At 46.3% G+C, this 57,716-nt stretch overlaps 1 protein-coding gene across 1 annotated transcript; it reads right to left on the bottom strand.

Moving 5' to 3' along the window:
* Window positions 1-19,383: 19,383 nt before the first annotated feature.
* ATP1A1 (ATPase Na+/K+ transporting subunit alpha 1) lies at window positions 19,384-46,529 on the bottom strand. Its single transcript, XM_005523889.3, has 23 exons — window positions 46,287-46,529; window positions 38,696-38,806; window positions 37,419-37,478; window positions 36,199-36,402; window positions 35,735-35,848; window positions 35,040-35,174; window positions 34,766-34,883; window positions 34,017-34,285; window positions 32,805-33,003; window positions 31,287-31,396; window positions 29,730-29,864; window positions 28,998-29,190; window positions 28,359-28,534; window positions 27,702-27,838; window positions 26,271-26,421; window positions 25,594-25,762; window positions 24,837-24,991; window positions 24,361-24,484; window positions 23,437-23,582; window positions 23,182-23,312; window positions 22,507-22,608; window positions 21,314-21,405; window positions 19,384-20,865 (listed from the first exon to the last, which is right to left on the bottom strand). Exons 1-23 carry the CDS (start codon window positions 46,296-46,298, stop codon window positions 20,837-20,839), a joined length of 3,072 nt encoding a protein of 1,023 aa, XP_005523946.1. The 5' UTR covers window positions 46,299-46,529; the 3' UTR covers window positions 19,384-20,836.
* Between the last annotated feature and the right edge of the window lie 11,187 nt (window positions 46,530-57,716).

The raw sequence follows: 57,716 nt of genomic DNA on the forward strand, positions 1-57,716 counted from the left end.
CTAAGTCAGTGTTTACAGGTGGATGATTTTTAAGTAGAAATGCAGGTGAATCTAGTTCATAGATAGGTTCAAGTTATAAAGAAAATACACAAAGGTCATGCAGAATTAGGATTACTCTCTGCAGGAAGAAGTTCCTTCAGTGCTCAGTATCTTGGCTAACTCATGAGGCTACCTTAGTCTGTGCCCTAAATAAGGACTAAAGTGCTGAGAAAAATCCTAGAACTTCATCTTTCTTTATTCTGGTGATAAAGTCAGCTGAGGAGATAGCAGGATATGGGATTTGGGCAGTCAGCACCTTCTGTCTCCTAAAAGGGACTGGACCAGCCTTCTCCACTTGCCCTCTGTAAACCTTAGCTTCCTTAGTCACTGCAGTGGGAAAACACATGGAATTAAGTAATTTTGTCTTCCCTCCTTCCCAAAGAACCTTTATTTATTGTTTCTGCTTTACACCTTGATTTCAGGATGTTATCCTGGATTCGGATGTTTAAGTGTTTTCCCATGCCGGCAGCCTCCCTGTAACCATACAAGCCAGAGATTAGGAGATATGTATCACAGCAGGGGATCTGGCACAGCGCACCTCTTTTTTCCTCTGCTTGGAAAGAACAGGGACAAATATTAGTTTGAGATGAAAGAGAATGTCTTCACTTTGTTAGGAGCAGGGCACTGATAATGGCTTTGCCTCACATGCTTGGCTAGCCTTGTGCCATACCGTGGGAGGCTGCCAAACTCGAGTTCAGCTGATCCCTTGCTATCTGCAAGGGAAGGCAGAGCCAATGCCCACTCAACGGGACTTTGTCCTCCCGATGGCAGGCAGCTTATGAAACGTCAGCCTTTGCGTGTGCTGGCATGGCAGGAGGGCTCTGGCCCTCACAATAGCGGCGTTCTCTGCGGGCTCAGCTGGAAGAGGCTCACACAGAGTTAAACCTGTGCTTTAGAGCACTTTTCAGCAAGATCCCATCAGTTACTGGCAGAGCCTGAGGCAATGGCTTCGGGCTGGATGCGCTTTCCGCAGCATGAGCACCTGAACGATGGTGTGCGTGCGTGCACACGCATGAGTCTGTACTTGCACGTGTGTTCTGTACATGCAGGCTGAAACCCACGGCCTTTCAGAGCTGCTAATAATCACCCAGCACATTTCATACATTCTGTGGATGGGGCACAGGGGAAAGCTGGCCTTGCCTGACCAGGCTGTGCAGACACTGTGCCTTGGGCTGCTGCTGTCGCAGTGCTCTCTGTGCTGCTGCCACAGACCTGTTTGTGTGGAGCACCTCTTTGCCAATGCCATTAATTCTTTCCTGTTCAGAAATGCTTTCAAACAGTGAGAAAATAGTGCTCTGGCTTCTGTAATCCTTTCAAAGAGTAAGTTAACTGTTCCCTTCATGCCTTCATGTTTGGATCTGCTGCAGGCAGGACTGAGTGCATCTTCTGAGCACAAGTTGGCTGTATGGCTATTTATAAGTAAGGGTTAGTAAGGAGGTGGGGCTCTGAAGAGTTTTGTCTTGTTCCTTACAAGGTCTGAGCTGGGACACCCACCTCTGAACTTCATTTGCACTAGCTGCTTGCAGAGGGAGCTCTGCCTTCAACCTGATTTGAGAGAGCTGGACAGGGTGCTTGAGAGAGTTCTCTCTGGCTACTAGGAAAGTAATTCATTGGCATGACTGTGGTTTCCCAAGCAATCTGCTCTTTTGTTGGAAATCAAACTAGCTGACACAGGCAAGGGGAAATGTTTGTTCAGTTTGAGATCAGAGGCTCTTGTTTTGAAAGCTCGGTTTTATCCTCAGTCCCAACTTCTCTCCATACACCATTTATCACTTGTCTGGGAACAGAGAGTTTGAACTGTCTCCAGAGCTATACAAGCAGATTTGGTGGCTGTCAGTAGTACTCTGTAAATAAGTACCAGCAGGCAACTGTGTAAGTAAACAGCTTCTTTGGGAGCACCAGTGCCTTTCTCCACAGTTTACGTAGCGCAGCGGAAGGGCTCTGTTAGCTTTTGCAGGGACAGCCTAAGCACTACACACCAGGCAGGGACAATCTGCAACTTCCAACTGACAGCTTTACCTCCCGCTTCGCTGCAGCTCAGAAAGAGCAGGATTTGTATCGGGAGGCTGGGAAGCCAGCTGTGTCGAAGATACAGCTGTGCCATGACATCATCTTTGTCCCTTGGTGTGTGTGTGTGTTTCAACACAGGCTTTAGTTACACAAGTGCGAACTCACCTTTCCTAAGAGCCCAACATTCTTACAAAATGGGTTGTTCCTGCCAGAGGAAAGGCATGGTTTTAGGATGAATGAGTGGGGGACAAACTAAATTTTAGAAGAATAGGTAGGCTTCTACAGAAAGGCATTCTGGTGCAACTGAGAGCAATATATGTCCTGAGACCCTGACAAGTATTTTAACAAGTATCTTTGACAAGTATCTTTTAAGTATTCCCGCTAGAAAATATTTTTATGACCATTTACATGGAATATTTCAGAATTTCTTTTGTATGTATATGTGTGGTTGAAATGTAGAGAAAAGGAATGTATTTTCCCTTAAAGGTGTTCATTTCCATTAAAAGGCTATTTTTTTGTTAAGTGATACCTGTTGTGTTGTGGTTTTTTTCCAGCTGGACAATACTACCCAGCCCTCAGGGACCTGATGCTATTGGGCAAGACTCAAATTATTGAACTACCATGGATATAAATAAATGCTGCTAAATGGCTTAGCTCAATGGCCTTTGCCCTTCCTGGGGGATGGAGCTCATCTTCCATCAATATGATTAGCGGAGGAGATTGTGTATTGATTGTCCAGACTCATTTCTCATTAGCTGGCAGTAGCCTGTGATGCGTGACCTTTTCCACTGAAGTCAAAGCAGCACATTTGACTCCCTAGTGGTTGGGTGCCCAAATCCTTCAGGCTCTCCAAGGTCCACACTAACAGATTTGATAGCTCTCGCTGAGGGTAAGCAAACCCACATCCTCCTCCAGGAGGCCTCTGGGGCCGGAGCTGAAGCTGCTTGGTGGGTAATGGAGGAAACACGCTGCTACTCCCTTGCCTCTCTAGGAAGAAGCATCCCTAACGCACAGAACACAGTGAAAAAGAAGCACAAAAAGCATCCCGGAGTGCAGGTGTGCTCCGAGGTGTGCACACCGCTCACCCGTGGGACCATGCATTGCTGAACAGGCTTAATCACCCCATCTGGGCATTGTCCGTAAAATCCGCGTTTTCCTGCCAGGGCTGGAGTGCAGTCAGCTGGGCGTTGCTGCTTTCCCAGGGAGGAACTCGCAGTCCCACGGGTGAGGGAGTGAGTGCTGGTGCAGCTGGATGGGGCCCCAGCACTTCCAGCACAGCATGTCCCCAGGTCTCCAGCTTCCAGAGCTGGCACCTCTCACTGCCTATTGTGCGCACAGTGGGGGTTTCAGCACGAGTGTTAACCTGTTCCGAACTGCGCAACAACACCCGGGCACTGCCGCCGCGCTTGGACGGATATTGCTTTTTCCCAGCTCAGCCTGGCTCTGGGTCAAGTAGGATAAGGAGCTGGAATTCACAAGCTCTATTCCTGTTGCTGCCATGCAGCATGACCTTGAGCAAGGCCGACAGGAGGCAAGGGGAGATAGTCCCATGACAACAATGTCCTTTGCTGTGCTGTGACAATTTGCTCCTTGGCCCAGCGAGAGGGAGCATCATGTCACTCACCTTTGACAACACAACCCTGTCTCTCTGGGATGGAAACTTTGTGGAGGAAACACACATTTACCACCTAAGGAATGCTACCCAATGGTGCTGTGCTGAACAGGGCTGTACCCAAGCTGAGGGCAGGACTGTGGCTCTGATGGGAGGCTCAAACACTTGGATGACAATGCTGAAGTTATGCCCATCATTTCTGCCTCCACCTGTGTTGTCTAATGCAGCACAGTTAGGCTGAGATACCTACAATGGAGGCACATTCCCTGAGCTCCCCACCTTCCTGGCAGCTCTCACCTGGTGCCAAGGGGCAGGCAACAGAGGTGTCTGGAGCTGGCTTCTGTCAGCAACAAGAAGCGGGTTATTTAACCTCTGTCCCTGTGATGTATGATGCAAGTAGTAGTAGCTGCCTTCCTCCTGGAGAAATAGATTCTCAATTCAAACTTTTAATTGCTGCCTTGAAGTAAAGGCTGTTTCTTGTGCTGCTACAGCCTACTTTGCTGTTTTTAATCAGTAGGCCACTTCAGAGCTGGGATCTGGGTAAATCTAAATTAGGATTACAATTTCTGTGCTGCTGAAATCTCAGATCTCTTTTCGGGATTTCAGGTTTTCAGTGTAGAGAGGAATGCACTTAAATTATCCCTACGATACCTTCTGAGCAAACAGAGCACTTAATCAGGCACATGCAAGCTCCTCCCTACAAGTTATTCCCTGCAACTGATTCATTTGGAGTTCAAGAAAAAGCTTCTGGAACAGCAGCAAGAAGGAGAGCAAAACTGAATCTAGAAGAAAATTAAAAGAAGATATAGGGATGACTTGAGGTCAGATGCCAGGGAAGCATGAGTTCAAAAACTTGGAAAGAAGAAGGGGCTGCAGAAAGCACTGCAAAGGGCAAGGGGAAGAGACAAAATGAAGTTATAGAGACCAGCAGGAGCATCAGGAAAAATAGATCTATGTGAGTGGGAACACTTTAAGACAAATCCTGTTACAAAGGGGATCTGGAATTGAAAAGACATTTGTCAGGAAAAGAGAATAACACCATGAAAGGTGATTCCTTTCATGTTGAGACAAATGAGAGACCTAGATTCCCACTGAAATGGAAGAAGGATGACTGCAGATAGTGCTCAAGGCACTTTACATACCTCGGTGAACCATGTCCTAAGAAGGGCAAATCCATGGCCCAGACATTACAGATTCTTTGGGAACTCCTGCCAGCCGTGTGTTTTCTCTTTGAAGTCATCCAGAGAAAGAGGACCCTCCTTGGCAGCTCAAGTGTGCATGTGGAAAAGTACAGCCTACAGGGAGCGAGACACCCAGGACAGGCTTTAGACTAAGACGTGAGGAGGAGAGCTTGGCATTTTGTCCATGCTTTTTAGTTGTGACATGTGTGGTTTCCATCCTGGCTTTAGATGTTTAGTTGAAGGGAAAAGCATAGATATTAAGATACAATGATGACTTAAGGAACATATGAGAGCAGGAGTATAATACTAATTTGAGCAGGAAACCAATACCAGATTATATAACCAGTGTATATGGGAAACCAGGAGAAACAACGGAAGTGACTGAATGCTAAGACAAGGACCTCATGAGCAATATGCAGACTGAGTATGCCAGGACTTTCAGGGGCTGGATGGACAGCTGGCATGGCTGGACCTCTGGGACTGAAAGATTTGTGCTGCTCAGAAGAGCAAAGACCAGTGGAGCATGTGGTAGTATTGCCTGTGCATGATATTGTTGAGTGTGAAGGCAAAAGCAGGAGCAGAGGTGACAAAACAGATTTTGTTTGGGTTCAAATCACCTTGAGGAAAGACAGCTGTAGTTCTGCTGCTGTTGTCCAAGGTTGTGTCTGGGTATTGATGATGGTCTCTTATGTTTTTAGAATGATATGCAGAACCGGGGATTGCCATTACTACAAGTTTAAACTTTATACATGGAGAAATAATTGCTACTAACATAGGCTGGGCCTTGGATTTCTAGGATGCACTGCCTGACATTTCTTCACTAAAGAGGCAGCAAACTAACCACAGCTGCTGTTATGTTTGACCTGGTCTTGACAGCCAGTGAGACATTGCAGAACAATGTGGCAGAAGATAACTTTTAACCTTGACTGTGCACAGGCTGATTCTGTTTCAATTAAATGGAAGAGTAAATATCATGGGGCCACAGCTAAGATTTTTCAGCCTCCAAACATTAATGGTTAGAGAAGTTATAAGACTGAAATGATGAAGCAATTTGAGTTAAAATTCTTAAGTATTTATATGTGGAAGGCATTCAGTCTCACTATGGCAATAGCTATCTTACTTTCCCAAACAAAGAGCAGGAGGAGACTGTGTAGAAAATGTGGCTGACTGGAGAAAAAAAATCCTCAATGAAAAATGGGAGTGGTCAGCAAAGAAATTTACATTGCAGAGTTCACAAAGTTTAGAGAAAAAGACACGTCAGTCAGTAGAAATCCAGGTGAGATATACCTGGCAGAGCTACTGAATGAAGTTCTTTGTGGAGGTAAAAAAGAACGGGCAAGGCATCAGACCTCTGTGCAGTGCAGATAAGATCAAGGCATGCTTCAGAAACCAGAAGTTTTGCTTCATTTTGCTGAATAGATGGTGCAGAAGAAAGGGATTACAAGTTGATGGTTAAAAGTTTCTGGAAACACAAACAATCTCATCAGAGGTCAAGGCAAAATTTGCAAGGTTTATTCAGATCAGAAGGTTCCTGGAGACAGATCAAGTGGTAAATCCAATAGCACTGATATACAATCAACCTGTGCAGATGGAGGTTGGATGGGGACCAGACAGTTGTCTAGTATCAATAATTTAACCTAAACTTAATTAAGGAACAAAAAAAGGGAGGCAGTTACTTACAGACCCAAGAGTTTAGAACAGCTTTTCTTTTTATCCTAGAACAAAATAGAAATAATCAAAGATACGGAAATGCAAAGATAATGAGACAAAGTTCAATGTGGCTGTATGAAATGTGGGGTTTTTTTATTATTTTTATATTTTCATAGGAGAATAAATATTTTTTTAAAACACTGATAAAAAACTGTGGTATATGAAGTAAGTCTGGGTTTCACAGAGGGTGATTGAGAAGCTGTGAAAGAAGGGCAGTGAAGGGATACATACTTGAACTCAAAAGAGGGTAACAAATTGCTCGGTGAAGAGATCCTGAAACATAAAGTTGTGGGAAATTGCTAGTGAAATTCCTTTTGCCTGGTTTTGGCACCAACTAACTTCATCATTCACTGATGACCTTGGAGAAAAAATGTAAATGTTAGCTGAGGAGACAAAACAAAGAAGCATCGCTGATACAGAGAAAGAGGAAAATACCTTCCAAAGAGCTGGAAAACGAGAGAGAAATTTCTAACAAGTGGAAAGAGTGGCACAAGAGTGATCTGGACAAAAAGAGGTAATGGTAGAAGTCTAGGTGGTCTTTCCTTCTTTTAGCCTAGCAAAAGGAATGTTAAGAGGGCATATGATTGCTGCCTATTAATACATCAGATGGGTAAATCCCAATGAAAGGGAACTATTTCAGCTAAAAGGCTGAAGTGTACTGGCATGAGAATGTACATGCATCACCTGCTTAAAATAGAGGCTAGATACTAAGAGGTCATTTGAACCACAATAACAAAGAGGCTTCCTTTCTAGCCACATGTAAACTGTTTTCAGATGTATGCCATAAAAAACAGCTCTGGAGACATGCTCTCTCTTCCTCAAACAATCTCAAACAAGCTTAAGTGCCTCCCTCTGCTCTGTTGTGGGAAATGTTAGCTAAGCCAAGCTGTAGGCAACTCATAATTCCTGATGCAGGTCAATCCCTGCCTCCTCTCCAAACATCATGGGTTCAAGGTCATGTTTTTTTGCCCAGCTTCCCAAGAGCTATGAAATACAGTCCCTGGTCTCATTGCTCCCAGGATTTGAATGCATAAGTGGCTAGCATACAGAAGCTTCTGTGCTGACTTTCCCAAAAATGTGCATTTTTGGTACAGCTTTCACCACTGTGCACTCCCTGATACAGGTGGGGATGTTACCACAGCTCATCGAACCAGTATTACACAGGGGTAAAGGAAATAAACACATATGGGTTAAACACGATGTCTTGCACCCCTAAACATCTTTCATCTTCCCTTTTCATTTTTATCCTGAATTTATACTACCTATATACAGAGTCACCTGGCTCATCCCTACTGTAGAAAAACAACACTCCAGGATCCAAAACCCAGAGGAGAGTCTGAGCTGTGTTTTTGGGCTGCCTGTGGAGGACTCACAACAGAGTTGTGTTTCCTGGCATCAGACAAAGCCCTAAGGGGAAAAATAAGCTCCCAGGAAGCATAAGGATAGAGGAGAACATTGGTCACACGCCCCTTGTTGTGACTGATGTGGTCAACTCCACCTGTTCAGCTTCCACTCAGAAATGTTCTTCTTTTGTTCAAGGAACTGTTCCTTGTGGTTGAGGTACCTTTTACAAACATGACCTAGAAACACAACTTCCAAAAAAATATTTGGAATCACTTGAGTGCAGGCATCTCCCAGTGGTGTGACCTGTGTGCAGACATGGTGACCAGCATGTGGTGTTCCTGCTGAGGCCTTTTCTTGCACCAAAACTACAGCTGAAGCAGTGGCTCCTATATTGACTTCTCCATGTGCTGCTGTTTAATGCTCTCAGAGGCTGAAAATTATTTCCCTATTTTCTGAAAGGGAGACACTGAAACATCAGCTTCTAAACTAATGCACTATACTGCTTTTTCCAGGTTCCCTTAGGGGACAATGACACTTCAGATTTCTTGTAGAGCACTAGAAGATCTCTGCTTGTGTCATCTCCATGTACTGTTGTGCTTGTCCATGCAAGATCACAGAATCACTTCATAAGTGAGTGTCTGTGTATCTGACTCTAAATGTTTCTTTTTGTATGTCAGAACCTGCGTGAATCTGGGCATGCGTCCTATTTTGTATCTCTGTATGTCTCTGTGCAGGTTCAACCCTCTGTACCAAGGACATGAGAAAGGTAATGAGGGTGAAATCCTTATGCTGACAAGGATATCCTAATAGCTCAGCCTAGAACTGTTCAGAGTGCACAGATAGGGAGTGCTGGGATCACATCAAACGGTCTTGCAAGTCCAAGATCACATCTCTGGTCTTCAGATATTGCACCACTGTGCATGCTCTCCCTTCGCAACAGGCAGATGCTGGGAGGGGAGACCTTCACACCCTGGCAGAGGGGTGGCAGAGAGCCAGAGGAGAGGTGGCTGAATGTGAGAAGTGTGTTTTCCTTAAAAAGAAGCTGAGTTCTTTGTCTAGGAGAGTTCTGCCACCCAGGACAATGCCTTGCATCCTTCCTTCTGCCAGATGTTGGGCACAGCAACTTGCCAAAAATCACTGGCTGGGAGGCTACCTCTTCTAGAAAAATCATGCACCGTAGGCTGGAGTTACACCAACAGCCAGAACTTATTCCTTTTCAGGCACTGGCCAAACCTTCTAAAGTCTCTTCTGCCATGTTGAGGGAGAAGGAGGTCACCTTGATGAACGCCAGCTAACCTTTAACCTTTAACCACCAACACCAGTTCCCTTTGCCCAGTGTTCATCTGCCAAGAAAGATAGGGGAGCAGAGTGCTCAGGGAACAAGTGTTAGGAGTGCTGAGGGTAACCAGAGAGGTGAGCAAGAAAGTGATAGGAGCACTCTGTGTGTTCCTGTGGACCTGCTGGCTCAGGGCTTGTGGTCATGTTTAGTACCAACAGACTCCACCAAGTGATAAGGAAACGAGCCTTTGGCTGCACCCTCCATGAAGGGCTCCGGGGCACGAGAGGGACACCTCCCATGGGGCAGGGGTGGCCAAGGTCCTGATGGGAGCTGGCCAAGGCATGTCAGCCATAGCTGATATAGTCTTAAAACATGCACTGTTCCAACACGCCTATGAACAACTTGCGGGAGATGAAGGAAAGAAGGGAGCCCTTTGTCACTGCGCCGGGAACAAAGGCTGGTCTGTGAGCCCAAGAGTAATACTGACCCAACCAGCATCAGCTGCCGCTGTTTCTTCCGTCACACTGACAATGCACAGTTGCAGGGTTTCTTTCCCTGTGAGGAGAATGGGATTTAGTGATACCATAAGTTAGTCAAACAGCAGCCAAGATACCAATTCAAGCCCCGTTCAATGGATGCAGCGTTTGCTTTGTGCCATTTTTCTTCCACTTCCTGTATTTTGCACTAAGCCTCATTTCCTCTCCCTTTTTCTCTGTAGCACAAGCACCACAAATGCGCACACACTTTCACTCCCCTCCCTTCTATTTACCTCCTATTTTGGAGGAAACAGCTGCGTATTTATATTGCTAGAGAGATCAAACGTTTTTGCCAACACAGCTCTCAGAGAAACAAACAAAGTTAACCACCACTGGTGTGCATCAGCTGTACCATGCCCACCCGAATGAGTGGGACAGTGCACCTTGCTCTTTCAGGCTGCCAGGACCTTGGGTAGACACCAGATCAGGGTCTTCCAGTGTTTCCTCTAGGGTTGGGAGACAGGTCACAGCCAGTCCCTGCTGGGGGCTGGTCTTGGCAGGGAACACAAGCAAGGAAGCCAGGCTGTGGAGCGACGCTTGGTTGCTGGCTGGTGACCTTGTGCTGCCATTGGATAAACCCTGGAACAAGAGCCAGCCAGGAGCTCCATGTGCAGGAGCCAGCTGAGGTGAGTTGTCCCCGCCCTTGCCACCCATCCAGCCTGGGCAAGAGTGACTTTCCCTGTCCTAATCCTGTGGCTCCTACTCGCAGGACCCCAGGCAGCTGGTGGAGTGATGGAGAGGGGACAGGTCACAGGGTCATGTGACTGCCAGTGTCCTTGTGGCACCTGTAGCAGTGAACACCTGATGCACAGGTGCTGAGCTACAGCTTCCCTTTCCTCTTGAGCTGCTATCCAGGTGTGAAGATCATTCTCTGGTTTCCTCTCCATCACAGCTGTGCCTGCCCTCTGCGTGGTCCAGAGGAAGGCATGCTGTTGGCCTGGACTTTGTCTCTGTCTGCAAGCCACTCGTTTAACTGCGTCCCATTGGTGCACGTTCCTGTAAAATCAGGGCAGTTCTGGCTGACTCTCTGAATTTCTAGAGATTGGCCACAGATAGATGAGCTGGGATGTGTACAGCTTGAGCTGGGAAACCTCTTAAGGATCTCTCTTGTTCATCAATTCAAGGATAAACCAGTGTCCAGACTGAAGCCAGGAAAAAAAAAATCTTTGTTCTGATCAGGTAGGGAAGAATTGTGGGAATGTGACTTGGTTGCCTACGATTTCATCTGGCAGATATAGTCCTGGGCTGGGAACTGGCACTCCTGTGCTTACAGGCTTTTGTTTGGAAAAGTTCCCATCAGTTAGAGGTGCTGGGGAGGATTTCTTGGGACAGAGAAGGGGCAGAGTTTGCATGTAAAAAACACAGAGGTGCCTCCTTATTGACCACAGGCAGACCTGTCCTGAAAATTAATAACTGAATTATTGAGTAATCTCTGATGGTCATACTATGTCAGACATACCAAGAAAATATCAGAGCAGAAGGCTGGAGGTCTTAAAGCTCTAGAGGAGCTATGGGAAGCAGCAGAGGAAGGTCAAAGACTGTTTCACTCAGTGCCTGCACAAAGTGTGAGCAAATAAAAAGATCTTGAGAAATAGTCCAATTTCTTATACTGGCTGGCTCTGATATGCTTGATAGGTTTGGTAGTTTTAGGGGAGGAGAAAGGAAAAGAGGAGCATAGCCAGCTCCCTTAGAGGAGACCAGCCCATGGCTGGAACTGAAAACAAGGACTGCTGGTGAGCCAGAACTAACACTGGCTGTGCCAAGCAACACAGTGCATCCCCCCAAAAAGATGGCTGTGCCTGGGTGCACAGTATCCTGAAACTGTTTGCAGAGCTGGGAATTCACAGCACTGCAAGAAAGGGAGCTAGGGCCTGCAGAGCAGAGTGAGTGGACAAAGGATGACTGCATACAGACCTGTGGGCCCTGCACAAGTCACACAAGCCACAAAAATCTGAATGTGGCTGGACACAGCTGATGCCCTAATATGATTGTGCATGAGACTGACTCCAGTTCAGTGGGGCTGTGGTAGAGCATGCAGCGCAGAGGAGATTCAGTTTGATGGCTGCTGATGTCTATCATTGCCAGTAAAATGGAGGAACAGACAAAATGGGAAATTATCCTGCTTATTCTGAAAAAGACCCCAAAAAGGGCCTAAACTGGCTCAGAAACTCGCTACACAGCTCATCTCCCAGAAACCCTGCTATCACAGTGTCAAGAAGCTTTCCAGTGCAGGGCAAAAATGATGTGACAGTGTAACATCATGTGCCTAAATACAGACACAGATTACAGAGAAATATGTATGTCTGTGTATGTTTGCATATGTATGCACACATGCATGGCACACAGACGTCTCTTTCAAAGAGCCTGAGGCTCTGAACAGCCCCAGAATCACTGATCACAGCCCCAGAGGGGTGTGCTCTGTGCCCTGGGAGCAAGGGCACTGCAAAAAGGGAGCCCTGGGGCACATAGCCAAGGGCAGAGCAGCCCAAGCTAAATTGAAGCCAGCTGCTGCCTGGCCAAAATTAACATGCTCCTTGTTGCCTAATCTGTAGGACTCAGGGAGGTCTGAAAAAGTCTCAAACTGTGCTATGCATGTGTGGAGGGCAGAGCAGTACCTTGTTTGACTTAACAGTACCATCACGAGTTAACCTAGACAGGAGCGTGCTTTTGTCACCGTTATCACCACGGTGTGAGCGCTTACTGGAAAGCTTCTTTGTCCTGGAGTGCAGAATCTAAAGGGAAGCAGTTGGATTGCATCCTCAGCTCCCCTGGCTTTGGCACACATAGCTGAGCTCCCCATTGCTTTAGCAGAGAGTTGAACACAGAGCAGAACAAGGAGGGTGTCTCTTGCACAGTGCCGTGACACCAAGCCCAGGAAGTTCAGCATAAAGGAAGAATAGAGCAAAAGCATCCTTGAGCCTCGGCCAAAATCCGCCCGAGAGGGAACTTCAGGTGCCACTTCTGCTGGGAGGTCAGGCCAGCGTGCTCAAGGTTAGATTCCTGTCAGAGGTGGCACTGCTGGCTGCATGATCTCCACGCTCAGTCTGAAATGGTGGTGGTGGGCAGCGGATGCACCTCCACCTCGTCCAGCACTGCCAAGGCTGTGGTATTTTTTTCTCAATGAAACTATCAAGCTGGGAGCACCCTTGAGCATGGAGATAGCTTTTCTCAGTAGAGAGGGTGGATGGGGGCATCCTTTTGCTCTGGAGAATTGGGGAGTCAGCAGGAAAATAAGGCCTCTCCTGTTGCCATGCTGATTGCTGATGGCAGCCTTCTGGCTGTGCCTTTCTGCCCCAGCTCCAAGTCTGCATGCTGGCTGTACTGTCCCTGCAATTTAAGGTCGATTTGACCAGCAGGGAACCACCAAAGAGTGTGCTCAAGATAAAGAGAAGTCTGTGTTGTTTGAGGAAGAGGAGGTCAGACTGGATCCAAGGAGTGGAGGAAAGATCTGGTCTGAAGTTCATTACCTTCATGTAACACAGGGTGGGTCAGAGCCTTGAATGTGCAGGGCAGGAAAGAGATTAAGTGAGGAAGAGTGGAAAAGGTAAAGCCACAAATATTTAAAGGCCAGGAAGGGAACATTCTGCTCAGCTGCCTGGACAGAAGTTTATGATTATTTCCTATGCAGCTCAGTTGTGTTATCCACTGTGAAAAATCATTGGCCGTGGAGATATCTGATAAGAACTGAGCTGGCATCAGCTGGGAGAACAAAATGTCAAGAATGCGTTGCACTGCACCCCCACTTTTACCAGCAGGCAGGACATTGGTCTGGGAACAGTGTGTTGCTCACCCTTAACTCTAATTGCCCTGCTTGCCTAGCTTCTTTACTGCCTCCTAATGAATGCAAGTATGATGTTTTGAGATTTGATCTTCTTCTAAGAACCCCTTCCCCTCCTGCCTCTCACCCCCTGACCTGCATTACCAATGAATGACCTTGGTTGGTGTTGGGAGGTCTGGGGAGCTGGGAATGATGTGTGTACAGAGGAATACCTCTAATTTGGCTGGATCTGTACTCCTGTGCAGAGTGGGTGACATAGCTTTCCCCAAAGAGCAGAAAAAGGTTGCCATTTATGGAAAAATCTATCTGCTCCCAAGTGCTTCACAGCAAAGCAAAGCAAAAATCCCCTTCCTCACTCATTTTGGCAAGAAAGGGGATACGAGCTGTGGGTTGTTGAACAGCCTCAGCCTACACCATGACTGTCCAGGGTAGACAGGAGATGTCAGGAACAGGCACCAGGAGGAGAAACAGCTTCAAGGGGAACCAATGGACTGAGGTGAGACACACTGTACAGAAGCTCAAGGGCTTTTCTTCTCTTGCCCATGCCACATCTCCTTTCATCAAACCTACCCCTCACTTCTGTGGGACTGGAGAGCTGTGTCACCAGCACACTCAGTGGGTGCAGAAGCTTATCCCACAGATGTGTGAAGAGCAGTAACACATGGCATCTGAAGACACTTTTGTTCCTCAGTAAGGTGGAACAGGCCTTCTTAGGGTGGAATCACTAATGTCAGCCTGAAATTCAAAGAGGGACTGACCTTCCTTTCCCTGCTCAAGATTTGATAGGCATGAAGCTGTGAAAGAAAAGGCTTTTCCTTACTCCTTCCTTTCTCAAGCTTGACTGTAGCAGGGTGTCTTTCTCAAGACTGGCTTGGGAGGCTTTGCTTCCCGCACCCCTTGTGAACCATCACATACTTATGGCCCAACAAGGCATGTCCTAAACTGTTGCTCAGATCTGCTGGCAATTAATTTCTGTGAAGCCCTGGCTAGCATACATGTCTCTCCCTGTGTTGTTGGACATACAATGCAATCCCTGTCCCTGGGGACTGCTGCACCCTTCCCAGACTGCTGCTGGAGGGCATCCAGAACCAGCTCCCTGATCTCCCTTAAGGCACAGCTGGGATGCTGAGCTGCTGGGGCTCAAGCCCCAGTGACACCCTGGGAGCAATAACGTTGCTGAGCTCTCCCTAGACAGCAGGACAAGCCTATTCAAGCCTGAAAGGTGGTCAGGCAAAAGAGTATTTGTGTAGTTATATTTATACAGCTGCAGCAGTAAGACATCTATGGGTATGTATTTAAACAGCTAGATGTTGCCTGTGTTCAGGTGCTAATATCCCACTAATCTGAGTGAATACAGCACAATCCTTAAGGACAACACCAACAGAAAAGGCCTGACATGGTTGTTACATACCACATGTGTGTGGTCTGGGGAGGGGGGCTCGTGGATGTTGGCTGAGAATCCAGCAACCACTTGCATGCAGTGCTGAGCAGAGAGCTTCATGAAGGGGTAACTCAAGGATAAGGCACTGAGAGCAGGAAGAGGTTCTGGGTGCTTCTTCTAAATTTGGTTGTAATTTGGGGAACTCACCCATGGCATGAAAAGGTACCCTGCTGACCCCAGTGCAAGTTCCTTGATTCCAGTAATGACCCGTGGGGGTTTAAAGATGTGGGCGGATGAGTCCAGGCAGCTGATTACAAAAACACACTGAAATCCAGAATGAAAAAGAGGAAGGCTCTGGCAAACTGTAGCCATCTGACTGCTTCCAGAGGAGGTACTGAGGTAGTGAGGACTGTGCCTTGACTGCTCTGTCTGTGACCAAAATAGACTTTCCCCAGCAGATCCTGAGTGTAGTCATCCCAGTATTAAATTTTCTTTCATATCATACCTTCATTATTTCCAGGTGATCACGCTGTTCCCAGTAGCTTGCTCTGATTGCCAGCAGTGCAGCTGAGCTGTTCCTGACCCCTGGCCTGTAGTAATTAGAAGGCTTTGCCGGAAGCCTTCAAGTGGTATCTGTTGCTTTGGGAGTGATTTGTCCAAGATGGTCAATTTTCACTGTGGAGGAGAAGGAAGGTCACTCGGAAACGTTCACTCCAAGGAAAATCTCCCTTCATTTCTATTTTAATCTCTCTGGGGATTAATTGCCTCCTAAAAAAGAACTGGAAGAGCAGAGAAGTAAGAGCATGCAGGCAAGCACGTCTGATAAGGATAGGCTGGGGACAACCATGTTTCAGACTGGCTGTTGTACAGATTTGCTTTTAGAATGAATTTTGTAGAAGGGAAAAAAACATTAAAAAGGAACAGAAAAACGTCCCAGGATGATTAGCTGTAGATGCAACTTTAAAAAACAGCAGAAAATATCCTAACTGGAAAGAAAAAGCCCAGCTGTCTTCTGAGCACTCCCTTTCCCTTCTCCTTTGCCCATGGGCCCAGCTCTGCTGGGGCAGCACGGAGCTGTGGGAAGACTATTCTCAGCCATTTCAGGTTGTAGCTTGATGATGTGGTAAACCCCCTGCCATCAGATCAAACACACACCAGCCATGCCATGCACAGGCCAGATAAGTATAAACTTGTTGGTTTGAAATACGTTTTGAGCTTTTGAGACAATGGCTCCAGCACAGCCAAGCTTCATGCCTGTGCTGCTCTGTTTTCCCTCTGGGTCAGGTGCTGTTAATTCTCCCACACAGGGGGATGAACTTGTCAAGAGCACCACACAATGTTTATTCAACAAAAAGGAGCCCTGTCACTGTGCCTCAGCCAGACCAGATTTATAGGGATGGGTGGTACACGGGAGGGCATTGGTTGGATGAAAACTATCAGATGGTCACCACACAATACCTATCACCAAAGGTATGTGTGGATAGACTGGCAGGTGTTGTATGAACAAAGGCTTTCAGGAGGTATTGTGAAAGCCAAGTCACCAAGGGGAGTCACAACTGAGCTGGGTCAGCTTGTCTGACCACCAGAACTCCTTTGGCCAGTGCTGTTGAGCTGCGTGGAGCTGCATCCTCCACAACAGTGCTCCTGTTGACTTCTTGGCTGTCCCCCATCATTTAGTTGTGAAACCCAAGACTTGTATCCTATGTCCAGCAGGTATGTAGACCAAAGTAAATAAGCCTCAATAGAAACCACACTTGTTAGGGACAGAGCACATATTAGATTTCATAATTCACCTTGGGACTCGTTTGCCAAGGGCTGCTCCGAGCCCATTAGCACTGATGTCTATTTTTAGCTCTGATTCCTGTCAGCTGTGGGTCCCAGTCCATGAATGTGACACGCTGTCAAGAATCCCTTTTTTTACCCTTTAACATTTAAAAAACAGCTGTGGGGTTTTCTTCTGCCGGCTGTTTGATGTCCTTTGCCACAGTAAAGGGAAAAGCTGAGCTGCTGTGCCTGTGGAGAGGTTTCCCACTCCTCATGGCTGACGATTTTCTAACCATCCCTGACTTTCTGGCTTATTTCAGCCCATCAGGGATCCATAGGACATGGGGGTGCTGGCTAGACAAACCTCTGGCAGGTGACACCAACCGTCCCAGGCATGATTAGGAAGCACAGCTATTTTCCAGCTATAGTTGGAAAGTTCTGGTGGCATTTCACTGGAGGGTTTTTCAGTATCTCCTTCCTGATCAGATCTCCCCTCTGGGCTGTTTGAACTGGCTGCTTGCCGGACAGCAGCATAAGCCTCCCAGAGGCAGAGGGAAGGTTTTGTGTACCGTGCAGGAAAATGTGGGGCCTCCTAAAGTGAAAGGAAGCACATAAATGCAAGATTCTACAGTTGCTGATATCAGAGCTGGGCAAATCAGCCATATTTTCTCTCCAGCCTTCTGAAGAGTCAGAGGGCTAAAAGGTTCACAAAAGTGAGAATGTTTTTTTTGCTTCCCCCACCATTCTACCACCTCATGGGAGCAAAGAGGAGTGTGATGAGAGGAATTTCTATCCTTCAATATAGGGAGTAAAAAATTCCACAGATCCAGACCTTCTGCCATACTTTTCATCAGCAAAGCCGAGGAAATCAGAGGCCCTTGGGATTTCACATGGAGTGATGGGGAAAGAGAAGGAGGGCTGCAGAGGAGAGGAGAGGTAGAGGAACAAAGCAGCATCTGAAGCAAGTGCAGGCAGGATCTGAGAAAGCCTGCAGCAGTGAGCTGTGGGAGAGCACTGAAGGGGCTCCAAGCATTGCTACAATTTAGGATCTGATAGAGTAAGAAACTGTGATTGTAAGCTATGGAAGGTCCCTGGGATACATGTTCGAAGCCAGACTCCTGGGAAGCCTATCCACAGAGCTTTACTGAGTATAATTGTTTATACATTTTCACCTAATTGGGGTTAATCTGCTTTCTACTTTGGCTAATCAGCTGCTAGTTCAGACGCCTAATAGGTTGGAGGGAGATGTCTCGCCCTCCTGTTTTCAAGGCCATGGAGTCAGGGGCAAGCAAGCACTGTGGAGGGGCTCAAGTCTGCTTTCAAGTCTGCCAGAAAAGTGCTTTATCCCTTGAGGAATGGTGCTGGGGAACAGGTCCCCAGGAGGGACTAGTGCCTTTCTTCTTGCTAATTGGCATATTGTGTGAAAATGAAGGATTACTGGGGAAAAAAAAAACATCTCTGCAAGAGCCTAGCACTTAGTGAGGTAACTGCTCTGTAGAGGTCTGCTGAGGCTCCCACATCCTGGTGGGTACCATTCCCAGCTGGCCCTATGCCTTGCCCTCATCCTTCTGCCCCAGGCCCCCACCTCCAGCAAAGGATATGTATGATTCTGGCACAGACATCTGGCGTCCACTGACTCAGGCACTGATACTATTTCAGGTTCCTTTGCTGGGTGGTGAGTCATGGGCATCTCATACAAAATCTTCCATGTCACTTTTGGCTAAAGGAGGTGATGTTGCCATCATAAGCACATCCTGCCCTTTGAGGGTGGGAGAAAACTCAGGGTGAGCACAGCCATGTGATGAGAGCTCACTGTGCTAAAGGGAAGCTGCTGTAAATGCAGGTGCTGTTCTAACTACTCTAACTGCTCTCGAACTACTGCTCATTACTTAGCATGTGAATATTGACCAGCATCCAGGGCCAATATAAAACATCCTCCACTGCCTTCTCTCCCACCCCAGTCCTGGTTACCTGCTCCCTTCCCCAAGCACTGGAACCCCATTTGCCCCTGTCACAGCTCCCTCAGCCCCTTACCCAGGCAAGGAGGTCAGAGCCACGGCAGGATGAGGCTTTCCTTTAACATCAGTCAGTGCTTGTCCAGACTTTGCTTCAGTTTTCTTTTGGAAAATGACAACTAAACTGGTGAGTCACATCATGAAGTGCAAGAAATGCTCCTGGGACTGGTGTGAGATGTACAGGTGAGGCGAACTCCTGAGCAGCAAGTGTAGCCAAAAAGCATTCCTGCAAGATGCAGTTAGACCTGTCTGGAAAGGAGCCTCAACTAGAGTGCAGGACAAGGACAGACCAACAAGGAGCCAGAGGGCAGGGGGTCAGCTCTGGCCTCAATGTTCTGAGCAGCAGCTGGACCCTTCAGGGCTCCCTCCTCACCTACATCTTTAAGTCTTAGTGAGAAGCCCACTGCCAAGGCTGTTTAAAGCTGAAATGTCAGGGAATACAACAGGATTTTTTTTTTTTTTGCTAGCATTGACAACCAACACTGATTTTGCAACTTCCCTGCAGTGGGTCTCAGGCACTGACCAAAATGTTAAGGAAGTGCAATGCCCAAGCCAAGAAAGTGTCACGCCTGAGTGGACTGAGTGTAATTTCTGCATCACTTCTCAGTCATCATCAGATCTAGTAACATACATCCCACCTTTTTTTCTTCCTCCCTTAAGCACAACTCATCATCTCCCCTTCCCAACTGGGATCACCTCACGCCCAGTTGCATTAATTCAACTGTTAGCATGGGCAGACTCCAACAATTGGAAGACTTTATTATTATTTTTAATCATCTCCAACTGGGGGTTCCACAGTAGACTCTCAAAGACAAATTGAAACAGTTGCCACCCTCAACTCTTCATTTTTTCCCCTCCCTAGTGCTTTCTGAATTTATATTGTTCATTACATGAGGTAAGTGACCCAGCTTTAAAACACCACTTTAAAAAAACAAAAAGTTATGAGGAAGGAGGAATGACAACATGGAGTTTTAATTGCAGAGCCTTTCAGTGCTGTGGTTTTACGATCCTTTGCAGAGGTAGACACATATCTAAGAGGGGCGCAGACCAGTAGTTCAGGAACAGGGCTTGAAGCATCTCCAGCTTGCTTTAGCGGAACAGCACTAGGAGCAATGAATAGTTAGGACTTCATGGTGACTGCCCACATGCAAAAGGCCAGCTCTCTCACAGAGTTCTCACAGAAGTGAGCCATACAGGCATTAACAGTAAATCAAAGCATACAGAAAAAGGTTAGATACTCAGAGGGAAGCAGCATGACTCACTTCAGCTCACAGAGACAACTCAGACCCCAGACAACAGCAACGCTTTCCTCAAAAGTGGAGGATGCAGAATCCATGATCAGCCCCTGCCCTCATTCCATGGGAGGCACGAGCCAGCATGAGGATGGGGCAAGTGCCATGCAAAGAGAACATCAGGAAACTATCCCTTGCTTGGCTAAGCAAGTGGGAAAATCAGTGACAATTTTACAATTTTGAGAACAAGGCTGCTTGGATCCAAGTGCCAGTCAGTGGAAGCCTGTTCTGACTCAGAACACAGCAAAGAACCACTTAAGGCAGGCCAGCTCTTCACTCAATGCTCCATTTGCTCAAAGAAGCCAAGATGCAGAGTCAGGAGGCCAGGAAGGTTCCTGAGCCTCCTAGCCTGTGAGATGCAAGTGTTGGCAAGCAGTTTGTCACATTAAGCACTGAGCTAGAGTAATGTGCACTGGGGCTTTTTACACACGCTGTTGTCTGTGGGTCAAGCAGCTCTGCTTCCCTATTACAAAAACAGGAAGCCAGGGACAAACCCTTGCACTCACCACCACACCCTGAGCCAGGGTGGGGAGGCTGCCCTGAACCAGTTTTTGCCTTGAGAAAAACATCCACCTAAGACCATGTGGGGGCATCCTCTTATAATCCATCTTTATTTGTAAAAATCCACATATAAAATCTTCAGTTTCCTTTTACAAAAACATAAAGGCACATAAAACTACTCAAACTCTCATCCCCCTGGACTGATGGTCGGACACTCCCCCCACCCCAACCTCCCCCTTGCTTTCTCCTCCAGTCCATGTTTCTTCATGTTTCCTTTAGTTTCAGCTCACTTCTGCTCAGGCACAGTTCTGCTCTTGCAAAGATGAAGTATGCACACAGGGGAGATGGTGGAGAGGTGGCATGGGCTGTGCGTGGAATGTTTTACAGGTACTTTTTAGTAGTAGGTCTCTCTTTCCACCCAGCCTAAAGGAAAAGGAGGGAGAAAGCAGAGTTAGTCTCAAGGCAAACCAAATATGAGGTTCATGAGAGCTCCTTTCAGGTTCTTGAAAACTTGCACTTGTAGCAACTGAGCTAATAAGTGACCTGTCACAATGGAAAAATCTTGCCAAATTGATGTTCTCCAGCTTGTAGGACCTCTTCCAGCTTTAAGAACCACCCAAGCATTAATCAGTCTTTTCCATCTACTTCAGTGTATCTGCAGTTTTATATAATGGGAGAGAATGTAGGGACAGACAGCAAGAAGTCCCTAATTTGAACTAACTGCACAATTAATGTTGAGAAAGGGGAAAACAAGGCAAAATACAGCCCCAAATAGTGCTTAGGGGTCCCCAAGCTTTGCTGGGGCTTCTGGAGAGCTCAGCAGCATGAAGAGGTGGGGAAGGAAACACACAGATGAGCAGCGTATTCTTACCTCCAGGGTTGCGTCTGATAATGAGCTTTCTGACTTCATCATACACAAATATGAGGAGGGAGTATGGGAAAGCACAGAACCACCAGGTTGGCCTGTTTGGGAGAGCAGACAGTGAGAACACAGGCAGTGGAGGTGCTCTTTGCCTGGCACAGCTCTGACTTGATGGCACACTCAAGTACAGGAAGGCTGGCATGACCCAGCTTGCCAGTTCAGTCTGGCTGGGGTTCAGTCAAGAATTCTCCAAGCCAAGAATTTGCAGCAGAAAACCAGGTTTTCTGCTGCAATAGATTAATCCACTTTTGGATAGTAATTCCAATACAGGGTGTGTCACAGCACCTTTGCTCATCTCTGTACTAGCACCTCCTCACCTACCAATCAAGCAATATTTCCTCTAAGTACACAACCTTTGTGCCCAGAGCCTTGCTTGCCGGAACTGTATTGTTTCCCTTGTGATTTACGCGTACTAACATCCCGCTGCTGCAGGCACTGGGCAGCTTTCTTGTTAGGAAATACTCACACTTCAGCACCCAACTCCAGCCAACACTTTGAATGGAATGCAAGATGTACCAGGAATTATTTTTTTTTCCCATGAAGATTTCATGACACTTAAACTTTGAACAGTCCTCTGGCTTAAGACTAAACCCTGCCATGAAATGTTGCAATGCTGTTGAGCAACACTTAAGATGTTGGCACCTTCCCAACCATTAGGAAAGTTACTGTGCATCAACTGGTCATCTGCATCTACGTAGCAGCTTTTAAAAGCCTTTTCTACTTGTTCTCTTTCCAAGGAACGTAGGAAAAAGGCACAAGACGTCATCAGCAGTTCTTTAGTACCTAAGAGTCATCTGGCCTATGATTTACAGCAATACAACTAGCTTGCTTTGGAGGTGCAGAAAAATTCTCCATGCAAGTAAGTGCAAGAGGCAGCTGCACTAGAGCACACTGGTACTGAAGTTGTATCGCTGATTTTTAGTGAGGCACAGAACAGGAGGCTCCTCATAAACATTCCACACACAGTGAAGAAAACCCTGGTGTGCAACTGGACAGCAAAGGATCACTGACACCCTCTAGCTTGAACTCTTAAGACTAGGTTTGATGCTCCACTAGTTCGCAATTACTTTTATTCCTCTCCCCACTCGAGCACCATTGTTCTGTGGTACAATCTGTTACACAAAAAGCATGATGCAACTTACTTCAGAGGATACATCCTTAGAGCAACATCCATCCCAGGGCAGTAGGACAGGAAGGCAGCCAGAGCAGTCTCCTCAAAGAGACCAAATATTAAGATCTTGTTCCTAGAAGAGACAGGAAAGAAGTCACGGACAAAGTACTTTCAGAGATGACATCCTAAAAAACACCTAGTTGCCACATGGGAGTGAATGGAAACACACTGCAGTCCAGCCCAGAAGTTCATCAGGTGGGGACTACCAGATCATCCATCCAAGGAGACAGCAGTGCTGCCCATGATGGTATTTCAGTCTCTTCAGAGACAGCCCATGATCAAGTCAACCAGAAACTGCTTTCATCACAAATTCAGATGGCTGGGGCTCATGCCATGAGATCTCCTGATGTACAAGATCAAGAGATCAAGGCTCTCTGCTGGAGTGTCAGTGTTCTTTGGGGTGGGGCTAGCTCCCACAGACAATGCCAACAGAAGCCACCATTTCTTTGTCTCAGCCTGACACCTGCAAGTCTACAATCAAGTACTACAAGGAAGAGAGCACCCAGTCTTTTACCCACTACCAAGGCAATCTGGTCATGACTTTTGCCAAAACACCCAGACACTGCTGGGATGAAGGACTAGAATGCTGTGTGCTGGAGAACACACGGAGTCCAACTCTAAATCCTCCAGGGACAGGCTGACTTACTTCATCCCCTGCTGGAAGACAGAGTTTCTTCGGGTCTTACAGATGATCAAGTCTGCCCACTGCACGACCACGATGCTGACAAAGAAGGCTGTGTGGCAAGTGAACTCCACTATTTTCCTCTGTTCATAGGTCTAGGAAGCAGACAGCAGAGAGCATTCGTTCAGACATGCTGCCTTTGCTCTCTGGCACTCACATCAAATTCAGCAGGCATTCATGTTTTGGCTGGCAGCCTCTAAGCTATACTTCAAAACTTACCCATTGCTGCCCATAGCTGTCTTCCACATCATTAATCCATCGGTCATCCCACTGAACTCTGATCCCTAGCAAGCCAGAAGGCCAGAACCCATTCTCTGCCATGATTACAAAATAGGTGAAGAAGCCTCCAAGGGCCTGGATCATACCTAAACAGGTAAGAAAGGATAATAAAACTGATGAAGCTACTGTGCAATTATTAACAAAGCACAACAGTTTGCAGGAAACCCTAACCACCTTAAAAATAACTCCTTGTGGAGCTCAGTGTCCTAAGCAGCAGCTGTAGAAATAGTTCACACTAACATCAAACTCAGCTGCAACCCTTTTGCTGAGCAGCTTCTGCCCCCAACTTTGTAGTTACTTCTGTTCTGCCCTGTGCTGTGATGGCATTGTACTCAAGGACACAAGATAAAACTCCCTTTGTATTCTCATTATGCCTTGCCCACCCTCAACCCTTGCAAAATACAGTCAAGAAGGTTCCCAAGGTCTGCTGCAATTAAGCATGAGCTCCCATCCTGTGAACTGGGCACGTCTCTGTAGCTGCCTTTAATCAAGGCTCCTAATGCTGTGTGTTTAGGGATATGCTGGAGAGAATCCTTTACTTCTAATTAAACAAACAATGGGATCTATGTTCTTGCTGAACAAGTTTGAACCAGAGGAGAGCTGGTTGTCAGCCAGTTCCTTTACAGCACTGTGCAATTAAACAAAATTACTGTGAAAGCGATTCAATGGATCAAGCTGCACAAGCCACCGCTATAAGCCATGGAGGAAGAATCATGGCAAGGTCTTTACAGCCTGAGGTTCTGGTTTACACACCCCAAACCTCAACCCTACCAAAATAAGCAGAGCAGTCACTGACTCAAGACTGTGTACAACCCCTGCTACCACCAGGTCTAAATTGGTGCCAGAGAAAACAAAGCAGTTTACCAATCTGCCCGTAGGCCATGCTGATCAGCCGTTCATTCACCAGCTTGTCTGTTTTGGGATTTCTGGGCTGCCTCTTCATGATGTCACTCTCTGCTTGCTCATATGCCAGGGAGATAGCAGGGACCTGAGGGTGGCAGGACTGCTGTTAGAAGAATTTCAATCCTCCACCATATAGAGTCTTCCCTGTCCTGTGTATTCAGTGCAAGAAACAGCACTCCCCAAAAGCCCTAGCTGTGATATTCCTAAAGGACCTTACCCCCCTTCCCTATCCCCAGTTTGTCCTTACAGGGAGCTGACAGATCCTCAAACTCAAGAACCATGAGATGAATGCGAATGAAAGAAGTATCAGATGGTTGCTTACTTTAAATCAGAACACTAGAGAAAACTGTATTTAAGCATTTTCCTTCCACCTGTCCTTTCTTTAGGGTACATAAGAACATCCACATTTTTTCTTGAGACAAGAAAACCACATTCACCATGTCAGTGCCCAAGTCAATGCAGAGGATGGTGACTGTTCCCAGAGGAAGGGGTATGTTTGCAATGATGAAGATCAGGAACGGCGTGATTTCAGGAATGTTACTGGTCAAGGTGTAGGCAATAGACTTCTTCAGGTTATCAAAGATCAGACGCCCTGGGCAAGGAAAAGAGAACAGGGTAACTCTCACTTATCAGCAGGTAGCAGCCAAGCAGCTCACAGGCAGCCTCAGTGCTAACAGCAAATGGCAAAATGCTAGTGCAGCAAATGAAAGGGTTTCTCTTGTATGAAAGGGTGAGACTGCACCAGGCACAGCAACACCCGTGGAGAGTGACACTTTTGGTCACAGCAACCAGGGCTTACTGCATACAGCAGTAGGATACTAAGCCTTGGATTCCGGACATCATCAAGAGCCCCTGGAGGGACCCTCTGTTGTACACCTCCTGTTTGAGAGCTACTTCACCACCAGGGAGGAAAATGTCACACTCAGCTGGCAAAGATGACTGTAAGGTCACGTGTCAGGCAACAGCACAAAGCAGCTTTTGTTACTCAGCTGCTTCCTACTTCTACCCATCATAAAGGGTCAAACACCCATGGAAAGGAATAAAACTTTGAAGGGAGGATGAAAAGTGCTGCCCTCCTTGAAAACTCTGCTCAGGGAGGCAAGCTCAAAGAAGAGCCCCCCAGGTGCCTCTATTACAGAGGGGATGCTGAAGCAATATTACTTTACCACCACTGCACACAGCTTACAGACTCACCTTCTTCAACCCCAGTGACAATGGAGGCAAAGTTGTCATCCAGCAGAATCATGTCAGCTGCCTGTTTGGAGACATCTGAGCCAGCAATACCCATAGCAACACCAATGTCAGCCTTCTTCAGGGCTGGGGAATCATTCACACCATCACCTGTGACCGCTACAATGGCACCCTAGTCACAAAGAGAGGAATAGCAAGACTGAAATCATCATGTAAGATGTTTTGGGCAGAAAAACTTTCTCTCGCCTTTCAGATGAAGCACAAAAAACTATTTCACTTGGCTGTAAAGAGACCTCAGTTCCTCCTTGCCCTCCCCTACCCTTCCCCTGTTCTGATCAGGTTCATCCAGAGAACCATGCTGCTCTCTCCAAAGGAGACGCTGGACAACCCCTGAACATGCTGGATCCTCCTCTCCTCCCAAGCACATCCAGAGCATTTAGGAATTAAGTTTACTAAAATGAACATCCTAGGATCAGAAGAAAGCATCAGTACAAACTGAATGTTTTCCTTATATTTATGTATTGTAGAGCAGCTTGACATCACAGATTTAATCTGGCCCTTTACATGAGGGCACTGAGAAGATTCAGCCCTAACACTTGAACAGCAGAACTGCCAGGTAATTCACAAACATATGTCTGTGCATTTCTCTAATATGACATCCTTATTCTCCCTCTCTTTACCTGTCGCTGACAGCCTTCCACAATGATAAGCTTCTGCTGAGGAGATGTCCTGGCAAAGACAATTTCTGTATGGTGAAGCAGGATGTCATCCAATTGCTCGCTAGTCATGTCCTTCAAATCTGAGCCATGAACCACACAAGCTTTGGCATCCCTGCAAACAAGAGAAAGTTTGTTTTACTTCACAAAAGTTTCTCATTAGCTGTACTTGCCCCATAAAAATAAGGCTCTTCAGTGCTCTTGGGAAAGACCAGCTTCTGCTATGACTAAATACTAACCCAGGCAGCCTCTGCACAGAGGTTTGATGCTCAAAATTTGAGAGGCAGATGGGAAACACCAAGAAAAAGACAACAAAACCAAGCGACAGACAAAAAACCACTCACGAACAGTTGAATTCTTTCCAAAGTGCATCAGGGCAAAGACTAGTTGTTTCCACAAATCTTGGCCTCTCTGAAAAAAGGGAATTGCTGGCTCAGGTAATTAGCTTCCATGGTTTCTAGAGATGCTGCTGTCTTCTGCAGGCAACCCTTTTTGCAATAGACTGATGACCATGTGACTGGTGACACATGGTTCTTCACAGAGAGTGTTCACACCATGCCAGTTCCAACTAATTTACACCCTTTGGCCACAAAAGCATGCAATGTTATATTTAGACTGGTTTGGTACCCTACATGCTGCAGCAAAATACCATCTCTCCAGCTCAGCATACCATCCCTTATAGGTCTAGGAGACAGCTCTTGACATCACCCAGTTTAGACAGGGAAATTCCTTCCCCACCCTTAGAGCCAGCTGCTGACCTGCTCAGTCATACAGCCTGGCCAACCCCAGCCCGCATTGCTGGGTTTTGAAGCTACCTTCAAAATCTAAATTAAAAAAAAAAAAACAACAACAACAAAAAAAAAAAAATCCAAGCAACTTCATTTCACAGGGTGTCTCTATTCACAGTTCATAAGCTACATGGCTGTCCTCCAGCCCAAACACAGGCTGGGTCAAGCTAAGCAATGCAGACTGCCCAGCCATTCTGCAAACAGCCTGCTTATGCCAAAGCACATTTTCTGAGGATGCCTCAGTCCTAGCTAGGCTATGAAGGCAAGCATTAACCCTAAAGAGGAAGGAGTTCCCTTTTTAAATTTATTCTGCTTGTAGCTAAGCACTAGTGTAAACTCCTCTACCTGGCAGAAGTCCTGCTCTCTTTGCTCTCCTACAATCTTACTCTTAAGTACTTCCCACACACAAGACTTGCACATTTAAGACCATCTTGTCACATATTCTTCACATAAACTCATGATACACACTGAAGAGCTGCAATATGCTGAGCTAAGCAAATGCCAAGCTTTTCACATCTGGGGGGAAGATGCTGAGGGATTATCCAAGGCAAAGAGAGGCAAATACTTAGTTCTTTGAACAGCTCTGGCCTTTCCCAGCAGACATTACCTAGGGTTGACCTGGCTGACAGGAATGTTGAGTCGAGCAGCAATATCTTCTACTGTTTCATTGCCCTCGGAGATGATGCCGACACCCTTGGCAATGGCTTTGGCTGTGATCGGATGGTCTCCGGTAACCATGATAACCTGAAATGCAAACAGACTGCCATGAAAGCCTTGCCTGTGCTGCAGAGCAACACTGCCCAAAAGGCAGGGCCCCTTACACCGAAAAGGCCACATGTCTTTTGTTCTACTCATGAGCCCTGGCACAGAGCAAGTCTGAGGTACAGGCAGTAACCTGCTAACAGTATGCGAGAGATCGAGGTGGATGGAAGACAAAAATTGCTCGTGTTGAGGTAATGGAGCCAGTTGTTTCCAGCCTGTGCTTTCCTCTCATTTTAGTCAGTACTGAGGGACATGCAGAACTCACCCTGAGCCAAATCATGTGACTGGGGACACCATGCTCTCAGCACCTGCCAGTGCCCTAGCAGTTTGACGTTTCACTCATTTTTCAGTTCATGAACACACAACCATTTGTATTTAGCTTAGAAACTAAGCCTGCAGTAATTAAATCCTGATCAATTACTTCATCCACTCACATTATAGTAAAACAGGAGGTCAAGGATGCCCTTTATTTCCACAGATTATCAACCCAGGAATAAATTACCTTGATCCCAGCACTTCTGCATTTGCCAACAGCATCTGGCACAGCAGCACGAGGTGGGTCAATCATAGACATCAGTCCTACAAAGCAGAGTTTGTCTACAGGGAAGTTCAGGTCATCTGTATCAAACTGGAAGCCATCAGGGAACTGATCATCAGGCAGAGCCAAGTGGCAGAATCCTGTAACACAGCAAACCCACATTTACTCTGTTCCTACTCATCAGGAGGCAGAGAGAGTGAACACTTATTGCTTCTGCAAACAGCTACACCAGAATAACAGGGCAGCCTAGAGCTGTTGAGACAGGAGTCACACTCTTACTCTGGTAACTACCAGCTGTTGCTAGGTGCTCAGACACAGCCTGGTTCTTGTGCCATGGAATAAACCCAATCTCATGTGATCCCAGGAAAGGTCCCAAATGCTTTGCTGCATTTTAACCTGAGCGACTTTGCTGCCGAGAGAGACCAAACCTTGCAGGCTGCCTTTCAGAATAAAGGCAGGACTGTCCCAACATGAACTGCTGAAGTGACCTTAATACTATGGTTACACTGCAGGAACAGAGTGACCCTTCACTTAATCTGTGAGGACTGCACAGGAACACCAAGGACAAATCTTTTCCAATGTAATAAGGCTGTTTTTACTTACCTAACACTCGCTCCCCGAGGCCTCCCAGCTCAAGGTAAGCATTCTGAAAAGCATCTTTCATTTCCTCATCCAGTGGTTGCTCTTTCCCATGAATAAGAATGGTGCTGCAGCGATCCAAGATCCTCTCTGGAGCTCCCTTCATCACCAGCAAGTAACGGGATTCTGATGGATTTGCGTTTTTGTGGATAGACAGCTAAGGGTGGAAGAAATGAATCTGTTCTATAAACATGTACTGTGAAGGACATGAGCAATCAACATCAATGTTTTGCAACTATAGCAGCTCAGGGCCATTTGTGATATTCTGCTTTAGCTTTCATTCACCCACACTTTTAAAGAGGTTTACAAACTAAGGAATCTGTGCATTCTTCAGCATTAACGTTTAACTGCAGGTGTTGTAAAATGACCTCTTCTGTATCCAAGTACCACCTGTTAAGGTCACTTCCCAGTAGTTCATTCCTATTCCCAGATTTGAGCTTCTCCATGCTCTGTGCACTACTGCCACACAGATGGAGAGCATGTCTGATCCTCTGTTAGCAGATGACACCTTCATGTCAGTGCAGCTCCTACACAGTTTAACTGTTAAAATAGATTTACAGAGCAGTCTTCAAGCAAGTAATGGCTAGACAAGATTTGGGTGCCAGAACAAGTTTTGAGGCACTTGTTTTGCACTGTGTACAAATTTACATAAGTACTTCACACAGCAGCTCTCCTTTCAAGAGGACACTTGCTTACCTGGTACTTGTTGGTAGAGTTAAATGGTATTTCCACCACTTTGGGATACCTTTCTCTCATCTCCTTGACAGAACCACAGCACAATTCAATGCATTTCAGAAGTGCAGACTCAGAGGCATCTCCTGCCACTGCTCGCTGAGGAAAGAAGACAACTATCAAAACATACAACCACAGGAGACTTTATATTTAAAATAGATTTTAAGAGTGAATTTATCACAGCCCTGTCCCAGCTTCTACATAACACTAAATGAAAGCAAAGAATAACTAATTCTACTCTACCTAGGACCAAAAAATACTGCATTTCAGAAAGCCAAGCCTCCCATCTTGAGAGAGCAGAAGTCTTCCTGTGACAAACTCAAGAAGCCCTTTTAAAGGGTTAGAGAAAGTCACATAACCAGGTACAGTCAGACCAAGTGAGGCTGGAGGGTAAACTCTGGGAAGAACTGCTGTAAGCTGCTTGCCATGAAGAACAGCTAATGTGAGATGAAGACTGATGACATACACACAGAAACACTTTCATGTGCTCTCCCACTCCAATATAACACCATCTTATCAAGCCTCTGGGAGAAATTTGATCTGTCCACATCTCCCTTCCCCAAAAAGGTTGGCACTGGCAGAGATGGGAGATGGGAATTCTCAGCCCAGGAAGATCTGTATGTGCTCAATGTCCCGGTAGAGTTTCCTTGGCTGCAACTGAAGCCAAGTATTTCTTGCCCTTCTGGTCTCTTTGTGAGAAATTTATATTTTATTTTCATTTCTGTACTACTTTTTGGTATCTAAAGACTTCTCAAAACTCCCCTCTCCCAAGCCTTTCTTAAACAGGAAGAGTTCCAGCTCTTTATAACTTCAGGTCACACTTTATAGATTTAAGATAAAGTCAGAGGAGTGCTGGGGAAAAATAGCTTGTTCCATCATCTCTACTACCACTGCATCAGAACACCCTTGGGAATAAGTTTACTAAGCAATGTGACTAATACTTGACAGATTATAAGCACTGTATGGTTAATTTCAGCCCTGGCTGGGTCACAGTTCAGAAGGAGGAATGTGAACTGGTGCTATGCCAGCATTTGCACCAGTGCTGAACCACTGCAAGCTTAAGGAGACCTGCCAGTGAGAGCAGACTGTCTCTAGCCACAGTATCCCACAACCACTGCTCCCCCAGCTCTGATGTTTACTTCCCCCAGCACCAGGTGTTTGCAGCTTTGAAGCATCCAAATGCCAGAGATAGCAACTCCTGGAACAGCCAGATACTGGGAAATGCCTAGGAAAGCTTTCTGGTCTTTCCTAGCCCTGCCTGAAATATCTGGCCCCCCAAACTGAGTGTAGGTGGCAGCGGATGGCAGAGATTCTGCTGTGGGAAAAATGTCTTTTCAATCCCATCTCCCCTGCCTGCAGCACACTTCCTCTAAGAGTGCTAGACTGCAGAAAACATTAAGAATAGCTGCTACCTCTACTTTACAGGTCTGTGTGACCCATAGGATGTTATCTCACTACTATTAAGAGAGGATGGTGGTGAGGAACATGACCAACACTTTTTTTTTTTTTTTTCGAACTCACCTTGAGAATTGGTACATTTTCCTGGCCAGCCTGAAACACAGCACGGTTACAGAGACCTGCAATTCTGGACAAAGCACTCCAAGTGGCTGAGCTCTTGTCAAAGGAAGCACCTAACAGCAGAGGAAGAATGTCAAAAGCCACCCCTCAAAAAAGCTACAGAAGCTCAAAATCCCACAGGTTTAAGAGCAAGAAACCTTTATCTCAGAAACAAGAAACACTCAGAGCATTGCTACATCTCTTTCATTCCTCCTCCCTTCCCAGATACTTGGATGAGCAGCTGATTATTTTAAGACCAGAGGGTGGAACAGCAGCACTGCAAGAGAACACCTCTGTTTGCAATGTTGCAAACAGTAATGGCCATATCCAGCAGCAACAGAGGACATGCTGACAAGGCCAAGGAATTCTGGACAGATAACATTTATTCAGAGGGCTTGAGTAAGGGATGCTGGGTTCTACCTCCAGGTTGTCTCACTTCATCCATCAACCCAGGAACTGGATGAAATAGCTCCCAAAGGAACAATGGTTAAATAAAGATACTCTCTTATTCTAGCTCTTAAGTAGGCTTTGAAGGAGATGAATTGAAGAGACAGTTAACCGATAACCTAACATACTTTCCATGAAGTGAAATCATCTAGGTTTATTTCCACTGCAGCCAAGCCAACCACTGCCAGGCCTAGGGCTTCCAAAAGTCTATTTATAGCTCATTACTTCGCACTAGAGTTAAATAAAGTAATTTTTTTTAAGTGGTGCAGACAAGCACAATGTTTTAGACTGGTTCAGGGCAGAGTACAGCAGCACCACTGTAAAAATGTTTATGCTAATAATGTGTTGCAAGCACAACATTTCACAAGGTAGACAACAGCTAGGGAACTCCTGAGTTTGGTTGTATTGAACAGTTCTGGAGAGATAAGCATTTCTCTCAGTTTCCCGGCACACGGAGATTCCAGATTCTTATCAGCTAGGAGAAACTTCCTTCTAAAGTCGTAACGCTCATTGCTGGCACTATGCAAACACAACCTGGATGTTCTGAGAAAACCCCTGTCCCCAAAGGCAACCATCTAGTTCCAGGTGGGAACTTTCTGTCTATGTCCAGCCTCAAGTAATTATCATCAGGGCCAACACTTCTGTTGTCCATACTTTCAACAGACTTAAGATTGAGCAATTTCATCAAGATAAATTTTAGCAAAGATAATCAGGACTTTGCAAATATTTCTATGTACAGGACAAACACATGGGGCTGAACACTCAAGAGGCTCAAATTCCATTGGAATAATTCTGCACAAAAGGCAGGCTATACAGAGTTTAAGGATTGAACAGAATCATGGTACAGTGCAAAGCTTTCTATATGTCATTTCAATTTTTTTATGCTCATTCAAGACTGTACATTAGAAGTCCATGCCTTGTGAACATCACTTGGAGAGCTACAAACACAGGTTTCTCAGAAGTACCAGTGTCCAGGAAGGCTCAGAAAAAGCAATTTTTTAAAGAAATGCCTCACGTACAGAGAGGCAGTCTTACCGCTCTGGTTCTCTGTAGTATCAGCCTCATGAATCTGATTGTCAAACCACATGTGGGCAACTGTCATACGATTCTGTGTCAGAGTGCCAGTCTTGTCAGAGCAGATGGTGGATGTGGAACCCAGGGTCTCCACGGCCTCCAGGTTCTTCACCAAGCAGTTCTTACGAGCCATGCGCTTGGCTGTTAGTGTCAGACATACCTGGGGACAAGAAAGATGATGTCAGGCCAGATGCATTTGTGCAGTAATAACACTGCTGTCCAACTCAATGTGCACATGGAATGACAACCAGCTTCCATGCCCTGCAGTCATTCCCTAACTCTTTGCTCACCCTGCCAGTGAAAAATAAATAGCAGCACTTCAGCCCAGGTGCTAAGTTTAAATGACATTTTCCTCATTACAAAACCTCCAGAAAATACTTCAGCCTCTGGATTCTCAGTGCATTAGGAAGGAAGTAACATGCCTCAGACTAACATCTCAGTCAAACCTGCCGTCTCCTAATCGTAGGAGTTCCCAAAATAGGTGAAGGCAAGCCACATATGAGATGGCCCAAATTAGCTCTGGTGATAGGGCTTGCAAGTTGCTGGGGTAGAAAGTGAGCAGCTCCAGCTCACTTTCTTGCTAGAGGCTCTTATCTGGTTCCAGTTCCCAACTCTTCATTCCCTGGCTTGGTTGCTACTCTGATTCCTAAGGCAGCACAGAAGCATTTTCTCCTTCCACCATCACTTTCCACACATCCACCTAAGAACACCTGGATACACCTCTTTAGGACACCAAACTTACAAAAGCCTCTGACAGATCCCAGACCAAAAGCTGGGGCTAGAGTGAAGCTTGCTGGATGCTCTGCCAGCCCATAAGGGTTGGAAGGGCTGGTGTGCATGTGGATTTAGAAACCCTGATGGTTGCAGCAGGAAAACCCCTTCTTGCCACAGAAAAAGGCAGGACTAGAACTCCTAGTCTTGCTCACTTTAGCTGTATGATGCCAAGCCTCTGTGCAGGTCTAACTTAGGGATCCATCTTTTTGAGATAAATTGCTGCAGAACTTGATGTTGATTCAGGCAATTAGTTAAAATACACTGAACTTTTAAAGTCCAACCCCACACACTCACCTTATTTTAGTGTTAACCTCTCTGAATGCACACTGAGATAAAACACTCCACTTCTTTAAGGACCAGATATGTAGTAAATTCAATCTTTTTTCCAACTTCACTCACCGTAACCGTTGCAAGCAGCCCTTCAGGGACATTGGCAACAATGATCCCAATGAGGAAGATAACGGCCTCCAGCCATGTGTACTCAAGGATGAGGGAAAGGATGAAGAATGAGACACCCAGGAACACAGCCACTCCAGTGATGAGGTGGATAAAGTGCTCGATCTCCATGGCAATTGGAGTTTTGCCCCCTTCCAGTCCAGAAGCCAAACTGGCAATACGGCCCATCACAGTGCGATCCCCAGTGCTAATGACAATGCCACGGGCAGTGCCTGGAAGAGAGACGGGTTTCAGAAAACAAAAGCAACCACAGCTTAATATCCTGTAGGTGTAGAAAAGATGTTCCAGGTGGGCTTCAACACAAAGACTGCCTACCCCCATATTCAGAGCTGCAACAGAAGTCCTGCCAGAGATCCCTGCTTTCTGCAGCAGCTGTAGTACTTCATACAGCTCTACCTCATGGTTCACATCATGTTTTCTGCACTTCAACACTTTTTACTTGCAATAAAACAGGCAGGCTAGAAGACACACCACACAGCTGCTCCTCTAAAAGAAGCAGGAACAAAATACCCAGTAGTGCTGTGGAGTCTTTGCCCATTCTACAGTACTGCAGTTGGAATGGGCAAGGACTTTCACGGGAACTTCCACCCTGCTCTTGCATGGTAGAGGCAGGCTCATGGCATATTCACACTGCTTATCTGTACAGCTCAGCATCATTGCTCACACTGCACGGAAGTAGGAGACACACGTACCTTCCACACAGTTGGTGGAAAAGAAGGCAATGTTCCTGGTCTCCAGTGGGTTCTCATGGGAGAAGTCTGGAGACCTGGTTTGAGGCTCTGATTCACCAGTAAGTGAGGAGTTATCCACCTACATGAAAGAGAGTACTTTGTCATACTCAAGTAGACAGATGCCTGCTGGGTACTTCCCCATCCTTCTCCTCTACTCCAGCCCCCATTCACAGCATAGAAGACTAATTCATCCTCCTTCAGAATGAAGTTTCCCAACAGCCTGTCACTACTGTACCTTGCAACCATGTGCAGATATGATCCGAAGGTCAGCTGGAATTCTGTCTCCTCCTTTTACCTCCACTAGATCTCCAACTACAACACCTTCAGCATTTATGCTCATCTTCTCACCATTTCTGACTACAAGTGCTTGCTGAAAGACAGTAAAGAAACAATCTATGTCAAAAAGTAGTTCTTAAGACAAGGCTCAAAAGATCCGAGAATCTTGAAATACTTATTCCATGCTTCCACAAGGTTTCTACTTCTACCAAGACGTTTATATCTGATATATATGTTACTAAAGAAAAATAAAGTTTGGGTTTTTTTTCTTGATATTAAAGTTCCTTGTTACCAAGGTGACAATGTGATAGTTAGGTATGATCCAGGAGATTGTCCATGAAGGAATCCAAATTTTAGTGCTTATCATCACACCAGTTACTGAACTCCCCAGACTATGGAGATGGTGTTCTATGATTGCTAACAAGCTGTTGGAACCCACAGGTTTTCAGGAACTACCTTGGCCTATTAGTGTAGTTACTTGGAGCAGTCTCACAGAGCCCTCAAAATTAAGAGCTAGTAACCCACAATAACAGCTAGGCCCTTGCAATTGGAGATGATGTTTAAAACCATTAATACCTTTAAACAAGCTGTGACTTGCTAGACCGCAAGGAAATCTTGAGTCTTATTTATTCTAAAGCCTTATTTATTCCATACCTGAGGCACCAAGTTCTTGAAGGACTCCATGATCTTGGAACTTTTTGCTTCTTGGTAATAAGAGAAACAGCCAGTAATGATAACCACAGCTGCCAACACAATACCCAGGTACAGCTACAAAGAGCAGAGAAAGCAAGTCAGAGGACAATCTGCCTCCAAGGCTTCCAGTTCGTCCAAATAAATTGCCTGGCATTTAAGTGCCCCACCACAAGCATGAAGGTACTTGCAGTCTCTGTACATTTTCAACACAAAGGCTGTCCACAAGTTAGTGTTGTTAACACAACACAAAGGAAGTTGCCTGTTTCATTATGTGGAAGCACTCCAGAACACGTTAAGCTCACACACTGAATTTCCCGTGCTTATGGGAAAAGCTTCTGGACTGAATGCTTAAAGGAAGTTAATCTGCCTTGAGCCCAACAGGCTGCTTGGCCTGCCTTGGAGGCAAACCAGACATTTTTACTTACATTATCCTTGTTGGGCTCCTCCTCCATCAAACTCTGTATGCCGTAAGCCAGAAAACACAGAATAGCACCAATCCACAGCAGGAGCGAGAATCCTCCAAAGAGCTGCCGACAGAACTTGATCCATTCAGGAGTGGTGGGTGGGGGGGTGAGGGCATTTGGGCCATCACGAGCCAGGATCTCAGCTGCACGTGCAGAAGTCAAACCCTACAAGAGAGGTTCCTTTTTCAGGCACTGTGGCAAGGCCAACTGCAGAAGGTAGGTCTGAATTTGTTCAGGTCCTACTGCAGCAACAAAGAGCTGCTAACAGGTAATGGAGATGTCCAAAGCTGCCAGGGCTCCACAACACAAGTGCAGGAATATGAAAGCCAATTGCCACAACAGGAGCTACAGGATGCTGAATGCTACTTGAGGAGCCTGTGAACACTGAAGAAGGAAGGGCAGGACAAGAAGGCTACAGCCACAAACTTTGAGCTCTGAGAAACTGCACAGTGCCATCCACCCTTATCAAATTATGGAACAAGCGAAAGCTGGAGACCATAAAAGTGATGACATGTGGGAACAACCTTCCAGGAAGTTCAACTTTCAGAAGCCAAGGTCATGGACACAAAAATGCAAATCTCTGTACTGTTAAAAAAGAGCAGACTTGATGCTATATGCAATCATGCAAGAAATGCATTAAGCAAAGCAAACAACAGCAGAAGTGTAAAACCATTGTGGTGCTTCTGTACTGGACTCTAAAGCAGCCTAGGACATCTGCACACCTCTTACTGAAAAAAGGCAAAATTTTAACTGCTACTGCTACTATCATTAAGTCTCTGGGCATGTGCTAGCTTCTCTAGACTACACTTGCAACATAACAAACATCTGTCTTCATTTTTTTCCAGAGGAGCATGTAATAACACCAAAAATCAACTTGACCTTGAACAACTCAGAGGCAGATAACAGTGACTTTGTTAGAAGCAAAGTTGCTAAAGTATTGCAGTCAAGTTGAACTTGAGAATAAAGAGAAGTACTTGTGAATTCAACAGTTCTCCCAAAGCCTGAGAAACTTAACTGGAGGAGGGGAGATTAAACATACACACACAAAAAAAAAAACACAACAAAAAAAACCCCATACCAAAATCAGACCACCCAGAGATCTCCCTTTGTGAAATGCTCTGAGCTGACGCTGTTTCTTTTCAGATCAGGGCAAAGAGGGAAGGAATACAGCGCCTACTTACCCGACTCAAGTCTGTTCCATATTTACGATGAAGTTCATCAAGGCTCAGCTTGTGGTCATCCTGAAAGACAATAAATAGTTGAGAGAAAAAAGAATCTGAGAAAAGAGCTCAGCAATTCCAACCCCCACCCCAGGTTTCCTATCTGTAACAGCTGGTGAGATAGCAGGACTAATTCATCCTCTTTGAAGGATGAAGAAAAATCTCAAACTCATTCTGGAATTCAGCACAATTTCATCTTTAGCATTCTTTTGACTATTTGAGTACTTGAAAGCTTTTCTGAAAAAGTCTGACTTTCTCTCAGTGCAGTCCTTACACCCCCAGCAGATTCTGTGAGACCTCAGTGGGTGGGTTTTCTTGGGAGGTTGAGAGAGGAATGGAAAGAAAAGGAGTTGGAAGGTAGGTAGGAATGTAAAGAAGATTAAACCTGTGATTTCCCACATTTTTAAGCAGTGCTGCTATATTAAGCATACTTTGGGGGAAGTGTTTCTTTCCCCATAGAGGCTTCTTTCCTCAGCCAGGCTATTTTTCAGTTGGATCGAGTTGGTTCAGAGCAGTGCCTCACTTAAAACAGTTGGACTGGAGGAGCAGATGCTTGAAGTACAGATCACTACTGAACACAGAATGTAATCTTTGAGCAGTCTTTAGAATCTCTTCTGCCTAACAGAGGGGTCAAAAATGTTAAAGCCCAGTCTCAAACCCACAGAACAGAAACAAAATCTCCATCACCTTCAAGGACAGCAGATCTAAGCCAGATGATGCTTAGATCAGCCAGATACAGCATCATCCAGCTTTCACAGACGGAGATGGGAGACACTCCCCACAGCCTCAAACATGATTAGAAGGAATAATACTGAGGTCAGTCTGAGCAGAGGCCAGCAGTAAATGGAGCTGTACAGCATCAACTCCTCAGCTGGAATGAAAACAGCAGTCCCACTCACATGACAGCACAATAAAGCCTGTAATGCTGCTATGCAGAGAGCGCTCGCCTGGCTGAGGAAATACATCTATACTGTGCTCTGGGTAATGCAGGAAAGCACAGACTTAAGTTGTGTGTCAAGTGCCTTCTGAGAAGTGATGTTGCCAGGGTCTATTGTGCACTCATCTTGATGCTGAAACACAGCATGTCTGGCTTGGGGACAGAGAAGGGAGATCAGTGCCTTCCGTCACACCATGCTCTCAGCACACCAGCTCATTTCTCTTTCAGTCAGATTAGGCACAGGGCTTTGGGCATAACAAACATTCTTTAAAGCTGCTCTTTCTGTGCTCTACACTCTTACCATCACAACTTCCTTTTTAAGCTCATCCATGTCCCTCTCCTTCTTCCCCTTCTTCCCCTTCTTCCCGCCATGCTCTGATGTAGCGGTGGGCTCATACTTGTCTCTTCCAGCCTGCAAGGGAAGATACAGCATTATTAGAAACATCTTAGTCAAATTCCACAGCAGTAGACATGAACTATACACACAAGACTGCCAGGCAGACAAAATTATTACAGTTTATTAAAGCTGTCTACCTAAACTTTATTAAAGCCTTTGACACAGTTTCCTACAGCATTCTCTTGGAGAAATGGGCTGCTTGTGGCTTGGACAGGTGCACTGTGTGCTGGGTAAAAAAACAGCTAGAGGGTTGGACCAAGAAAGTGGTGGTGAACAGAGTTACGTCCAGCTGGCATCTGGCCACCAGTGGGATTCTCCAGGCCTCAGTACTGAGGCCAGTCTTGTTTGATATCTTTATCAACGATCTGGACAAGTGGATCGAGTGCACGCTCAGCCAGTTTGCAGATAATGACTGAGCTGGGCAGGAGGGTTGATCTGCTAGAGGGCAGGAAGGCTCTGCAGACAGATCTGGACAGGCTGGATTGATGGGCCGAGACCAACAACACAGGGTTTAATAAGGCAAAGTGCTGAGTCCTGCCCTTGGGTCACAACAACCCCATGCAGCGCTACAGGCTGGGGAAAGTGGCTGGAAAGCTGCCTGGTGGAAAAGGAACTGGGGGTGCTGGTCAACAGTGACTGTACCTGAGCCAACATGTGCCCAAGTGGCCAGTGGCATCCTGGCCTGAGTCAGAAATAGTGTCACCAGCAGGACCACAGAAGTACTGCCTGTACTTGGCACTGGTGAGGCCACACCTTGAGTCCTGTGTCCAGTTCTGGGCCACTCACTACAAGAAGGACATTGAGGTGCTGGAGCAAGTCCAGAGAAGGGCAACAGAGCTGGTGAAGGGTCTGCAGGACAAGTCTGGTGAGGAGCAGCTGAGGGAGCTGGGGATGTTGAGCCTGGAGAAAAGGAGGCTCAGGGGAGACCTTATTGCTCTCAACAACTCCCTGAAAGGAGGCTGTAGCCAGGTGGGGGCTGGTTTATTCTCCCAAGAAGTGACAAGCCAAGAAGAAATTACCTCCAGTTGTGCCAGGAGAGGTTTAGATTGGCTATTAGGAAAAATTTCTTCAAGGAAAGGGCTGTCAAACCCTGGAACAGGATGCCCAAGAAACTGGTTGAGTCATCATCCCCAGCAGTACTTAAAAGATGTGTAGATGTGGCACTTGGAGAGATGATGCAGTGGTGGACTTGGCAATGCTTGGGTGAGCAGTTGGACTCAATTATTCTAATGGTCTTTTCCAACCTACATGACTCTAAGAAAGTTATGCCACTTCAATAAATAATAAAAACTAGCTAGTGAACAGAGAAGTCTGTTCAGTATCATCCCCAATACACAGATTAGAGCCAGACATTGTGCAAGCCTAGCAAGGAAGAAAGCAAGCTACACACTATTCAGGCAGTCTTGATGGATAAGCCCCTGTTCAAGCTGAAAAAAGTGATGAAGAGCAGAAGAAACCAATTCCTGAGAGAAAACGTATGTTTCCTTCAAGGCATTAACTCCTCCTCCTCCTCCCTCCCAGCCTTCCACATCCTCTGGCGAGGAGGAGCAGCCTATCAACTGAAGATAAATAAGAGGTGGTACCTCTGGCTGGTCGATGCTGGGGGCTAAGTTCCAACACTTTCATTCTCAGTTTGGCAAACTAGCTGGCCAGTTTACGCAACACAAATCTGCTTTCAATTTATGGCAGTTTGAGCAGCAAGAATGGTATACAAAGCAGCAGCTCACTTTTGCAGATTCATTCTGTGCTTACACTTCACAGAGCAGATGATTTGCTTAAAGCCTCTTTATTCAGTAAGATTTTTATTATAGTTTATTGTACATGAAATTGTGCAAAGATTTAGATCTAGTCATAATGGGGAAAACAAGCATCTAAGGACAAACAAATCATGACTTAGTGCACACAAACATCACTTGAAAGACAAACTTCTGCTCCCTTCTGTGTGGGACCTATTATATCCTTACACTCTGCCAAGTTTTATGTGATGAGATTTTCACCTAATAAGATCCCTGAGAAGAACTTTAAGATGAATCAGCACATAGTGGCACCAGAGTCAAATCTTTAACAAGATTAAGAAAAGGTTTCAAAGGCATTGCCTTGCTTGTTCTCTGCATGAGCACCCCAAATCACAAACTGGACTCCTGAGAGCTGGATTCCTGAGAGTTATCTGGACACAGGAACTATTGTTTGGATCTAAGACCTGTCCTGATGAGCAGCTGGCACAGGAAATTTTTATTAACTATTTCAAGACAAGTAAAAAGCGAAACCAAAAGTGAAACTGCACAAAAAAGATCATTACTTTTCTGAAAGAACCCGTCAGTCACATTAAACAAGAGTTTTTCCCGTGTTGAGAAAGCCCTGTGTGCAACACTGCTGCCATAGTCACACATTTCACATGCACAGAAGTGTCCCCTTCCCCTGCTCAGCAAAGGAAAGCTTTGCATGCCACTACGGAGCTGTGTAATGGAAACAGTTTTTAATAAGTGGAGCAGAGCTGAGCTATTTGTCTCCACTGATCCAGGAAAAGGACACAGAACTACAGACTGTCAGCATTCCTGACATTCTCTTCCCTGCACCTAAACTCCCATTTCCCTTCTTAAAAAAGTGAAAGCCACAATACTTAAACCAGTAAGATCCTCACATTCCAGCATCACAGGAATTTGCCACAGGGCAATTCACAAAAAGCCACCATGAGGCATCTCTCTCCTTCAGTGTCTGAAGGAAACAGCTTTGACTTCTGCTGGAGCTGTGGCAGACAAGTCCAAACACAGCCCTGCACAAAACACATGCCCTCTTGATTACTGCTTTAGATGAGAAATGATTCTTAATGAAGGTGAAGGAGCTAGTACCTTGTCTGACTACCACTCCATCACCTTCAGCTTCACCCCTTCTCCCCAAGAACAGCTTGGTAAGCTCTTGCAGGTGATATAAAAACCTCCTGGTTCTTTGAAGCTCCTGTGAGAAATACAGTTACTCAGCTCATTGGGGGCAGTGAATAATCCAGGAATATAGGAGTGCTCAACCTTTTTCAGCTGCAGCTGAAACAATCCTACAAGTGGGCAAACATGAAAAGGCTCATTGCCCTTGTTCAAGCACGAGTTGCTTTAAAAAAAAAAACAAAAAAGAAACAAACCGAAAAACCCCAGTGATCAGCTGCAGTCAGAACAAAGAGTGGATAGAGTTACTTGTTTCTTTAAGCACCCAAGTATTTGGATCTTAATGGAGTCCATCTTACAGAGGAGCTCAGCAATTCTTCAGCTTAAAAAAACCCACAATACTTTCTGTTGCTTTAGTAGTACATCCCACCCTTACTGAAAAGGTAAGTAGGAAAGCCAGGAGAATCAGCTTCAGCTCTTGTTACAGGATCATTTAATGTAGAATCTGAACTTCCTGGTCCATCATTCAAATCTGAACTTGACACACACATGAGAGTCCAAGTCCTGCCCCTGTTCTGTGCCTCCAGGGCCATTGCCTCCCTTCCTGCAAGATGAGCCCAATCTGTTCAACAAAGGCTTGTGCTGGCTGGGCTGCCAGGACAAGAGGTTTTCATCCCACCTCGGTGCTGTAGGATTTCCCTGCTCTTCCCTCCTTTTCCTGCTGTACAAAGAGAAGAAGGCCTGTGGCACTCCACATCCAAATCTTATCACGATTTAATCACATGGCCTGAACACAAAGGAAGGTCTGTCTCATCAGAAATGTTACCCCTGTTCCTTGACTTAGCCCAAGAACTGACTCATCAAAACTGCCTCAGAAAAAAACAATGCAGCTTCTTTTTTTTCCATGCAAGATTTATTTTTTTTCCACTGGCTTAAGCACAACATTTGTACACACCAGCATAAGAAGTTTTATACATCCCCCAGAAAATCCTATTGTCTTTCAGATACAGCTGATGATTTTCCGCTCTGGACTAATTGAGCCATTCATGGCTGATGTTCTCAATACAAGCCATGATTGACCAGGAAACAGGAGGGGTACAAATCAGCAGACAAGCTCAGAAGTACCCTGTTCTAAAATCACCTAATCCAACAAGAAATGTCAAGTAAGAGCCAAAACAAATTATGCAGTCTCTGGAGGCCTGGTCTGGTTTACTGCTTATGTCATTATAATCAATTGTGCCGAGAAAACAGAAAAGTTACTGTCCTGCTGCCTTATGAGACAGTAAATATATTAACCAGATGAGTCATAAAAATAACTCCGCCTATTGGACTGGAAACTCTGTTCTATGACCCTATGTAATCCTAGCAAAAGATGGAATGGTTTCTTTGGATCCCTCTTACTCCCTCCCAAGAGCTGTGTTCAATCTCCTATCTTGAATCAGAAATTTAAGCTGCATCAAAATGAACAGATTCTCAGCATCTAGAACAGTACAAGGCAGTTCTTACTCAACAGCAAGTAATTGCCAATTGTGCACAGACTGCTGCTTCCCAAATTATAAAAGGACAAGCTCTTCTCCCATGAGAAGAGATGTAAACCTAATCAGGCTTTTAATCATCAGGATAAAACAAGGACCACCCACACACCTTAAGCCCCCTCTGGGTATTAGGATAAACATATCTACTGCTCTGCAGTCGTGCAAAGACCCAGGAGCAGAAAGGGCTTTCCAAATGTCATCACAGCACAGCTGATCAGCCCATCCTGGGTTTTTTGGTGCTGGGCCAACTACAAAGAGTCACCTTCCTCACTTCTTTGCCTGTAACAAGTAGTTACCATAACTCCAGACACCTCTAGTGTTGACAAACACATCAAGATGAGCAAACTGAACCCTGTTTTTCCCTAGATGAGCTGGTGAAGGCTACCCCTTGGAAAGGCCTGGGTGAAGGATGAGCTGCAGTTTTCAGCAGGTCAGGATCTGAGTGGGTTGTGCAGCTCACCTCACTTGCCAGAGGCCCCTGTCTCCCCCATTTTTTCCAGAAACATGCATTGACTAGGCCCAGGGTTTTCTTGGGCAAAAGGACTATCCTCCAGCCATAGTAATAAAAAGCGAACTGTCATAAAATAGCCGTAGTAATAAGGAATGAAGGAAAAAACAGGGGAAGGTAATACATCAAGATTTTTTTAATTGCACCAGATAAGGACTGCTTTGACTTGCATGATTTCCCCTTAGCTGGTTCCATTATGCAATAAACCTTCCTAGTTTCTGACGGGAAAAACACCCTTAACTGGGGTTCATGGAAATCTGAGCTAGCCAAGAGGTGTTTCTGCTCCACACACAGGTCCTTGATCACAGCATGCAGCTTCAAAAAGTCTTCACAACTGTTTCCAATGGCCTTCACACACACTTTTCTTTAGTTAGAAGATACGATATGAATCAAGGACGTCTCCTCCTCATGGCCTTTAAGGCAGAGCTGACCTCTAGAAGTGACCCAAAGCACATGTCACCAACTCCGTGCTATGCCTGCACAGCGAGGGAGACGGAGTGAAACGTGCTGCTGTCTACAAACAGCTTCCAGTCAGCTCTGAAGAGGAATGAAATCCAGAGCGCTTTCCTCCACTACAACCCTCCCCAAACCCCCCCCACCGATGGATAATCTGCTTTTTGGGCTGCATAGCAGCAGCTGACAGCCCTCCCTTTGCCCCATTACCATTTAAAGTAAAACAGACCCAGCTTCTCCTCACAGCCACAGAGAGAAGAAACTTGTTTTCTCACACTTAGGCTCTTTTTTTTCCCTCTTCCATCCCATGCACCCATGGGATAGAAGTTTCCTTTTTGGGCACACTAACTCAGGGCAGGCGCATGCTGCTCAGTGCTGCATCCACACTCCACCTTTTCTACTGCATCGCTCTCCCACATGCCCATTTTTTAGGGGGTCCCCTATTATACGCATGCATTCTCACTGCTGAACGAGCAAATCTTGTGACTTGCTACCAGAAAGCATGAGGCAGCCGTATTATCCCTGCTGAATTATCCCTTGTGGCGGCGCTTCAGTTTCAGGCTAACTGCTTTATTATCCATGCAACCTATGAAATCTGAAGTGGAGCAAGAAGACAGCTGTCTACAATGGAAAATGTTTGTACCTTCTATTAGTCCCACCAAGGCAGGCTAAGCCCCCAAAGCCTTGTGCGCTGCAGTCCTACGTACACACACAGCTCAAAGGCTGCTCTGATGATTGAAACAAGACTCAGAGCCCACACTGCCAAATCTCTCCTCAGTGTTTTATCTCCTAGATGAACTTTTACTGTTCACACTGCCTATTGCCTACTGGACTTAAATGCAACAGGCTGGGCTGCCAAGCAACAGAAGGACTTCCTTAGGAAAAGAAAACGAAACTCCATACAGAGAACAAATGCATTGAATGCCCACCTTACACACTCCTCATCCCCCTTTTCCAAGCAACTGTCCATTCAGCCATGTTCCTGCAGCTCTCCCTACTACTCATGCAGTTATGTCAACATTGCTGCTGCTGTACTGCACCGGTGAGGACAATGCAAAGTCAAGTCAATGTTTGAACAGCGCTTGGGAAGCACAGAACACCTGTTGGCAGGGAACACGCTACCACCGCTGCTCGGTCACCCTCTCCTCAGGAAGCAGAGAAATCTTGGAATTTTACAGGAATGAGTCTAAACCAAAAGTAAACACAAATCTACACACCTCCAACTACACAAAATACACAGGGAAGCAATCGAAGGGAAAAAAACAAACATCCAACCAACAAAACCCAGAATCTGGTCTCTAGTTTTCTGACCTAAAATCAGCAAGCCGGAGGTGTTTCTGCCCCACACACGGGTGCTTGCGCACAACATCCCCCAGCAGCCTTCCACTACTGTTTCCTTCCAACAGCCTTCACATTCACTTTTCTTTAGTTAAAAGATACGATCTGAATTAAGGACTTCTCCTCCCTGTAGCCCGATAATGGGCTATAAGGCAGAAACAAGGCTCATACAAGGCAGAAACCGCTGCACAGCCCTCTGCGAGTTATTTATCACCCCAATGAACAGGAGACCTCAGGGGTGTCCGCCTCCCTGCTGCCACCACCTCCCATCACACCCTCGGCGCTACCAACAGGCAAATCCGCCCTAATACCGCTGACGGCTCCTTCTCCCGCCCCCCCACGCCGGGCCCTCGTGTCTCAAGGAAAGTCTAAAGTACTCTCCGGAGCCCGGGGAGCAGCCGCGCTCCCTCCGCGGCTCCGCAAGGCCACCAGATAACACCGGCCCCGGGGGCTGCGGGCGCCCGGGAGGCCCCTCGTCGAGGAGACACGGCCTCAAGGAGGAGCCGGGGGCTTCGGGACGCCGACTCCTCGCCCGGGGCTCCGCCACGCCCTCGGCCCGGCTCTTCCTTCCCGCGGGCGGCGGCGGCGCCCGCCCTCGCACGTTGCTGGGGCCGGCGGCACCGGCGCCACTCGTCAACGGCCGCGGCCGCCCCCGCACCGACCCGACGTGGCCGCCCCGGCCCGGCACAGACAAAGCGCAGCACCGTCGAAGGGAAAGGGGCACCGGCCACAGTTCGGCTCCTTGAATTTCCCACTTCCCGCCCCGGCCCAGCCCCGCCGCTCACCCCCTTGCCCATGGTGCCGGGCGACTGCGTGCGGGTCAAGTGGCGGGGGGCGAGGAGCGGGGCTCAGCGGCGCCACGTGTCCCGGCCGGCGCAGGTGCGGAACAATAGGAGCACCCCGGCCGGCGCTCGCCTTCCTCTTTCTCCTCCTCCTCGAATCTTCGCCTCGCCCCCCTCTGCCCCCGGCCGGGTCGTTCCTCTCTGATGCCGCAACCGCGCGCAGCTCCGGCAGCCGCCGGCTTCCCGCCGCATAAAGAGGCTCGCTCCCCGCCACGCCCAGCCCGTTGTGGCACCACGCCCCGCGGCCCCGAGGGGCGTGAACGGGGGGCGGTCTTGGGGGAGGGGGCAGCGGCTGTGGCCGGGGCTGGGAGGGAGCAGCGCCCGCGGGCCCTTCCGCCGTCCCGGCTGCATCTTGGGACGGGGGGCTCACCTTGAGGCTCCCCTCGGCCGCGCCTCGCCGGAGCGAGCGCCCTTTCCGCGGCGCCCGTCTCGTGTGCGGCGCCGCCGCCAGGCCGGGGCTCCCCGGGCGCCTTTCCCGCCGCCCCTGCTGGGGCTCGGCCCTGTGGCCGCCCGGAGCCCGCAGGTGCCGGTTCCCCGCGGGTTTTCCCGCGTATCGCTGCCAGGCTCATGACCCCCGGTGCTCCTTTTCCAGCCACACGCTTTCTGCTGGGCATGGCTCCTGCCATGCTGCCAACCTGCCGGAGCCGCAGCGCGTTCCATTCCGTGGGAGATGAGAAACGCTCTTGCTGGAAACTACTTCTGGCGATTGAGGACTCGGTGGAGAGTCAGGGGACAGCTTTCTGTGCCCTCTGCTGCTCAGGGAACCTGGCTAGGAGACCAAGGTTGGCTGTGGTCATCCCTTAAGCTTCAAATTCTCGAAACACAGATGCAGAAATTACGACTGTATGTTCGTTCACTTTCTTTGGTTTTGTTGGTTTTTTTTTGTTTTTTTTTTTTGTAGAAGTTTGTTGACTTTGCTTTTACTTCTGTCTAGATTTCTGGTAAAGAAAGTGAGCTGATGCTCTTTTTTTATTCTCGACAGCTTAGTAGAAGCCCTGGAACCCTGTGTAAACTTGGAAATGAGAAAGTGTTTCAGGAGTTTTTGGGACCCACCTGCTGAGGATCCCAGAAATAGCTGTGAACTTGCATAGGAAGGAGGAACACAGTATAGCATTTCTCTGCTTAGCATGGCTATTCCACAGAATAAGAGAACTGAATTCAAGCCTTAAACATCCTGCACAAAGAGCTCATCAAGCTGCCCATGGAACCACAGTCTGTTAGGGGGAGATTTGACACTGCAACCATCGTGTTTGTTTAAACAACCGTGTGTAGAGGCATCACACCAGTGGTGGGGCTTGGCCCTGTCACTGCTCCCTAGACCTGCCTTTAGAGCTTCTGATGGATCTGCTGTTTGCAGATCTGGGGGATGCTCCATCATCGTGACTCCAGCTGGACTTAGAAGCATCTTGATTGCTTAGCTCTGAAGTGCTTCTCGACAGAACATACCGAACATGAAGGCAAAAACCAGCAGTGAGATGAGATGCAACTTCAGATAGCAGGCCAACATTTCAGAGACAACTTTTTAGTTGTCATAAGCTCCATTTTGGAGCCTCCCATGGTCATTATTAGATCTGGCACAGTGTTGACAGACTGGGAGGCTGAAGCTTTTGGTTTACCTAGAAAATACCTGGACAGCTGTCTCCCTCCCAAGCTGCACCAACCTGACCCTGGGATGACTCTCAGATAGCTTTCATTACTTACTCTTGAGATTTTCTGAAATTTCCCAGGAAAGGCTTGGCTCTTGCCTGTGGGTAGGGAGAAGGGGATGGGTATTAGGGTCAAAATTCCAGTGCCTGAAATCACCTGTTTGTTTCGTTTTCACTCCTTAACAGCATTTCACTCCTGAACAGCAATACACCATACCAAACTTGTCTTTCTTTCTATGTGGCAGTGAAGAAGCATCATCAATAGGATGCTAAAAGAAGACCTCCAGGCTACTTCTGCACTATATTCCCCCTTGAAGTGCTACCTAAGCAGTGTAGTTGCTTTTGCACACTATCAGTTTGACCCATCTTTTCCTTGGGGTGGTTGATGCATTGTCATTTCTGCATAATATGAAACTGTAGCATGCAGCTACATGGTGCTGTAAACCTGGATTAGTGTCTCAGTGTCACTGTCAGTGATTTAAACGGAGAACAAATCCATACAGATCAAAGGAAATTTTATTACATCAAACCAGGCAGGGATTGTAATGTTCTGTATTGGAAATGCTTGTGTTCTCTTTCCGTAATAGGTATCAGTGAGATTAGCTTAAGAAAAATCAGGAGAGCTCTGTTTTCAGTATCTACAAGCAATTACAAACTCTTTTGAGACCTTGGCAGGGTGACTGAGAGAAGCAGAGATAACATACAGGGACCTTCACTCCTGCCAGCAGGTGAAATCCCAGTCAGGCTTTGACACCTGAAAATTCCTGCTCTTTGGCTTGTGTGTCCCACTCCAGATCATCCCAGGAGAAATCTTGAATCGTTACTTTTCAGATCTGCAACCATACATCATTTTCCCCCCAGACAGCAGCTGTGGTGTGGTTGTGGGCTGCTGCACAGCAGTCGAATTCCAAGGGTAGGTAGCATGGGATGCATTGAAAAGAGAAGAACGAGCCTTAACTAAGCAGTGCAGGGCATTATGTGAATGCTTGCTGCTGTGGACATCACAGGGACCTCCTGCCACATTTTTTGCTTTGAGAAGCAGGGATTGTTTTATAGCAGGGAGTTTTATTATGGCCATTTTCAGAATAGGAGAACAGTCACAGTGAGGGAAGGCCGGCATGCAGAAAAGCTTTAGTAGCTCCCAGTTAAGAGTCCAAGGCTCTGAAAGCCCTTTGCTCCTGCTGCTAGATATGACAGCTTGCCCTCAAACATATTCCTGCTTCCAGTATTGACTACGTGTAGCTTGACACAGAGAAGCAAATCTTCTTTAGCCCTTCTCAGCTGCTGCAGCCTAGGCTTGCATTTGCTGGGGAAAACGAGGATCCCAGCAGTAGATAGCTCCCAGAACAGGAAAGAATGCCATCTCTCATCTGTCGTTTCTTTCTGTGAGATTTCCACCATGAGTTCTCTGTCAGTGTGGTTCAGAGAAGTGGTCAAAAGGGGTTCATGCTTTTTTGAAGTCCATCCCCCTTGAGAGGGGAAACAGAAGACAAGGCATATGAAATGGTATTTCTTTCAACCTTCCATCTGTAATTACAGGTCTCACACCCTCTGCTGTCTTCTCCCCTGCCTTTAATGAGATTGCTTTAAGAGATAAGACAGTAACTCCATTAAAAGGGGGGCGGGGGGAACAATATCTAACTATGGGGTGAGCAAAGATCAAGATCCACTATACCCTGTCAGGCTTGGCTAAACTTCTGGCACGTTTTTCCCTCCCCCTGGCATAGGGATTCCAACATCTTGCATTTTTGACAGTATTTACTATTTTTTCTGAAGCCTTCCAAGTCATTCAAATAGTGTTGCAAAAACATGACAAAGGCTTCTCAAAGGCCCGGTGAAAGTGAGGGCTCCAGCCTCTACCATTGCATATAAATAGATTCACCTTCCTTTAGAGCAGTGGTGTCACGGGCTGCAGAGGCAAAGGGCACAAGTACACAGCATTCCCGTCATTTCAAGTGCCTCAGTGCTATGCCTGTACAAAATTCCTGAGCACTTGGCACTTCCGTAAGTGGGAACTCTGGCCCTGCTCAGCCTTTCTCTGTACTAAGCTCAAAGTGCCTCAGCCCGAGAACTTAAAAACTGTGGATCTTTTGTGTTTTCCCAGAGAGGAGGTGGATGGAGGCTTACAAGAGTCATGCAGTGAATCAGATCAATGTGTGGGATGTAGGGGAGTGTGGTTCCTGTCTGACTGCTAGGAGATGGGGTTTTACTTCTGGTTCACAGATCGCCAAAGACTACTTGGAGGGGAGTGATGCTGGGAGAGCACAGGAAAAAAAAGCCATTGCCAGCAGATTCAAATACACAATTCAAGGGTTTGTGCTTCTCCAGGAAAAATGCTTAGGAATCCACAAATTAAAAAAACAAAATAAAGGATTAATATCTTGCTCTGGACAAATCTGTAACATGCATTAAATTACACTTCTTTTTTTGACGCCTATACTCATAACGTATCATTTTAGTTTAGTTACCAACGCTGTTACTAATTCATGCTTCTCTGCCAGTGAGTTATCTGGAAGATAAAGCACCTTTGAAATCCCTAGACTCCCTGGAACCACAGTGTGTATCTGTGTGTGCACTTTGCCATTCCAGAGCAGATAAACTGAGTGCCATGTAATTTATGCCTGCTCTGGAAATCATTTGAGGACTAGTAGCTGTATGGGAATAAATCTAAGAGAGCATAAGGTTTAGCCAAAAATGTCTGCATGTGCTCTTTTTTTTTTTTTTTTTTTTCATTTTCTTCCCATTTGCATCTGCCTATATTCCATGGCAGGGAGGTGGGTGCATCTAAGTATAGACAAGCTGGTGAAAAGTGCCAAATTTTTATTTTTAATCCATACTTTGACTGTTTTCTGCCTAACTGAGAGGACAAGTGGGTGTCTTGATAAGTAAAAGGGAGTTGAAGATTGTTGCTGTAGGGTGGACAAGGAGAAAAAAATAAAGTATGTGTTGCCATACTAGAAACAGATCTCTTTGGCATTTTACTATCTATGGAAATATTTTCATACATACAAAAGGCATAGATAATGGTCTACTGAAAATTTTCATTAGAAAAAGATGATGTTTCTAAGGAGAAGCACCCTGAAGTCAGGATGTTTCTGCTCTACCTGCCTGTGGTGCAGCCTTCAGCCACAGCATGCTGCTGCATCCAGCATTTCAGGTGAAACACTGCTCAGTGAAAGCTTTCATAGACTGAGGTTTGTTTTTCACCTGCCATGCTGCTTCATTTTCCAAGGCTGGTGTTCTCTTTGTTGGAGAGACCCTTTCAGCAGAACAGCCTGAGGTGTTGGGGTGAGGAGAGCAGCCTGACAGGGACTTGGGGACTGATGGCCAAGTAAGGGCGGTGGCACAATATTAAGACCCTTCTAATACCTGATCTGGTCTACTGGAGGCTGTGCCTCGCTCGCCCACACCTTATGCAGCCAGTGAGGGTACTAAAGCTCGGTGTTCCTGGTAGGAAAGGAGAGGATACTGACTGGAACTTGTTGATCTGAAATAGCCTGGATGTGACAAGTTTCTAAGCAAGCAGCATAAGCCATCAAATTGACAGGGTGCTGGGGGAGAACTGAGAATATTCTTCCCAGCATGACAGGGATGGATTTTCTGGAGGTGGCTGCTTCTTTTCCCGTACAAATGATTACTTTAAGATAATAAAAAATGAACAATATGAGTTTGGGCACCTAAGGCCTTAAATAGCCATGTCTTTAATTTTCATTTAAGTCTGCATCCATGAATAAAATATTCAATATTGTTCACTAGACAACTGAGTTCTGCACAAGATGTTCAGTTTGGCCCCGGTTCATCAAAACACTTAAATGCTTTGCTGAATCAGGGACTTGCTTCTCATTAGAGCAGGCACTTTTTATTCGAGGAAGGAGAGAGAGCATGGTGCAACCTTACCTCACTCTGTGGGCTCTCTGGACAAGTGTTGCACACAGTAATTTGTTATGTATTAGGACCCTGTTTTTTAAGGCCCAGACTCCCACTCTGGATATCTTCCACCAGACACATTTTTCAGCTGGTTATCAAACTGTCATGGCAGTGCTTGAGCTTTGGGAAGGCACTGGTTGTTGAACACTGATTTGTTGCAGGTTTTCTTTCCCTGAACCAGGGAAATTCTTCTGTACAGCCTCAGGATAAGAGAGAAAAGTTTGATAGTACTGGGCTCTGAAATGGAGTCACTAGTTATGCAGGTTCACTTTTATAAGAATACAGTACAGCCCTCATTAAGATTTTTGCAAAAGTAACAAAACCAAGTATTGTGATAAGGCAAATACTACAGAGCAGATATTTTAGTAGTGCCTGAAGTGTGATTTTCTAAAAAGCACCATGTGATAAGAAGAAACCAAAGTGATAAAAGATGTATCCCCCAGGTACATGCCTCAATAAGAAAGAGGGAGGGTAATCAGGAGTCTAAGACTGCCTGGATGCCCCCAAAACATCCATCAGCGTTCACAGGGCAAAAGCTTTGTCTCACCACCACAATCCTCTGGCCTTTCCTTTTGCTGTCCTGGCACTTCCCATCTCTCCCAGCAGCTATGTGGGCTCAAGTGCTATGGACAAACACTGAAACAGGTTGGAGAACCGGTCCCACTTGAAACAAACATGCAGAAAGCTTCCCCCATTTTTTTTTTCCCATGGAACCTTTTCTTTGGAGATTTGCTCTTACACCAGATCCACACAAACAGCACTGCCAGCACAAGTGTGGGAGACAGGAGCCCTCAGGTTTGCTTGTAATCAGCTATAGTTCCTATAGCTTATAATGGCCAAATATTTCACTATTAGGAAAAGCATCCTGCTCACCTGGAATTACTAAGGAAATGCTCTTGTCTTCCTGATGAACACAAGCAGGGCCTCAAGTAGGATCTCCCTGGGGTCCTGCAGAAGTGACAGAGCTGGGTAAGGGGCTGTGAAACACACAAATCTCACGCCAGTCTGGGTTTGGGACATTCTGAGTGTGGTCCTAATCCCTGACACTCAGAAGTACTCCTTACTCCTGGAATTTATGTGCAGATAAATTGGTTGAGATGCACAATAATCTAGGAAAGAGCAAGAATATCACCTACACCAGCCAGAGCCAGCCAAGTTGGTGGTTAGAAGTGCAGGCTCGCAGTAGTTATCCCACTGTGTTTGCAGAGGGAGTTTTGAACCCTGGGAAACACCAAACACATTTGCATGATTGATGTTTAAACACAGGGCTATTTCAGGACAGTGTAACTTGGGGAAAAGGATGATTGAAAAAAGGTTTTGAAATGGACAAGATAGTTCCATAAAATCTTCCACTGCCTGAGATGGAAAGCCAGCAAAAATAAGATTCACCAACAAATACAATTCATTACAGCTCTTGCGGTGGGTAAATAAAACAAGAGAACTGCCAGAACAGTAGGTTGCAGTCCATGGCATGAGTGCATTGGTATCATTACAGTCTGGAGATGAGCAGTTACCCTTATTAAGAAGTGCATATTCAGCAGCAAAATTGTTCTGTGAAGATGGGCTGTAGCCCAAGGATGTGTTATATTCCCAGTACTTACTGCCCAAAGCAACTCAAATAGGCATGAGCAAGCAAAATGCTGACCAGCTATAGATTTTTGCTTCAAGTCTTCCTTATCTGCAACAGAATTTTAATTCTGTAACAATTTAATTCTGAAACAAGTCCTGTTTGCAAAAAAATCTTTCTCCTCAAGGTATTTAAAACCTCCCTGTTTGCACTCATCACTGTTCTGGGGCAAAAGAAAAGAGCTGCTTATCAACACAATGTAATATTACCCATGGAAAAAAAAATAAGAAAATTAATTAGAAGAATAGAATTGCTGAGTGAGAGAACTCAGATGACAGGCATAGTTGACAAGGTCACTGTCTTTTACAAAACTGTAATTTTAAAAATTTTGTGCCTACACGTTCAGAATCCAAAGAAGAGACCTTAAGAAGTAGCCTCAACTAGCAGTATCTGAGAAAGAACCTGCATAAAGCTGCAGTTTCACCTGTACTGTGGATGAAGTTCACTAGATCTGTAAAAATTAGAGCAAAGTCCTAGCAAGTGTTGTCTCTATTGCTGCTTACTCTGCATAAAGACCAGAGGACACAGAGGCTCTCACACTTTAATCAGCTTCAGCATGTGTTGCAAAGAGAGGGTTAGAATGGGCCATGGGCACTGGTGTATGACACACTCCCGGGAGCACGGCTGGGCATTGCCAACCCAGCACCCCTTCGTGGCCATGTGCTGAGCACAGCCACGGCCCCACTGCAGAACAGAGCTCTAGGGAGCTCACTGCCTTTCCAAAACTTTCTGCAGAGCAGTGATGGCTCAGGCTAAAACCAGAGAAGGACCTGTGCTATCTCCTCTGGGTGTGCAGGTCACACAGTCCGTGTTGGCAGGGCAGAGCCAGGTGCCAAGGGCAAGCTCTGGGGAGGATGCTGCTCCATTGCTTCCTCCACCCTCTCTGGCCTTGGAGGGCTTTGCAGGCCAAGAGGATTTACAGCCCTGTGCTGAGATGGCTACAAGGCCACTCCAAGTGACATATCCTGGTATGCTGTAACTTTCAGGCTGCTCCAGGCACTCCCCTGCACCATCAAGGCACCTCAGCAGTCCCTCAACACAGCTGAGGTGAGCAGGGTGGCAAGTCCTTTCCTCCTGGGGCTGCCCATTGTACCAGGCAGACTATCATACAGCTGTCACACTCTTCTGGCTGCCCTAGATAAGAGCTGCATGTAGACCAGAGGCAGTGATAGTTCTGTCTGAGGGATTACACCCAGATTAGGAAAAATTGGTCCTGTGTTTGATCAAATTAGCCAAAGTACAAACTGGCAGCTGATAGAGGCACATACCACACACTTGGGAACAAATTATTGCCAGGGAAGATCATGTGGATTATAATGCATCCTTTCCTGTGGCTGCCCAAGGCTGAGGACAGGATGCTGCCCATTTGTCATGAGTAAGAAGAAGTGCATGAGGTACACCCTTCTGAGAGCTGGCTTGTGCTCTCCTAGCTGCTCCTATGCACTGCATTAGCCACTCGTGGATTTACCCAGCTGGCAAACTGACTCTCCAGTTGTAATCCCATACTAAAAGCCTCATCATGTCATTGTCTACGTAGTACAGGAGGGAGAGAGAAACACAGCACAAAGGGGCCAGGGATGAATGTGTGCTATTTCCAAATTCACTCAAGAGCACCTCTCCAAAGAGCAACTGATTCTATTGGTATGTACCCTTAGAGTGAGGTGTCACCGGAAGACCTCATGTTTCCCCACTAACTTTGCCCTGTTCAAAGACCTAAACTTTTCAATAAACTAAAATTAGGAGCAGTGAATTGCACAAAAACTTGTCTTGGCTCAGCTCTTTGGAAAGTTCATGAGGAAGATCTGCCCATATTCTGATTAGGATCACAGAGTTCCAGGCAAACCTGAAAGCCCAGCCTCTGTTTAGCAGGACATCACCAACTCTTCACCAGAATACTGATGCTTCTTTTCTATGTCCTTCTGGCACTGGCTTCTTCTGGGCAAGTGCAGCTTTACTTTCATGATACGCATATGTGTACCAGAACCTTAACGTTGTGTTAACAGCACCTGAAATTGTGGTCAGTCTGCCGACTTGGAGCTTGGGTTTTCCCCTGATGAAGTGCGAGATGTCTACCCTTGTGCTTTGCTCCAGGCGCTCTCTTGTTGTCCGCTTTGTTCTTTCCCACAGGCTGCCGAAAAAGCAGCATTCCCTGGGGCTGTAGCGTTAACATCTAGCGCTCCAAGAGGCAATTACAGTGGAGACGGCAGAGCGGGGGAGCAGCTCTGAGGAATAGCATGTCCCAGGAGGACGTGCTTTGCTCCTCCCATGACACTGCTCTGCTCAGTGCACAGGTATCTGCCAAGTACACGCAGTACAGCAGCCCGGTTCCCCATCCCCCGGTGTGGTTTTTTTAATGATTTTGTGGTGTTTAGATACATTTAGACCTCGGCTTGCCAGCACATAGCTATTGTCTGCATGGACATGTCCTCAAGAAACAATGCGAAAAGCCCATTATGGTTAGTGATAGACCTGGGCTGGATAATTGAGATCCACCCTCAAGCCTCAAGATCTTCTGATCTAGTGCTCAAATCCAGCAGATTCCTCTCTTGCAGATAAAAGAAAAAAACAAAAAACGAAATAACTCAAAACCCCAACCAAACCCAGCATTTTCAAGGATGATTTTCCTCACTTCTAAAAAGCCTGAGGAATTTATTTTGGTTTGAGGGCTGTGTCAGAGTTCAGATCTTGTTCTCATATATATATGAATGTTCAGATGGACTGCTGGATGCATTATCTTGTTTCAAGCCTGGTCTCCACTTAAATTGGAAATGTTTAGTGGGAGAGGATAATCATGAGTTCAGTGAATATCTGGGAAAATTAATTATAAGGCATGTCTGTGACAGGGGTTTTTTTTGGGCCAGAATAACAATATTGTTAAAGAACAGGTTTTTTTTTTCTTTACTTCATCTTTTCTTTTTTTTTTTTCTTTTTCTTTGGCAGAGAAGTTGAAATTTCCATAATGGCAAGAACCTTAGTGCAATGCAGTTGAATCCACTTAAACGTCACTTTGCCAATATATAATCATTTTTGTTTCACTTATCGAAATCAGCTAAACCAAGAGAACTCTCTTGTGACAGCAAAAGCAGTACTCCCACAAGGAAGGTTTGCTTGGATAGCTCTTCTGGAACACTTACACCTGAAAATTTTAAGACTAAGACATCACTGATGTAAATACATAGGAAAAAAAAAAATATATATATATATATTTATATATATTTTGCAAAGAGGTGGTGAAGACTCTTCAACCTATCCCAATGGACACATGAGAAAGCTTCCAGTTCCTACCTAAACAGAAGGAGCTTCCCGTCTCTTATTTATGCCCCAATGAGTAGGAAGACAACAGTAACAAGCACTGCCAGCTTTGCCTTCATTCTTTGAAGCTTATTAGCCTTACAGTATGCACACAAACCTCTGCAAGGGTATTGCCTAACTCGCCAGACAGCCTCCCCGAGGTACGTTCTGAAGAGCTAATGCATGTCACACCCATGCAATCCTCTTTTCCTGCATCTCCAGGCAAGGGCTCGCACAGCCCATAAAAGTATGCAAATCATTCGCTGAGTGTTGTACCAACCGTGAAAGAAAGTATTTCCTTGCCCTGAGGAAGTCAACATCAATAAAGAGATGGAAAAGACTGGGGAAGATCTAGAGGGGGTTGGCTCTTCTCTAGCTGAAATAACAGGGGGCTGACCTGGAATATTGTGTTTAGTTTTGGTCACTGCACTAAATCTTTTCTCTGTGGTGACCAGTGACAGGGCCCGAGGGAATGGCCTGGGGGGCCGATGTAGTGCCCAGGGCACTACAGGAAAACATAATTTCTGCTGACTGACCAAAGGAGCTGTGATGGGCATGGAGGGGATTGCTTGCAAGTGGTTGGTGCTCTGCTGCTGGCCTTTATAGGCTGGACCTATTGCAGAAAGGGCCTTTCAGATCTTACAAGTTGTTTAAGCTACTTTTTAAATCTTGCTTAGCAGCTTGAAGAAATAGCCTTTATCCTTTTCCTTTACTTTTGGGGCAACATTTTCCAGGTATACTTCCAGACTCAAAGCATAGGCTAACTGCTATAGGCTGAATGTATAGAGCAAGAAGCTGGCATTAAAAATATTGGAGCAGTACCACCTCCCAGAGAACCACACTGGAGAAGTTTTTTGCAAACCTAATCACCTAGTTCTAAAG

This window comes from Pseudopodoces humilis, chromosome 2 (assembly GCF_049639895.1).
Source record: "Pseudopodoces humilis isolate 2021_Gansu_Grassland_sample_001 chromosome 2, ASM4963989v1, whole genome shotgun sequence".
NCBI lineage: Eukaryota > Metazoa > Chordata > Aves > Passeriformes > Paridae > Pseudopodoces > Pseudopodoces humilis.

Coding starts and splice junctions, on each gene's coding strand:
- ATP1A1 (XM_005523889.3), bottom strand. Junction 37,479..38,695: donor TTAAAAAGGAAGTTGTGATG/GTAAGAGTGTAG, acceptor ATTGTCTTTCAG/GATGACCACAAGCTGAGCCT. Junction 20,866..21,313: donor TATCAGACGCAACCCTGGAG/GTAAGAATACGC, acceptor CTTTTCCTTTAG/GCTGGGTGGAAAGAGAGACC.